Genomic DNA, 63034 nt, shown 5'->3' on the forward strand with positions numbered 1-63034 from the left:
CGAGCACGGGTATGGTGCTGACAAACCTAGAAACATAATCGGGGTGAACCAGGATACGAACCCACATCCGTTGGTTTCTGGCGTGCCAAAGGGACGCAACTCGGCACAGCGAATCGCGGCGCCTTAGACGACTGGGCCACCCGTGCCCCCTTATTTTTTTTATAAGCATACAAAATGTGTTACTTGATGGACAGGACGTATATTAAGATGGAATATAATGATTCAGTAGATCTCTGTAATCTGTACTGATGAAAAGGACATGATTTTCATCTTCAATAGTATTCCTGTCACACATTCTACAAATTTGGTTCCGAGTGGCTTGAAATAGATTTTTTTGTAAAACATTAAATCACAATAACCACATCGAAATTGCGACAATGATATTCTTAAGTTTCTTATATTTACAGAGGTCAAATACTTCTTTAAGTGGCATTTAGACGCCGGTATGATGAACAAGGGAGATAATTCTGTGGATATACAACTTCTTTATTACAATGATTGCGACGTTTCAGTGTAGATACTAACACCGATGTCAAGCATGTGGTGCACATGTTGCATACACTGTAATAAGGAAAGTGTGTATCCACAGAACTCTCTCACATAATTCTCACATATAAAATGTTGCTTCTACCGTGAATACGATGCGTACATTTTTCCATTTTGAATATTTCTAGTCCTTTCTTGTTAAAAACATCTTTACATCTTTGTTGCACAACTGTAACATTCCCAACTCCCTGTCGAATCCATGCATATCCAAGGCCCTATTGAAACAGTGTAATTTGAATTGATGTGGCCCAGTTATGTTTATTTTTAGAATCACTTGCATCTTCAACCAGATATGGTTAATGCTGGTACGCTAGGGACGCATGGAGTTATAACCACTATAAGTTACAACGTTTTAATGACAATATGTATATATTCCTCGTTCCCTAGTACAATATAGCTGGAATATTGCTGAGTGCGGCGTTAAACAAAAAACCACCAACAACAAATAGTACAATATAACAAGGTGTTGAATTTCGGATGCCTAGAAAACATTTACTTGCTTAAAACTGGATTTTCTCAATACATGTATACCTTTTGAATACCCCGAACCTCAGAGCCATACAACAGAATTGGCAAGATTTTAGAGTCAAAGATTACGAAATAAAGTAACTGCGCTGAACGGTTATGAGAACCTTCTTAGCTTTAAGAGGCAGATTGTTTCCTGATGCTTGCCAAGTGAAACTTTCAGAAAATAGCATAGTTACCAAGATAGTTCCACGACGATAAAGCAAGCTTGTAAATCCACTTTTCTGTTTGAGAAAGTTTGCCTTCATTTTTTTTTAAATACAGTATCCTTGTTTTGTCTAAATTCACTTGAAGAGGCCATGTTTCACAACAATTCTCTAAAATATCGATTATTTTGTTTTTGGAGTCCATTTACAGTATCCGAAAACAGAACAACATCATCAGCATAATATTATAAAGAAGGAACATTTTAATGAAAAATGAGAACGACACGGACTAAGAGCACAACCTTGTCGTACTCCTAAAGGTCATTAAAACTCTTCTGTATTTACAATTGTCGATGTCCGCACCCAGGCCTTCACATATTGGTACACTGATCTAACACTTTATCCATTTTGTAACAAACCATTCTTTTTCAATACATACCAAAGCTTTACTCTTATGACAGAATCGAAGGCTTTTGGAAAATCAATAAAACGGGAATTAAAAAGTGTTTCATGATCGCGTAGAATTAAAGATAAAATGCCTACGCAACTCGACGAATGAAATGACAAGAGTTTTAGCAATGAATAGCCATGTGTATGTCTGGAAAACAAACTGCATCACTGTATAAAACTGTATAAACACAATAAAATCAACAAGGGCAATATTTCGAGCAACGAAGCATGGATCGTGTTTTTGGTAAAAATACTACAACGATTCAAAACATGTTTGGATGCCAGTTTCTCGAATATAAGCTCTCAATGATTTCAAGGGCGGTGTGTTTTTGTTTACGGGATGTGTATATCGGGTAGGTGTGGGGTCACTTAAGGGTAGACAGGGGTAACGCCGGGGTCGTGAACCTGCCCCCGGGGGTGAACCGTGTGTCACTAGAACAGTATACAGTATTTTACAGATACAACAAACCTGTATATTCAACAAACCCATCCCATCATACGGGTATTAAAACCAACCCCACCATACGGGTATTTAAACCCGACAACAAACAACCGACTTCATAGCCGGTAAAAATATGCTTACCTGTTGAAAAATAACATTTAATGTTTAATTGACTAGATATATAAATATCAATCCAATTCTTTCTTCAGGTATTATGCACCCTCGACGAACAACCAACTTCATGAATACGTTTCAACGTGTTTATTTTTAGTAGATAATATTTAAGGTCTTTCGGAATAAATATAAATAACCCCTTTATTAAATTATTATGTCTATCCAAGCATTCAATGTGTCAACGATATAAACATCTTTTCAAAAATAGTTTTATAAAACCACTATTATCGCAATCTTTTAGGGTTAGGAAACAATCTTGGTCTGAATATGATATATGAATTGTAAAATGTCTTTGTTTAATGAATTGATTTATCATTTAATAAGGGAGGTTGTGTGTTCATCGCATGTTGAAATGTATTTGTTTAATGTCATGAAAATGGCCCCGGTGTTAATCGCACTATAAATATTGTATTTTGAGTCTCTCCCTTAACCCGATGACAAAATGCCACCATTTAATCGGTTTGGTGGTTTAGGTGGTAACTGCTAAACGGTAAACTGCCATTTAAGTTTCCCACTCATCGCTAAATGGTTTTGAAGAGACTCGATGCTCTGACAGTGGAACCCTTCACAAGGTGAAGAGACACACGCGCTTATAAACTTAATTGAGACTGCATTTTAAGACAGTTAGCGTCATCACTAGCATAATGCCCTAAAACATATTTATAGGTGATTCGTCTGCATTACAAACACTTCTTCATTAATAGGACTATAGACTTAATCAATCCATTATTATATGGCTTTAAAGGCCAACTTCTTTACTCGTTAAAATAATCACGGAAGAATGCACTGATTAAGAGTGGAGGCAACGTAAGAAGCGCACATAAAATGTCAAGTGTACGTCGAAATGAGCATCGTCACAAGTACATGTATTACCGTTGTGATATTGCTAGTCCTGCGCCATGACCGTGGAATATATTTATTTTATGAAAAAAAATAATAATCTAGAAATGCATACAAAAGCATGTCTAGCTAGCTCAAGCTAGCTCTATTCTGAAATCAGCATAGGGAATTTTTTTTATTTTTAGAGTCAAGAAGGATATTGTGTAATATAAGATTTAAGAGACTAAATGTTAGTCTATGATATTGCGTGATGTAAGGCAAATGAAGAACTTTGAAGAATTCTATTCCAGAACTATTTTGAGAGAAATGAAGAAGTCCTTTGATGATTTAATTGTCATTTGGCTTTCAAGTTTGAAATAGCAAAAGATGTTACAAATTATTGGTCATGGTTTATCCCCCCCCAAAAAAAACAACAACAAAAAAAACAACCAAAAGTAGTATAGTACACGAATAACTATCATACAGTGTGTTAAGCCGTGCTCAGCACCACCTATATGGCGTCAGTCTGTAAATAATCGAGTCTGGAACAGACAATCCAGTGATTGACATCAGTAGGTGGGATACGATAACATGCATCAACCAAGTCCGCGGGCCTGACCACCCGAAACACTCAGTCGCCTCTTACGATTAGCAAAGGTTGCTGGGAAAATATCGATATATCGTTTAAAATCCACGATGTATCTTTTAAGCTCAGGCTGATTCTTAGTCTACTGGTCTTAAACTGCAACCTAATTTTTTAAGATATCTAGTAAAATATATACATTAAAACACACGAAAATCAGCCTGGTCAATGCTCATGCAGCAATCTAAGAAAACGTTTTCTTAACATTCAAAATCGGCGGTTTCACAGATTTGAGCCGAAATCGATGTTCATATAATATACACTCACAATCAGTGCATACTTATGATAATTTTCATTATTTAATCCATTTTGCAAATTGTCAGTTTTATTAGATAAAACTGGCTCTTAACGTTTTGACCTTGTGTTAACGAAAGAAGAAAAATAAATGCTTTGTATGAGAAGGATGCATGACACTTTCTGAGGAAAACAACTTCTTTTCTTCTTTGTCACGACGTTTCAGAGCTACTTCTTGCCCCTTCATCAGGTAAATGCTGACTACGTACATGGAGTTTATAAATATATATACTTCTAAATGCCTATCAAAGACTTTATATGTGACAAATATTATTAACAACATAATACGCCCTACCTTTAGATGCTTTAGGTTTCGTGATTCGACCAAAAGTAGCAATAGGAAAATATTAAGTAAAAAGTTAAAACGAGTCTTTATTTGCCAGACCTTTCTATCTTTAATATCGTTTTTTAGAAAAATGAATTATGAAATAACTACAAAACTCTCAATAAAACGTGACTGTTAACTGTTTAAATAAATATATAATGTTTTGTAATGAATAAACTCTCCGGTCACTCTTAACCTATTCACAAAGGGGACAAACTTCCCTAACGTTAAACACATGTACTGAAACAAATATATCCAAAACACCCTATGCAAGTCTATAATAGTAGGCAAGTCTAGATTACTGCAGCTTCAGTTTATCCGAAAATGAAGAAAATCTCTTGACTCTTTATCTATTCTTTTTTATTAAAATAAATTAGCAACAGTTATTTTCTGTAAAATATTGTCATTTCGGAGACGAGTTGTTAGTCTGGTGTTACTGTAATAATATTATACATCCTGAACTTTCTATTCCGTTTATAGTATTCAAGGCCAAAGGCCCACACACATAATGGTTACATGATGTTAAGGTGAGTTACGGGTATACACGCACAGTAAGAATTGTTTTTCATGATCTTTTGCATTACTTTTACCATTAAAACGACATGGCAAAATGACTTTACGCCAAATAAGATTAAAACAAAGTTATTTTGACGTACCCAAGTTAAATGATCAGCAGAAAACCACTAAAGATGTGTAGCCCTTAAATCAACCATTAATCGAAATAGGTTCGAGATGACAATCCATCATTGTTCGCTTTAACGGTTTTCCTGCTTACAGATAAAAATATATTGTATATTTCCTGCTCACAGCTCACATAAAATTATATAGTATTTTGTTTTATTAAAATAGTTAACTATATTCAATTTCATCCACTGTTGATTAAAACCAGAAAGAGTTTAATCTGTCTCCGCAAGTAGTTTGCTTTCAAAATAAAACAAGCCGACCAGACTCTTGCCATGCAAAAACACCCCTTTGTAGTTGTAGAATTGCCGAGTTCAAGTGTGAGTGAAAGTTCAATTAACATAATGTTTAAAGGAATGTTTACGAAGTGGATAAAATGCATCAATGTCACTTGCCCACACCCCCTCCCACCAATTAAGCTCCTGCCCTGCCCGTATACCCTGCACCCATGGGATAACCTGTGACCCTTGACCTGGGTCAATTGCGTAAGGTTACAGTTCACCATTGTGGAAGGGTCGCGCCCCGAAAGAATGGCTTATGGTTTTATCCGCACTCGCTCAGTAAAGCGTTTCGCTGAGACTATTGTCGTGTATTATCAATGGTGGCCGTTTTACATCGATGATGGGCGTTAGAGCACGTGTCAATGTCGAAGGTGAACAGTAATTATATGTTAATACACAAATAGGAATAAACACACATATGTGAGATGTCACTTACACTCATTACACTCATTCTCTGTCAGTATTGTATATTAGTTCGGGTTTACACGCTTAAAAACAAGAGATTCAGTCGTCATATGAAGGGACAGTGTTGCATAAATACGACTATTTGGGAAGAATTATTTATCTTTTATTGTTTGTAAGCTGAAAAAAGTTGGATTGAAAACACAACTTTTCTTTTTAAATACACTCTCACTGACTCAAACTCTACCCAATGACAACCTTAGAAACAACATGCGTCTTTATTTCAAGAAGTATACTCGGGTGGTGTGATTGATGGATTAAGGTTTGTGATTCTGTTGTTTATCATTTTTACTGGTAACCAATCAAAGCATGGGTAAATGTGTAGATATACATGTATGGATGTAGTATGTCTGTCACAGTGGAATGTTTTTCTTTAGGGTGTGTACAATCATGTCAAAATGCTTAATTGCCAACGTATACCCACAGGAGTCCATGCATTAGTACACCACACAATTGAGTAGGTGTTGGGTAGGGGGAGTACTGGGGTTATTGCTAGAGACAGAATATGAATAGGTTTCGCTTCCTGCGTACAATTATTTCTCTCATAATTTTATTTTATTAACATTCCCAGCATGTCCAACGAACAATTAGTTTTGGTGTGTAAAATTATTTTTTCATATATTTACTAGAGCCAATTCTATTTTTCAGATGATCAAATGGCTGGCCCCTTACTTGTTAAATGACCCTATTCTAAGTTAGATCCTTATCAGTGTTTATCAATTTGATATTTGATATTATCCACGCACACTTTCAGAAGATATAACATATATCGGGATGAGTGTGGTGATCTTGGGGGTAGCGAGGTACACCGTGGCACTTTGGCAGAGGTAGAAGTGAAGATAGGATGATCAAGAAGGGAGAAAGTTCAAATACCGACCATGGTATAACAAATGTCAGCCGTCCCATCTGCCTCAAAGGGTTCTGTAAATTCGAGTGATAATTTTAATTAGCAGAACAAATTTAGCCGCTCAGATCAAACGAGGCCGAATAGACAATGGTAGTCTACACTGACGTCCGCGCGAAGAGGTTGCGACAAGTCTTGTCTTCAGTGAGGTCCGCGCGCAAGGTGGAAACGGGGATCTCTACAGGAAAGACCATGCGCCCAGGAAATGACCAGTGTCCAGATGAAGTATTGTCCACTGACCATCCCTTCTCCCCTGATGCGGCCTCTCTGGCCAGCCTCTGACCTTCATCAGGTCATTCTCAGGCCACGCGTGGAACACTGAACTGACCACTCGTGACCACCAGAACGTGGCCATTTTGGTCTCAAATGGAAAGTTCCTAACAATACAGAGAACTATAAATGGAATTTAATAGTTCAGACACAAAACTACTTGATACTTAAATGTTCATATAAATCCTTTTCATGTTTAGATATCGTAAATGCAAGTATAATGATTGTAAAAACGGCAAACATAGTAAAACAACGTACATATAGATGTCTAAACCCGAATAATTTGTAAATCGACGGGTCAAAATGAATGTGGTACATATATTTTATAAATATTACAACCACTAATATGTTTTTCCAGAAGATTAACAGATATATATGTTATCACTATCCCTCCTTTGTCAGTGTAAGATTCAGCAAGTGATGTAATCGACACTGTAAGTGTCGTCATGACTACTCATCCAGGATATCGACACTAACACTGCATACTTCGGCACGGTCAGCTGAACACACATCCCAAGTTAAGAACTAAACATGTACAAACCAAGAACGAATTCATTGTTCATATTTTGATGAATACATTATATCAGGACCAAAAATCATTGACAGATGTAAAAAACCCAAGGATCCAAACCCTCTGAAGATTTAAGGAATAGATGATTATGTGTAATCTAAGAGCTTAGCTATTCAATTACCGTGTCAGACAACTCACGTCGTAACGATTGCAGCATAGCCTCGGGCAAGCAAGAGGGCAAAAGGTCACCAGACAAAGGCCTGAATAACCAGAAACTTAATCAGACTCTCATTAACAAGGCAAAGAAGCCTCAAACACCGAGAAGGGCGGCCATTGCACATAAACATTTACGGCAAATAAGACTCAACTTTTCGTTAGGACATTTCTCTTATTTCTTGATTTACAGAAATGTCACTGTGAAAAGTTGAGTACTTAAACTATAGTTTGGCGTCCGTCAGCCGATACGGTTTTAAGTGTATCGTAAAGTATCCTTTAAATTAAGAAAACTAGATTGAAAAAATATCTATTTTTAACAAACCACACCTACCTTTAAAAGCTGCTTCGTTTCGACAGAAAATCAATTTCCACACAGAAACTAAATGACATTTTAAATAATGACGAAAATAAATGCGCAGATAAACATGTTTATTTGGTTTACTGATATGGCCATGGTCGTGTTCCCCTCAATTGAACAAAAATCAGGTAAATACATTCTGTTGACTGAAGTCAAACGATTGATTTTTTTATGTTTTTGTATTAACTTATCTAGGTGAAATATTTGCTCACATTTAGAGATTCTCTTGAAGATAAAAATAACAGGTTTTGAATAATTTTGTACAAACGTATGGGATTCATCATGTCAGAGGACCAAATTTTACAAGTGTAGGACAGAAAAAAGGTCTAGCTTTCCGCCATTGAACATGCCTGACTTTCCTACACAATGATACTTCGCAAATATCTGCACATTAACATTCCTCGTCAACTATGAAGTAAAATTGTATAAATGAAATTATTGACGTCAGCAACGAAGTCGGTAAAATCAGTGGTTGAGTAACACTTTACATAATTTGACGTCCCATTACAAGCATGACGATGGCAACTTATAAAATAAAACTATTCCCGGTTGTGCCCCTGAATGACATTACCTTTGACGAGCATCGCGTTTTCTTGACGTCATCACTTTCTGTGCACATCATGTTTAGCACACCGTGTGCAACATTATGTAAGTTGGGTAAGGATCAAACGTTGTGTATGTAATCAGTTGTATGACATACGTCACCTCTGATATCTGATTGACCACTGTGACGTTAGAGCCGTCCCCCAGGCGCTTTATAAGATAAGGCTAGGTAAGGCGAGATAAGTTACACCACCAGTAACACGTACAAACTTCGTCCCTTCACCTCGCGTGCACCACATACCATTGCTGATGAAGCTTACTCCAAATATGGTCATGTTCGACAGCACCTTTTCAATGCTGACCGCGTCTAACTATGAATAAGCCTTAGGAACTATATTGTATATACTTAACTTAAGTATTGGATCATAAATGGTTGTTGGATGTAATGAAATGTAACACATTTAAACGCCAATGGCAGATGCGGGACAGACACACGAACGCGCACATACGCACGCACACGCACACACAGGGCGAAAGAGTTAGCGTTCACATAAGGAAAGAATTGTTATCTTTTGTGTTTCAACTGGCGATATGATTTTCCTACTCCTGATCGAGTAATATCTATGCCAGTTTTTCCTTGCTAGATTGCGTTTTGAAAAAATCTATAATAGCACCCCTTCACCTTAAAATAGTACCTATTGTTTTTGCATACAAATATATAAATGACTGTAAAAGCAATGCGAAAGTAACATGCTCCAAGATACAGGTCTGTTCAAATTTCAGATGTGTTCGGGGCGATGAAAGGTAGTCCATGATTTGTGCGTTCACTCGACCAAAACAAAACCTTTACGATGTCTGCCTAACGACTCCTGTGCTTTGGAATGGCAATACATTTTTTCGTTTTCGTGTATAAAGTCAAGTCTTAAATTACTGGGAAACTTGGAAAGTTTAACTGCTGCAATATAAGGCGCAAGTACGTTCAATAAAGATATTTTGAACATGTGTGGAAGAGCAAATATTTACAATTGTGAAGATCGGAGATTTATGGCATCTTTAATGTATTCTGATAATTATTTCAGAACTGGGACATCAGAGGACGACAACAATGTTATCATACTAACCCTTTGAATAACATACGTATGGAGATTGAAAAATAGGAAATATTTTAAACGAATATTAACATGTTTATGTATTTTACATTTTCGTTTTGGTGGCCATTAAGCGGGATTTTTTTGTAGGCTGTGTTTAATGTTTAATTAAGTACTTGTTTGGTTTGGGGGATATGTTTAACTCTGACGTGTACAGAAAGGGAATTATATTCCATCCCACGTGATACGTTAGGTCTTCCAGTCTTTTAGATTGACTTGATGATTACCATTAACTATTTCTTGTGTCTATCCTTTTAAACAATGTTCAAAAGCGGAAACACCAACATGGAAATGATGAATATACTGATAGATGACTACTGATTGTTGAACTCTGTTAGGTCAAACGTCATTCCCTGTGTTGAGACTGAATGTGGATCTGTGCCCTCTCAGCGTTTCACTGTGGCCTCATGACGACGTCATCGCTGACCCTCACCACTCCAGTGACCCCCACGCCGACTCTATCGCCGACCCTGTCGTGTTCCGCCACAGATGGATCGGCTTAGGAATAGAGCTGCCGATCACTACGGTCATATCGATAAATATAACTCAATTATAATGATAGTAATGTAAACTTCAAACTTTAAAGTCCTCATTCTAATTAAAAACAAAAATTCTAATTTAAAATTTTAATAAAATGAATTTTTAACCTAAAATTTTAATACAAAATAAAATTCTAATTAAAAATTCAATGCATTAAAAATTAAATTAAACATGAACTGCCATGGCATTAACTTTGCCACTCAGAATGTTGAATTAAATGATTTGGATTTCGTACACTCCTCGAAATTCGAGAATCCTCATTTGATGGAAATGAAAGATGAAATTTGTCACCGTGGAATAGTTTCTCAGTGAGTGTGGTTTTATGCTATAGTCAGCAATACAGTATGTAACACGACGCCAGTAAGCTGACACGTGTTGGCCCACACAAACCGTTGTTACATACTCGGGGCATGGCGATGTAATAGGCCGTCATGTGAGATGTGAAAGGTAGGTTCAAGGCCGCTTTGATAAGTATATTTGTCATACCACTGTGTGTCAGTTCAATGTTGGAGGAAATCCTAAAGTGTGACAAGTCCTGGGGGTTTAAAATCGGGAACCATTTTAAAGCGAGTGTGGTGCTGACAAACCGAGGATCATAGTCGGTAACTACTTAATCGCCTTTCCCGACAAGGATTGGACCCTTGAAGATCCGGGGTAGAATAGGTCTTCAGCAACCCATGCTTGTCGTAAAAGGCGACTATGCTTGTCGTATGAGGCGACTAACGGGATCGGGTGGTCAGGCTCGCTGACTTGGTTGATGCATGTCATCGATCCCAATTCCGTGGATCGATGTTCATGATATTTATCACTGGATTGTCTGGTCCAGACTCGATTATTTACAGACCGCCGTCATATAGCTGGAATATTGCTGAGTGCGGCGTTAAACAACAAACCAACCAACCGACAAGGATTCTGCTGTGTTTAAGTACAAGATATGCATCAGACTATAGAGTGAGTGAGTGAGTATGGTTTTACGCCGCTTTTGGCAATATTCCAGCAATATCACACGGCGGGGGACACCGGAAATGGGCTTCACACATTGTACCCATGTCGGGAATCGAACCCGGGTCGTCGGCGTGACGAGCGAACGCTTTAACCATCAGGCTACCCGACCGCCCCTCAGACTATAGAACAACCAAAGATGCGTGGTGTATAAAGAAGTAACTTAACTGGATTAAAATGATTTTAAACAGGCACCGATCATGGTTAAACAGATGGAACATGTAGTGTGACCGCTTGTAGTTACCTGACTGTCGACCCTCACACGGATTGTAACCACATGATCCAAACACAGTGATGTTTATCGCTAGCGGCCTGGATATTTCCAGACAAGCGCACTTTACAATTTTTGTCATAACTAACTAACATTCCATATAGCCGCAATGGTTTGATTTCACATGCAACTATCTTCGTAAATTAATAATCGCGATATTTCGAGATTCTGTTTCAAATGGCGAGGACTATGTTGGTCTTCACCAAAGTGGTATAACGTCTCAGACCTGCATCACTCAAGGCTTTCCTCCCACATCAACCCGACACGGTTGAATAGAACTGAAACCCTGTTCAAAGCAGCGTTAACCTCACTCACTCACTTCATATTGAAAGGAAAGTACATGTATTAATATTATCATTTATAGTAATCTTCGATCATCTAATGTATCACAACTCCATTCTCTTATGATAGTGAGTGAGTGAGTGAGTATTGTGTTACGCCGCTTTTAGCAATATTCCAGCAATATCACGGCGGGGAACTCCAGAATCTCTTATGATCAATAGCAGACAAATGACGATGAGTTTTGCCCACCACCGAATAGAATTGAACTGAATCTCTACACTATCACGCCTTCACATTACAGATTGAAGTCATGGTATATCTGAGGGTAGAAGTTTGGTGTTTTCAACAAATACCGGTCTCGGTACAAGCTACGGCAATATGGCGACGAAACAAACGGTGTTCATCACATCTCCGTTTCTCTCAAAATGTGGTAACTGATAAATATGGTGAAATTAAAATGAATGTGTTGTAGTATTTATTCATGTCGGCTAGGGGCACCCGGCCACACAGGGGGTACATCAAACCGTATTTCCCTCGTGATAGGTCTACAGTGTATTATGGCATCTACATGGCGTGTCAGTGCGGTCTGACTCGCGCCCTTATTGGAACATGGCCCACTTGCACAAAACGATCTTAGCGTTAAGATGACCGTAACTCCCATACGTTAATATAGGCTTACGATAGTCTTAGCGCTAAGATCGCTTCGTGCAAGTGGGCCAGCTGGACCAGTGTGCCGTTGTACAAAGCGATCGTAGCGCTAAGGTGATCGTAACTCCCATAGCTTCACATAGGCTTACGACAGTCGTAGCGCTATGGTGATCGTAACTCCCATACCTTCACGTAGGCTTACGACAGTCGTAGCGCTATGGTGATCGTAACTCCCATACCTTCACATTGGCTTACGACAGTCGTAACGCTAAGGTTGTTTGGTACAACGGCACCCAGTGGAGGATAGTGTGAACACAGATATTCATCGTCGAGATACGCTGGCCATTGTGTCCACCCGATCAACTCAACAGGAGCTTCCTGCAAAAAACAATGAATGAGACACTTTCCAGATTGTCCTCTAGAACAGATACATGTGGTCATGAAGTCACACACAAGACTGAAACGGAGACTACTACACAATACACAACGATGAACTTGAAAAATGACCAATCTCGTGTTTCAGTGAAAATGATACTTTTTAAAATGATCCCCAGAAACATGTTTTCTGTTCAGACATACATGTTCAAAGTTTCACTTCTTACGCAAGGTTCGAAGTTCAGGTTACAAAGGAGCAATTGTATTCAATATTTCTACAATAATTAGTATTTTTGTCGTTGTACGGACACGTGTTGCGAGACGAGGTAGTTATTTACTATATCTAAAGACGAGCTGTCAATAGATTCACACCCAGCCCAAACTAATCCCATCAATACAAACTGAGGTTTTATCCCCCCGCGCCATTGTATCAGAAGGTGAAATACGGGTCATGGAAATGCAGGGAGTCTCGGACTGGGATCGGTACTCGGTGACGCGGAAAGTTCTTGCGCTGGTACTTCCGGGTCCGTGCGTTAAGCCTATATAGACATGGCGTCTGTCTTTAGTTTAACTATGTGAAAAAATGATAATGATATAATAATTCTGTGTGGACATTAATCAAATTGACTTAACCTTTCCTTCTTCTTTTTTTCGAAAGGCTCTTCTTTATGCATAGTTTTGGTAAAAACAAAGTTGAACTGTTAATGCAAAGAATGCAAAGCATTTGACATTTAGAATTTACGGAAAACACTATATGTGCTTAGTTTCATAATCAATATAATATTTTAAAACCGGATGTAGAATTGCGTCTGATGAATGGTTTGCCTGGGCACGCATTGTACCTCAAATCTCGTTTTGAGCGAAGTTTTTGGGCATCACCCTAAAAGTGAAAACCGTATAGAATCCTTCGATACTCTCTTTAGTCCATTTCCCTTCAAGTCAATACTCGAACACTGTGTCATAAAATTATTAACAGTGAATAAATTACCTATTACTGTATAGAAGTTTAATTTGGTATTTAAATTATAGTGATATTTGAACGATTATAAATATGATGGAAATGTGATGAACATTATGAAGATTTGGGACCCTCGAATCTTCTTCCATCGCTTCTCAATGCATAATTACTGTCGTTGTTTGTTGTTGCTGTTTTGTTGTTTGTTTGTTGTTTTTGTTTTTTGTTGTTGTTTTGTTTGTTGTTTTTGTGTTGTTTTTTTGTTTGTTTTTTTTTTGGGGGGGGGGGGTTAACACGCAATTGTTTAACTATAATGAAATCTCATTTGAATTAGCAAAGCTCACTCCAAGCCAAATGTCCCCATAAGGCCAAGCAAGTGCTGCTTTCGCTTGTCAAATTACCAACGCTGGTTAATCATGGAACCTCTCCACAAATTCAAATTAATTGCGTCAGATTTAAATTTGACCTAAGGCTTGCCCTGACCAGGGCATGGCAGACAGATGGGACCCCTCCCTCGTCAAACCACGTGACAGGGATGGGGGACCACGGGGGGTCGGGAACAACATGTTTAGGCTGAACCCACCTCCTCCAATGGAAAAGAACGATGTTTGGAGGTAAAGGTCAGGGGTCGTAGTCTAAGAACAAAAGGGCAGCGATGTTCACCGTTGCTTTCACCTGACCTTGGTGACCTCGGGGGCAGCGATTACGTCGATGCAAGGTCAGTAATTGGTTTACGTGAGACTCGCCGGGCGATATAAGACCGGCTGCTCCTGTTTCTTGCATTACTAGACACGAGCTTTTACAAGCAACAAGCATGGCTGTTTACGAGAGCAATGCGAGCTTCTCACAAGTTGCCTTTACCGTAGAGGAAATTAATTATGGAGAAATAAGGTAAGGGTTTAATTCGAATATTGTTGACAAACGTTTTAATTCATTTCTTTTAATAGATATAGTTGTTTGAGATTGTATTCAGTTTTATTTAATTAACTTACCGGCAACCGGCTTTAGAAAAACAGGTAAATGACAAAACATTTTTTTGAGTTTTTCATTTTTGTGCAAATGAATATTTTTGTAACTGTGTTTTAAAAAAAACCCTCAATAAATCATAACAATAGAGTGTCACATTTTTTCTTGAAATGTAACAAATATGTGTAAGTATATGTTCAATACTGATATGCAGCCATTCACAAAATGCTTCATGTCCTCTGTAAGTGTGCCCGGTGTGAATGTATAAGTGTGATCTCTACTAGGATACGTGTTGCAAAGTGAAATCGGTACTTCCTCAAAACCGATACTTCTTCAGTTGTCAAAAGAAAATGTTTGTCAAGTCCGTAAACATGTCAAATTTGACGAATGTAGGCTTGTTACCTTGAAGCCAAAACATACCCTTTTAAAGAAACAAGACCGCTTCAAATAATGGTTCTTTATTAAGAAATGTTAAAATTATTATTAATATTACTATAATTATTATTATTATTATTAATGTAAAACCATGAAATAGTTTCACACGTTAGTGCAGCAAGCAAATATCTTTAAAATGCTATACCTGATTTCTAAAGATACTTGCCTATCATGTAGTGTGGGAACTTCGTCAGCGATATACACATGATTACGACTGTGATTTTTTATTTCCTAGATCAATATGGGAAAAGGACTTAGATGAAGACATTGAGTTTAAGTAATAAGTTTGATATTTAGAATATTATAAAATTAAATTGTCACTTATTGTACCGACAAGGAGTGTCCAACCTGGTTTTAGCGCACACGCAAATGTACCACGTGACCGCGCTGCGCATGCGTGAACGAGGGAGAAGGTCATATGAGGTGAGGTCTGGGGTCACACCGGTTACACACAGAGGTCAAGTTGTCGCGTGCTGGGCGGAGCGTGGTCATTCAGACCGACCACTCCTACGCGTGGACGTGCGGTCCACCGGTCAAACATATGATACTGCCAATTAAACTGATATCTTGTTAGCTTTAAGGCTGGGTATGGGTTAATCATATCCCTAGAAACAAGACAACCGGCATACTTATAAGATGTTTTTGGTAATTGAAGGGGTTAAAAAATCCGATATTATTTGTTTATTATTTGTTGCATTGTCTGTAAAGTCACAGTTAATAATCAAGTACTTAATATGCCACAGATTAGTATAAACAGCGGCTACACATTGATAATGCCCATCATGGAATGGTGCGTCTCCGTGGGCCATGCGTGCGCATCACGCACATCTGAGCCAGATCTTTGCACTGGCCAAGCTGATGTTTCGTGGATAAGGATGGAAAGACAAATATACTGTTAGTTAAAACGCACATGTTGCCTTGTTTGTTTATAATAATTATAAATAGTTAATAATTATCGATACTAATTATTCTTTATTACAACTAATTATTTACTCGTGAAGATCCGGGTTTGAAAAGGTCTTCAGCAACTCATTCTTTCCGTTAAAGGTGACTATGCTTGTCGTAAGAGGCGACTAACGGGATCAGGTGGTCAGGCTCGCTGATTTTCTTGATGGTTGTCATAGTATCCCAATTGCGTAGAACGATGCTCACGATATCAATCACTGTATTGTCTGTTCCAGATTTGATAATTTACCGACCGCCGCCATATAGCTGGAATATTGCTGAATGCGGCGTTAAAATAAAACAAACAAACAATATCAATTATATTTCATTTATAACTGTTCGATGTTGCAGCTTGTTGGAACCGAGTGAGAGAAGTGTGCTTGCTATTATGTCTGTGCTGATGCCATCGATACTTCCCATGATCCTCCTGGTTACGTCCTGGCAATTATGGTACATCTACAACGTGAACTGCCGAGACCAGACCTGCAAACTTCCGCTTCCACCAGGCAGTATGGGACTTCCGGTCATTGGGGAAACCCTCAATCTTGTGTTAATGGTAGGCTTGTAATTCGATTTAATTTCTGTTAAAATAAATAGTAACTATGCTTTCTAAACGAAAACGCTTCGAATAATGCATTTAATGTGTATTTTCTCAATTTAAAAAACATATTGTTTTCCCTTGAGGTTTGTCGGAAATATATTTTGATACACTTTTACCTCATGGTCCCATGGGGATTCTGGGTGAGAACATAGGTCCCTAGCATCCTGTACTTGTCGTAAGAGGAGACTGAATGGATCGGGTTGACGGAGAAGGTCATTTGCGTGGATCGATGCTCATGATGTCAGTCACTGGTGTGTCTGATTCGATTATTTCCTGACCGCCGTCATATAGCTGGAATATTGCAGACTGCGGCGTTAAACAACAAATAAACAATCATAAACGCAATGTTCCTCTTTTTCAGGGCGCCAAGTTCTACAAACAGAGACTCAAGTCGTACGGGAACGTCTTCAAGACACACATCCTGGGAAACCCCACCATCCGGGTAGTCGGAGCCAAAAACATCCGGAAAATTCTACTAGGAGAGCACTCCCTGGTGACCGCCTACTGGCCCAAGAGCGTCCGCACTCTCATGGGGGAGGGGACAGTTACACACGCCATGGGTGACACCCACCGCCACCGTCGCAAGGTCATCCTAAAGGCCTTCAGTCACAAAGCGCTGTCGTCTTACGTCGGCGCCGTCCAAGACGTCACCCGTTCCTACATCCAGAGGTGGTGTCAGCAGGGATACGTCTTTGGGTACCCAGAATGCAAGAGTATGACATTCAAGACCGCGTGTCGCGTGCTGGTGGGGTTCAAGGTCAGCGAGAAGGAGCACCAGCAACTCTTGGGAACATTTGGGGAGTTCATGGACAGCCTCTTTTCCCTTCCCTTCAATGTTCCAGGATCTGGCTTTAATAAGGTACACAGTTCGTTTGTTTGTTTGTTGGTTCTTTAACGCCGCGCTGAGCAATATTACAGCTATATGACGCAGCCTGTACATAACTGAATCTGGACCAGATAATTCAGTGATTGACATCATGAACATCGATCCAGGCAATTGGGAAACGATGATATGCATCAACTAAGTCAGTGAGCCAGACAACCTGAACCCGTTAGTCGACTCTTACGACAAGCATAGTTGCCCTTTATGGCAAACATGGGTTGCTGAAGACCTATTCTAACCCAGATCCTCACGGGTTACAGCTATATGACGGCAATCGGTAAATAACTGAGTCTGAACCTGTCCGACATTTAAGTGATTGCCATCATGAACATCTATCCACGCAATTAGGAAGCAATGACATGCTTCAACCAAGACCACCCGATCCATTTAGCCGCATACATCAGGCATAGGCTGCTGGTTCTATATTCTTATGGATACCTCACGTGGCATCATTCAAGGTTCAGTCTATACAGGTGCAAATAATGGACCACAGAAGCTCTGTTTATTTTCTAATACCGACATTTCAAATAGTAACAAAACAATCAATCGGCCGATTTGACAGCAGCACTAATTTTGTAACAAACCACTCGTCAGATATGAGACAGTGACGCACCATAAACTTATACGTGAATATTGGTTTTCACCAAGATGTTTCTCTCCAGGGTCTGAACGCTCGTCACAAACTGTTGTCTAAGATTGAGGAGTGCCTTCAACAACGGAAGGAAGAGGGGAGCGGCTTCGACGCCCTGTCCCTCATGATGGGGATCGACGGGGAGGAAAAACTAACGCTGGAGGAGCTGAAAGACGTCGGCCTTGAACTTCTGTTTGCTGGCCATGCCACGTGCGCTAGTGCTGCGTCATCCCTTCTGCTCCATCTCGCCAAGAACAAACACGTGAGTGCAGCTACTACTACTGCTACTACTACTACTACTACTACTACTACTACCACTACCACTACTGCTTCTTTGCTGCTACTGCTACTTCTTCTACTACTGCCGTACCACTAGCATCTGGAGCCTGGATTGGGCTTTCCTTCCAATACTGAATAGTGTTTACTTATATCACTCTACTGCTATTACTGGTATCACTACAGCAGCAACTCTACTGGGTTTTTTCTCAACTACTACTACTACTACTACTACTACTACTACTACTACTACTACTACTACTACTACTACTACTAGACTCGATTATCTACAGACCGCCGTCATATAGCTGTAATATTGCTGAGTGCAGCGTTAAGCAACAAACAAACATACTACTACTGATAATGATGATTATGATGATGATGATGATGATGATGATGAAAGGATACAGCCTTTTGAACGGGGGGGGGGGGGGGGGGGGGTCATGCACATGCACAATTGGTTAGAAATAATTTGGAATACAATTTGATTTTGTTAGCCCAAACCTAGTTCACTAATCGTTACAATTGTCCTTGTACCTTTATGTAGTCCGTACGTCGCAACTGACAATACCTAGTCGCGCTACAGGCCCCAAATCTTCCCCAGGGAACTCTTGCTGTGACATTACACAACAGTGACCCAACACAAGCAAATGTTATGACAAGCGGCGAGCACAATGGTTCAATAACCTTGAGAACTAACAGAAGATATACTGAAAGCCCGACTGACTGGAATTCCAAACGTGCACTCTGTGACGTAACGATGTCGCCATCACCCCGGGTCATTCACCCCTTTGCCCGGGGGTCTTAACGAACGCCCGGAGCCTGGTTGAGTCAGTTGCCAAACTGGTCATCCTTGCACCCCACAACCACCATAGTCACGGCTTAGTGCCGTTATACATGATTAATACGTAATGCGTAATGTGTGGACGTAAAGACGTATATAGATATATACGTCTTTGGTGGACGTAACTGTACGCTGAAAATACGTAACAGAAAAATCTTTTGTTTCCGAGGTATTCATTCGCGTTACGTCAAAGAGAGAAGGGTCATTACCCCATGTTGAGGTTTTCATTAATTCAGAAAAGACAACAGACACTTGCAATAGAGAGGTAACCCGGGGACAGTGTTAGAAACCAGTTAATGCTTGCCCCGAGCTAGTAACATCGATCCCAATTTGTTTGTGGGCGATTATTTACAGACCGCCGTCTAAAAGCTGGACTATTTCCGAGTGCGGCAAAGTAACAAACAAACAAACAAACAAACAAACTTCGACGTTAAACTACCATGCCGTTTAATAACTGATATACTGTTTTGAACCAGTCGTTCATCATGTAATAATTCCTTATATTGATATATTATTGTCTTGATGACAGGTTGTTGACCGGATAACGGAGGAACTAAGAGATCACGGTCTGGATGAGGATGACACGGAGTTGTCGCTGGAGAAAATAGGTCAACTAAAATACGTGTCCAATGTGGTGAAAGAAGTTCTTCGACTAGCGCCACCTATCGGGGGAGGATTCAGAAAAGCACTCAAAACATTTGAAATTGATGTAAGTCATTTTGTTTGTTTGTCATTTAATGCCGGACTATATTCAGCTATATGGCGACGGCCTGTAAATATTCGAATCTGGGTCAGACAAACCAGTGACTGATTTTATGAGGAACGTTCCACGCACAGGGGTATGATCAACCATGTCACTGTCACAGAGCCTAACAAACCGATCCATTTGTTCCAAGCCCGACAAACATTATGCATAGGTCTCAAGCAACCTTATATGTTGTCAGATTTGACTAAATTGGATTTGAGTGTTCAGTATTTGTGATTTTGGTGATTGGCTGTCATCCCGATGGCGTTGATCTTTGTTCATGCTTTCAGTCACTGGTTTGGCTGGTCCAGACTCGATTATTTACAGGTCATCGTGATATATCAGGAATGTTACTGACTTGAGATATAACAACATTCACTTACTCATATAGCAATATTTTAGCGTATGTTACGACTTTCTGCAACGCTTGGTACTGAAATCCTGTTTCGCTTTAAAATCCCTCTTTTCAACGACGAGTAATGCCGAATGATCGAAACACTCGTGCTTCATCGTCGTATCTAGAATGTGATAACGCAGCACTGGCATAAGTGGCATTAATTGCTAATTCGTATACTAATTGCTGATCTTATTTTATTTCAGGGCTACCAAATACCTAAAGGATGGACGGTCGCCTTCAGCATCCGCGAAACACAGGAACTTACAGAAATATTCAGTGAAAGTGACAAATTTAACCCCGACAGATGGAATTCAGTTTCCGATGACCGCTTTCATTACATTCCTTTTGGGGGCGGAAGTCGAACATGCGCTGGAAAGGAACTTGCGAAACTCATGCTCAAAATATTTGCCATTGAACTGGCAAGAAACTGTACGTGGCGACTTTTGAACGAGTCATCAAAAATGAAATATATTCCTGTTCCGCATCCGGTTGATGGACTTCCTGTTCACTTTTCACAAATTTCCAAAAACAAACGACCGCGTGCTTTCACGTGGTAAGGTGCACGTGAACGAGACACTATTGAATTCCATTTTTGACTGGTTCTGTGATTGCGGTTCGTCATAGTGATAGTTTATGTCACAAACAGAAGGAACGGCAGCGGCAAACCTGTCTGGCTCAAATGACCAACTTGAAATTCCGTCCTTATTTGCCTCTGAACATCGGCTTCAAGGTTTAAGTGGCACAAGGAATCGTTACCTTTCTTGTGGGGCCAAAGACCCGGGCTCGATTCCCCACATGGGTACAATGTGTGAAGCCAATTTCTGGTGTCCCCCGATGTGATATTGCTGGTATAATGATAACAGCGGCGTAAAACCATATTTACTCACTCTCATTCACGCACTCTCCCTACCTGTCTTATGATATCGGTAGATTCGTTTGGTATTGTTTTGCTCGTCGCTACAAGTCGGGTACACTTGCCTCATTGCCATGTCTAACCGTTCACACAATATAAAATATAAAGAGTTGATTCGGATACTTAAAAAAGAAATCTCCAGACAACCAGTTCTATAATATCAGTTTGTAATTTTGTAAGTTCAAGACTTCTATTTATGCAAATGGTTCCATATCCTGTGGACAAACCGGCTGAAAGAACATCTTTGAACATGCTAATCCAATGGTAAATCTTTCAGCATGCAAATGATTCAAATCAAACATTAGCAACATGTTTTTGTTTCAGTTATTTGTTTACTTCATCGATCTGATATCTGAAAGGAACGCGTGTGACGTTTCAATCCCAAAATCATGTCGCTGATATTAATCAACCTTACTATGACATTCTAACTTCGCAGCAAACGTCGGGAGTGTGTGTCCCGAAATGAAATGTGTGTTCACGCATACGCTCTTCATCCTTTGAATCTTGATTATGTTTATTGAATTTTTCATCTCGAAATGGGTTCAATTTTTTAAATATATCATGTTTATTTATGTCATAAAATTATGACATCAATCATATCAAAATGTTTTTAGATTTGAAATAGATCATGTTTATTTATGTAATAAAATTATGAAATTACATTCTCTTTGGTTGTTATTTTGCGCGATACATTTATAGGTAAATACGGTTGACTTTGTTGCCGTAATTTGCTACGGGGAGCTGCATCCCTCAGGCCAATGATCGTGGGTTCGAATCCCGGTGCTTGTGGCTTTTGTTTTAGATGTGCAATCACTACAGAACAGAAACAAACTGACATGGAAAGTGGTGTGACATGGACTTTAACAGCGACTTATATAGCGACGTGCATGCAGTGTGTGCGTGCGTGCATGCATGCATGCGTGCGTGCGTGCGTGCGTGCGTGCGCGCCCCCCTTTTCAGACACCTTACATGTTAACTGCGGTCTCAGCTAAGTTCAGTAATGTCCCTTTTTCAAAATCCTCGACCCGCCTATGGTCTGTCTGCTTCTAACAGTCTGGACTAATGCAGGTTTTACAGTGCTAGCACCCTGAGGTACAATGCCGCAGTTTTAACATACCCTACTCAGACACATTATACTGACTCCGAGCCAACCACTCCTTGTTTTAGCCCCTCAATATTGCAGAGCGACAGGCAGGGTAACAACAAGTAACACCTTTTAACGTCTTTTTGGTATGACACCTTGGGATGGAACCCAAGACCACTATTAAAAGAGGAACGGGCAAAGGGATTAGTTAACCGCAGGTACCGGTGTCCCCACAACTATTTATATTAGATAATACAAAAAACTTAATAAATCATAATTATCTTTTTCCCCCTGTTCTTTGATATGCTGAGTCTATTACGCCGAAATTTCTACAATGAGAAATTTCTATCAGAATGAGAAATACTTCATTCAGGGGTATCAATTACATTCGGTACCTAGACGAACTTTCTCCACGTCTGTTGACATGACCCTACCCTGACACCAGTTGCATGCTTTGTCCGTCACCTGCAGCCGGTATTTATCTCAACATCCCCCTTGCATAACAGACGCACGCCCCCTCCCCTCCCTTCGAGGGGTAACTTTCCCAGTTGGGTGGACTGTTAACACACCACGCAATCACATCCGGTACGCCGGTTTCACCTAAAAGCATGACCGGGTCACAACAGCGGACGGCTTTGATGCAAGCAGGCGCACCTGTTTCGACCACCCGTCTGCCACCTCCTCCGCAGCTCGCGTGACCCGACGTTGCTCAAGAACGCCACGACGACCCCACGATGAACTAGGGAATTGACTAACGCTATTGTTTTGCTCAACATTGGCAGATGGCGCGTACCCATCCTCAAAGGAATTATAGGAAGCCCATTTGCTCTGTGCGAGCACTGACTTCTGGAATTTATTGAAGAGATAACATCAGCAGATTAACTGTCACCGTACACCCCTTCCCACTCAATTCACCTCCGGGCCCCTCTCCCACCCTCCCCCTACCTCTCTCCCGCTCCCTCCCCCACACACTCATTCATACTTCTGAAGTCGTTCATATTCGACCATCAATGAGATGCAATCATTAAGGTGGTGGGTTGATGAAGTGGGCAGAGATTGTCCCACATAAACGATGTTGCCTGTCCCACAGTCTCTGAACCACATTATTTTCTCTTAAGCCCAGCCCTTACTATTACTGTAACGCTGTTCTAAACGAAGCAAGTCTAGATTTTCCACACGTTCAAGTTCTGAATCACCCATCTGACTAGGGCCTCTTTTCCATTTAAATGTAGCTGCTTGTTTCAATCACTTTTGTCAGAGGACAAGCGTCAGTCTAATGTTTTACCGTCACGATCCTCCAGATGCATTATGGGGTTAATTAAAACTGGTTTCTCGTTGGAGTTTTAACACATTACTTAAACATATTAATCTTTCAAACGCACTGCAATATTATTTAAAAAAAGTCTTGAACGTTATATAACCTATAATAACAGATGGCGCCAGGAATCTGCAGTAATATCAATGTCAAAATAGACTCTCATATGTTAAATGTCCCTGTCTATTCCCATCCAACAACAAAATGACAAATCTCCAATATATTTTTTTCTTGATCTATGCCCAGACACTCTTCAGTAACGTGCCACACATCCATGTTGTCTCGGGCTTACTATTACTCGCATATAATAAATTTATATTCCGTATTTGACCACCTTCAACCAATGACATTCAAAGAACTATTTTTGGTTGCCAATGGAGGCGTTCAAACATCTATATATAATTTTCCTAAGAGAATGATCTCTCTGGAATAATAATTATCATATGTGCATTTATAGAGCGCAACAATTCACAAAATAACTATGCTCTGTGCGCTTTAGCAACTGTAAGACTGTTAAAACAGAAATGTCTTAAGCTGAGATTTGAAAGAGGATATAGTGGGATCAGATTTCAGATTTTCAAACAGCCGTCATGATCCTGCCCAAGCGGAAGAGTACAACTTCTGTCTGTACGCATATACTTGTACTTGCATGTATACAATCTCTGGAAACGTTACCATTCATCTCCATCAGTGGTTACGGCCATGGCGTCCAAGGCGCGGCAATACAGTGAGTGAGTGAGTGAGTGAGTGAGTATGGTTTTACGCCGCTTTTAGCACTATTCCAGCAATATCACGACGAGGGACACCAGATATTGGCTTCACACATTGTAGCCATGTCAGGAATCGAACCCGGCGTGACGAGCGAACGCTTAAACCACTAGGCTACCAGACCGCCCCCGCTGCAATTCACTGCAGAGTTGCGTGGGTTCCAGTACAAGGTTAGCCGTTACTATGATCATTGATTGGTTTGTTTGGCAGCACCATGGCCGCGCTCGTGGTTTTAAATTGTTCAAGTGATAGTGTATAGTAACCAGCTTTAAAACATACAAATTTACCACAAAATGTAAAAGATAGATCCAAACAATATATTTGCTTCGTCAAGTTTACAAAAAACATCCCAGCCCCTAGCTCTCACTATTCTGACCAATACAATAGAGAAAGATATTCCAATGGTTATCGTGACGCTTGTGTCATCTAAAAGTGTAATTCGCTGAAACCAACGCTCCTACTCCACAGACCTAACCAAACTCAAGTAAGAATTCAGATCTGACCTTAAAGTGTGTTCCATGAGACAGACATTTTAATTAACACTATCCGAAACTAGAATTAAGGATAATATCCCTTCTAAGTAGAAACAGTGAAATAAAACAAAAGGACAAAGTCATCGATACCCCCTGCAATGGTAAATAATTGTCGTGGATACGTGAACTAGTTATACTGATTAGTTACCATGGAAGTAATTTTTCACAAAATCCCGAACTATAGAAAGGCACCAGTTCACCACTAGACCTATCTATGTGCCAAGTTTTGCACGGACGGGCAGGGATAACAAAGCATTAACAAAACTTGTAGCAAGGAAATAGTGATGCAGAGCTTCAGACTTTTCATTTGGACTACACTGTTGTTCTCAGTTGGTTAACACAACTCGTCCTTATAAGAGGCCGTCTAAATCAGGAAAAAGTGGCAGTTGAATGAATTGGCTAAAATTTCCACAACAGTAAATTAGTCAGCTTACCAGTTTCATGTTGGATCAGGAAGTATGTGTAAAACCTGAAAATATTAGGCTCATCTATACTTCCCGGGTTAATCACACATTACATATATTCCTCGAACATTTCAGAGAATATACATATTTCCTGATCAGCCATATACACGCAAAATGCACTATAGCTTGATATTTGTGCAAATCCTCTTTAAGCAAAAAAGACAGATTCCAGAGCTATGCTCTTGAAACAAAACGAACTCACGTTTAACCTTGAGCTTTGTTCTCACAATGTGCAGGTATCGTAACTGATTATACATTACTCCATGAAATACTCAATTTGTACACAAACTTACAGGATCGGTTATTAGGAGGAAACCTATTTATCTGCTGTATTTCAATTACAAATATTAAACAGCTTGTGAGCTACGTTGGTAAACGCTAAACCTAAACACTTTAAACATTATGAATAGCAAAGTCACTTTCAACACTTTATTGGTGTGTAGACAAAGTTTCAGGTTAAGATCTCGAGCGGGCCCTGCAGCTTTTTATACAACCGTAAATCTTTGAATAAACGCCGGTTTAACCGACATAATATATTTACACTGTTCAAAGTGATGTCCAGCCGATAAGGAAACGGCCGTATACTTTTGTAAATCAACAATCAACGTCAACAATTAACAAATATTAGATCACATATGATACTGCAAAACATGTTTTGCTATATAGAGTCGGACCCCGTCATCTCGAGATCGGTTATCTCGAGTGTACCGATATCTCGAACCTAACGTAGAAAAAAATTAACGACCTATTTAGTCTTCAAAAGTCACTGAAGCGTACATACTTTTACTTGCAAGAATTGGTTTAAAAGAAACAAATGTTCCCCTCATATCACTTAAAGGCGTCTTTAAACATAAACTTGATATGTTTTTCCATAAATAGATTTTATATGTATATATTCAAAACACATTGAAAAATATCACGCGGTTTCAGGGGGTTAGAGAAAAAAATTCTGAAATTTTCACAGTAAAACAGTAAGTAAACATTTAGTATCATTACATTTGGCCATGCAGCTAGTACTTGTAGGAAAAATAAGTAATTCAACGTCAATAATCAAATTTGGTTTGTGTATATTTTGTTATTGCAGCAATGTGTTCCATAATCCCTACGTTATTATGTCGTTATTGCAGCCAAGTTCCATAATTCCTACGTGAATAGTTCCATATTGCAGCCATGTGTTCTATAATCCCTACGTGAATATTTTGTTATTGCAGTCATGTGTTCCATAAGTCCTACGCAAATACTTCCTTATTGCTGCCATGTGTTCCATAATCCCTACGTAGATATGTCGTTATTGCAGCCATGTTCCATAAGACCTGCATGAATATTTCCTTATTGCAGCCATGTGTTCTATAATCCCTACGTGAATATTTCGTTATTGCAGCCATGTTCCATAATTCCTTCGTGAATATTTCCTTATTGCAGCCATGTGTTATGCAATCCCAACGTGAATATTTCCTTATTGCCGCTATGTGTTCCATAAGCCATGTTATATAATCCGTACGTAAATATGTCTTTATTGCAGCCATGTGTTATATAATCCCTACGTAAATATGTCGTTTTTGCAGCCATGTGTTATATAGTCCCTACGTAAATATGTCGTTATTGCAGCCATGTTATATAATCCCTACGTAAATATGTCGTTTTTGCAGCCATGTTATATAATCCCTACGTGTACATTTAGTTATTGCAGCCATGTTATATAATCCCTACGTAAATATGTCGTTATTGCAGCCATGTTATATAATCGTTACGTAAATATGTCGTTTTTGCAGCCATGTGTAATATAATCCCAACGTGAATGTGTCGTTGTTGTAGTCATTATTATTTGGCATGTTATCCCAACTATTTGAAATTAAAGCCACCAGAAGTAAAACTTCATATGTATGAAACGATGCCAAAGATGAGCTTAACCCCAATAATAAAACTTGGTTCCTTAGAAAGGGTTGAGCAATGTTCCTGAGATATCCATTGAGATGCCTAGAAGTCGCAATCTCCTCGCCATTCACTTCGACTTGTGCAAGATTCAACATCTGGTGTGACAGTGGTAGTTTGTCGGAATCACGAATACATGTATATGAATGACATTTTAGAATATATTAGAATGAAAACACATTATTTCATTTCAAACAATAGGTTCCTCATTCATTGCAAATATCAAATGATACACAGAACATACTACAATACTACACTGTACCATGAAATAACCTACAGGAATGTAGGAGATATGTAGATTTTATGAACGCTTCACGGCGTTTTAGGAACTTGCTTCCGCATTTGAAATAAGCTTTGTCCTATGTCGGAGAATGTATCTGGACTGGCCCAGCAGAAACTGGGGGATGTTGGCTGTATTCTGTGTAACGCAGGTGGATAGATACATAAATAACGGTATTCCCCCAAAATGACAAGGCGTGGGGTTCGCTATCAAAAAAGTGTCGCAACATAGCAATCATCCCCGATTAACAAACTCGCGTTCATTTAGCTACGAGGGAGCGACTACATATTTCAATTCTCAATGTCCCTATGATATTTATAAAATATTAATCTTGTTGTATAACGTCTATTGTATAAAAAATGGGTGTATGGTTATGTATAATATATGATGGAAAGTAGACAGTATTTTATTCAATTCTGGAAATGATCTGAATAAATGTATGTGCCTATTATACAGAAGAAAAAGGGTTACTTTGATGATGATAAATAGTACACGATAGAAAATCGATATTGTTTAATTCAACTTATAATATCCCGTATAACATGATTAAAATAATCACTGTGTTAAAAAAACGTGCCTATAAGACAAAAATAAATGGGTTTATGTCAGCATGAAAAAAGATATTCTTTCTCGAGCACATTTTTTTCTCAAAAGTGCATGAGGTGGGCGGTAGGTCTTTTTGTTTTTTAAAATATTAAAACAAAAATTGTAAGGGAAGAAAGCTTTATTTTTTTCCACAAAGCATACCAACAAGCACAACTGGGCTTACCGGTAATATGATGCGGGGAATTGATTATTTTCAACTGGCAATACAAATGACAGACTCTCATGATTGAAGGTGACACATCGATATACCTGAGCGATATTTCTTCTTATATCTGATAATACGCTTCTATTTAGGATTTTGGGTAAAAGGTTTGCTTGCAAAGTATGACAGTATGCTAGGTGTTGATAACATGATACTGTAGTCCCACCCTGTCGGGGTACGATGGCACGCCAGGACAGCCGGGACCAGCATGTTATTCACTGCATATCTGGCTTCCCAAGTTGGGTTACCGACCTGTGTTAGTTATATCGACCTCTTGTGGCACATTTTCGTTCTTCAGTTCACATATCTTAGAATGTTCAAATATCGAAAGTCTACGAGTAAACTAATCTTAGAATGTTCGAACTTAAATCATACAAGAACATAATAACAAATCCACCGAATTCAATATTTCCTATTTTACAAAAACTATATCCAGATTCTTAAATAATTTGTCTAAACAGCTTCCTAATTTGGTAAGCATCAGTCCGTCAGATAGTATCTCCCCCCCCCCCCCCCCCCTCCCAATGCATGACTATTTCAGATACATCGTGCTGAATTTTGCTAGAATATTCTCATGACGTATAATGCTCACTTCTTCCGATCATGTTGGGAAAGAGTTATCGCCCTTTATTAACAGCTTCGGCATTGAACACCACTTAAATTGCGAGTAATTAAAGAACATGTTTCACCTGGATTTAATCTTTCATTTCGAAAAAAATGCTTACCGCCCAACAACTAAATCCGTGCAGTTGCTATGGAACTATTTATATTGTATCAGTGCGCAGTGTCCAACTCATTTGTCTGTGACGTCACGGGTCTGTTATCGCATTGCCTGAAGGCGATTAGAAGCGGGTGTCAGTACAACCTGTGTGCACACTTTACAAATGGAGTTCTACAATTTGCTACAGTTCACGGAATAATTAATCATTTGATTGGATAACGATGGCAAAAGGCAGGAAAAATGCAAGGTGTACAAAAGTAGACGGAATCTGGGTAAGTCAACCATTATTCATATTAACTTTAAAACCATTATTTGTGAAATTTGGTTTCGCAATTATTAGACGTTTTTTAAGTAATTGAATAACATTTAAACGGACATCTTATGATGATGCTCATATGTTCAGTATAAAGTACACGACTAAAAATCTCCGTGAAATCTATGGAACCCCAAATGAGTTTATATATTGAACATAACGATTGAAAACAAAATTTATTACAATGGTCTTTTATTCTTTTATTCCTTTACGTGTACACCCAGTCGCACCTAGATGTTACCTATAAAGCGATAAGTAATAATGGATATTGAAATTAGCTAATAATTCCTTTCGATGCAACCTAAATAAAGCCTTAAAATTGACATCAAGCAAAGTAACAGGCTAAACAAACATAATGAAACATGCTATAGGATCGCAATCACTGCTGTATTGCCAAGTTCGCTTGCAAATAACAGCTGTGTAATTAAGGTGTTATCGAACAACAGCGAAACTCAGTAGCGATCAGTTAGCTTCATTAGTGCTCACTTCAACGGGTTGCTATGATGGTCGCTTTCCGGTATTAGGGAAAAACCTGGAATTCATGCCAGATTAATGCATTTATTGTCGGACATCAAGGATCAATATGGTGGTAATATCATCTAATGCCGATTATTATCGACTAGAACGAAAGCCAAGATCATATCGGTGCGAGTCGTTTTCTGTAGCAAGTGCGAGTGTTTCAATTAAAATCAGTTAATTGTTATTGATTCTCGAAGCTATGTAGCTTGCGTGGATTTGAGGTTTTGAATACTTTGATCTTATTTGACGGCTTCTTAGAAACATTTTTGGGAAAGAGTAAATACGCGTTTTATATTGAATTGATCAGTGTTGATGCGGTTGTATATCCCGATCATAGGGTTGTTAATAAAGACGTGAGTGTTTGAGCCGCACACAACACTATCCAGACAAGAACACAGGGGTCTGTAAAGTGTCGAGTCTCGACCCGGCAAACCAAGGGCAATATTCCACGATATTGGGGCGCAGTCAATGTCATCAGCCCTGACAACGAGGCTGTCCAACCGATGCATTTCGACTGTTGCCACAAACTCTTAGGTTATTGTAGGTGTAGGTAGGTTTTTAATTATATGTTCACCATAACAAGCTGATAACTACTGCCTGTATGCAAAGAGTTTCCACCGGTTCGCCATTCTTCACTGTAACGTACGGAATGTTTTTTGCGAGTCACTTGTTTTTGCTCCCTACATCTCGTATGCAAATGTTCGTGTCAACTCTCACTTCAGGCAAAATGAAAGTCTATTGGTTCTAAGAGGCAGCTATTGATAAATAAATTATAAATAGTTAGTGGCAACAGTAATAAGATTTAGAACGAACATGGGCAAATAAACTACCTGTCTGCGTCCAAAATATGGTTCATGGGTCATAGAGTTATCTGCCCTTGTCGTGTAGTAAAATCCGGAAAGACGACCAGGCGCAAAAAACGACTCGGGTGGAATCGAGAAATAACATATTCTTCGACCTAGTCCAGCTGCATTACATTACCACGTGCGCATAGCTTTCTCGGTTATCATCTATGGCGTTTATAAGATTATCAACTGATTACCATTTCCTGCCTACTTAAAATACGCCAAAGCTTGAGATAAATGTTCATGTTTTGCCCAGCCTGTAGTGCCCTTCACCGGCCTATAGATATGCACACCGGATTAATATAACCGGATCTTATACAGCCTAAGTCGCTACATGACCGTTCCCTTCACTGTAAGCCCTTAAGTAACAGTCCCTTAACAATAACACAAAGAAAATTCGTGCGTAGTTTCATAGAGTATTTGTATATGAAACCGCAGATGCTTTTTAAGGGTGCACTGATTTCAAACAAAACACCTTAAATTGTTGTCAAGTTTCCAGAATAAATATAGAAATATATTTGATATTCAAACATCGAAAGTTATTTTTATTGTTTATATACTGTTTTGTAAGTGGCCAAAGTTGTATTTTCTGATTTAGCTTCATATTTTATCTTTTTAAATTCTTTTTGTATGTACAGTATCTTTCATGTGACCATACACACTTTGTGTTTTAGAACATGTTCCCGTTTTAAGCATTGCTGCAATAGTTTTGCAATGTTTTTGCGTTCTTTAATCAAGCATTAATCTATGTATGATTCCACGTACGTGGGCAGTGATTGTGGACAATTATTAGCTCCCCCTGCTATCAGATTTAAGATGCTTTAAGATGTCTAAGAGTAACATGCACTGAAAAGGTGTATATAGTAATCTGTCATCTCACTAGTTCCAAGCATTACCTTGAGTAGGTGGCCACAGTTTATGGGCATACCTTGCAATACATGTAACATTGTGTTTAGGAATGTTGTAGCTAGCGCAGGACGCCTTCTGTTAAATGTCTACCATTACACGTAATGATTAACCCAAACGTTTTCCTTGTAAGTAGCCAGGTGGCTAAAGCCTTCTCTTGTCACGGCGAATGTCCGGGTTCGATTCCCCACATGATGTGTGAAATCAGTGGTGTCCCCCGCCGTGATGTATTGCGGGAATATTGCTAAAAGCGGCGTAAACCCGAACTCACTCACTCATGTTAAGGACGAATACATGTACCATAGCATGGTTTCCGAATGATAGCTATCAAAGTTGAAATATATCTCAAAACGGGAAATTTTCTCTCAAGATGTAATAATTGAATGACGACTTTGTTTTCTGATGATGTTAACAAAAGAATGTTATAGTCTGTATTAAAACAAAACCACCATCCTATCACGTTAGTTTCAGTGATGACAAGAATCGCTTCGACAACCGTGTATTATAATATAAATAGAATCAGAGCACGGGCGACTACCTGTCCAAGTTGCGTGCCTTAGTCGTGCAATGATCCTATGATCGTGGGTGCGAATCGCATATTCGTCTTGACTATCTTGCCTGGTTTGACAGGACTATACCCGCAATCCTTGGTTTCACCAAAGTGGAAAACGTGCAAGACTTACATCACTTCGGGCTTTCCTCAAATCTATATAGCAGACAAACCGTGATATAACTTTAAAACTCTCAAAGTTACGATACACCCATCTCGGCCCCTCACCCGCATAGCCTATTGCAATCTGCTAGGCAATATTTGGAGAATTAACAGATTATATCGGAATGTATTTTACCGTGATACCACAAAACTCAAATTCAACGTTGTCAAAATAGTTTAAGAAGCGCTCGTATAATCTGAAGTATATATCAATCGGTTATCCAGATCGGCACTCGGTTGCCTTGCCATGATTCTGAGGTGAGGTGAAATGGGGTTTAACGTCGCGCGCGTGCGTGTGTCTGCTTGTACTAGTCCGTAATAATGCCGATTTTATGGCTCTAGCCCACTGACATAGTATACTCACTCCGAGCCGACCAGGCCTTGATTTAGACCGAGCGCCAGCCAGGGTAACAACATGTATCATCGAGATCGGGATCGAACACCTAACCTTCCGGTTTCCGGGCGGACGCTCTACCACTAGACCACGGAGGCGGTCTCGTGATTCTGAAGAGGTAGTAGTTGTGCTGTTTCAGGGTGGGTGGTTGTAGACAAAGGAGAAGTAGTTGCAGCAGTGGTGGTATAGTCGTGAAGCAGTTATAAACATGCATATCCACCATCACAAATAATACATTTAAGGACAACATATTTGTAAGGTAGTGTTTTCATGCAGAATTATTTAAACGAATCGATTTTCATCCTCCTTGCAGTATTAAATCAATATTTAACTCGGTGGGGATATTGATTCTGGAGCTAATAGCTGGAACTCCTTTATTATTTATTCCACTTTTTACAAGCATTGCATATGTTTTATACTTAATACAATATACGTGGAGAAATACAGCCAACGGTAACAGATCTACAAGATTACCTTCTCTCGTGTTCAATGTAAGTTAGATATATCTTATTCACAAATCAGCTATTGAAAAGCTTACGATCTAACACCCGTATTTTCAAAGACAGTACGTTTTATTCACCACGTTGTCACAAGTCCTATTCACGGGGACAAGAATGGGCTAGATATCAAAATACATATCTATCGCGTCCCCCAAAATCCCGCGAATCACGTGACTGCATCGATCTATTGATATCCACTGAGGCCTGACTTCCCATTGATTTTTATCAAAGGAAATACCGAGCACTGTGAAAGACTATTGACACTTTGTTGGCGGGTCTATCAGGTAATTCGCTATGGGCCTTCGTCATAAATGAAGTATTTAACTATCGCAATGCTAGTATTTACCTCGACACTGCGTTATACCAGTAATCAAACGAAACATCTATACCGGTGTTGTTTGCCTGGGAGACGGGCCACGGGTGCCTGCGCTACTGTTACTCGGTTCTCTGAAAGGCTACAAATGTCACCCAATTGAGCCCGGATTTCATAGATTTCGGAATACCAAAAATGGTGAGTGTTAGAACACATTTCTGCTGTTAAATATGTCGATATGTTGACACATATTTAATTGTGGGTAAAGCTTTCCTAATTTTACACAATGGCAACTGCTAACAAAAGTGTCAACGGATTATAGATATCAGAACCCAATAGTATTGGTGCATCAAAATGATCATTTTCTTTCAAACACATTTATTTTGAAAAATGTTTAGCTTATATATATTTATTTTAATAAATGACATATGTATATACACTTTAGTATAAGTTATCCAAATTGACAAATATTTATTACAATGAGTATTACAACGTGTGTATTTAAACCTCTTACTGTATTATTGAAGTCTATCTAAATATAACGAGTTCTTAATGTCAAGTTTGATATCATGTCTAACTTATCAATTTTGCACAAGCTGTTGCACGTGTTGATAAAGGAAACGTTTCCGGAAAGAAGCGTTAGGAAATGACAAAGATTAAATAAACCGATACTGAGGAAATATGTAATATATAGATATTTGAAATCTGAAATATAGACATGGCTCGCGTAATAATTTAAATTCCAACATTTATAAATATACTCTCGAAGATAATGTAAATTCAACTCTGGTTTCTGGTGTGTGTGTGTGTGTGTGTGTGTGTGTGTGTGTGTGTGTGTGTGTGTGTGTGTGTGTGTGTGTGTGTGTGTGTTTTTTTTTTTGGGGGGGGATGTAAAAATGACGTTTTCTTTCAACAGTCTGCACAACCGTTCATTGCGATGGATTGCTCAAAAGCATTATATGCTTGTCAACATCATGGTTGTTTGTAAATATCTATGTGTGTACATGTTTATATATCAATATACTCGTCATGAAATTTGTCCCTGCGGCCGAGAGGAAATCCTTTGTGCTGAGCTTGTTCGAGTCGCCTTCGCCTGCTGTTGTACCGTGAATCAACCAAAGGCCCCTGTGTCTTTGCTTAAAAATGTCTAGTAGATCAATTAATATCACGAGAGTCAGAAATGCACTATTCTATTTATTTTTAGGATAGTGCATTTCTGACACTCATGATTTTTTTTAATCTAGACATATTTAAGCAACGACACAAGGGTCTGTATGATCACCTGGGGGCTTTGCATTATGCAGAGTTGTTTCCATTACCTCCGCCAGGATCCGCTGGTTGTTCTGATAACGACACTAGACCGTCTACTCCTTCTCATTATGACACCTATATTCATATATTATTGACTGCTGTAGTGACACTGGTGATAGTCCACTAGGGCGCACAATTCACAGTGAAGAGTTGCGTCCCTTAGTCTTGCCAGAAACATGATCGTGGGTTCGAATACGAGATTCTCCCTGTTTATGTTTCTAGGTTTGTCAGCGCCATACCGAAGCTCCTATCTGCTGTGATAACAATAAATATTATAGCATACCGTCACTAAATTACCGCTTCCTCTGGCAATGTTCGCGTTCCCTCACTGAACCAATGCGTTGGCTGGCTGTTCCATAGTGTAAATGGCGTTCCCGCTGCAATTCGCTGTGAAGAGTTGCGTCCCTTCGTGTGCCAGAATCCGAAGATCGTTGGTTCAAATTCGCCATCTGAAATAAAGCGGCTGTAAACTCCTTTCACACTCTCACTGATTCATCTCAATGATTTACGGCATCTTGGGTCATAACTGTGTCAGTTGACACAAAGCCTCAAGTCCTTCGCTTGACCTACAGGTATAAACCTTTCAGTGCTGAGAACTAATAGTGCTGGCTGACAGTTTATGTGATGGTCACAATAAACACTACAACACATATATTTATAATGATCGACCCATGGCGGCGATCTCTACAGCAATGGCGATCCCAAAGGGGGATGTGCGTGAGTATGGGAAAAAACAACAACAATAAAATAACACATTGTACAATAAAGTTTCAATGGCGACCATGTATAGTTTGTGAGGACGTATCATGGCTACTTCTTGTCCCTTCATCGGTGGATTCACCCGTTGATCATCTGAAGCAGGGACAAGAAGCAGCCCTGAAATGTCAAAGTAAGGAAGGAACGACAGACGAACGGACGGATGTGGATGGATGGACGAATGGATGCGGCCGCGGTCAATCCACCCGAACCAACCCCAACCCCCTACCCCCCTTTTTCTAGACTATACATCAGATGTGAGAACCGGGGAATCGCACAGCCCCGCCCCCACCTCATCTACAATTACCCGTCTCGATTCCCGCATGCCAAAAGGGTCTCTATTGGATAGCTTATCGAGAAGGATAATCTAGATTAAAGTTATAGATGTGTGGCTATTTAATCAGTATGGCTCTTCGTGAGTATATCTGACACCTTTCTGTCAGCCTTTGTTTGATTTAGTACAAAATACACTGTTTGGCTACATATCATATTCTTCTGGATGTAGCAAATTGTTTTATCAATATTATCTAGAAGTGGAACATTAGCATTTCATGTTAAAATAACGAGAATTTATCTGATATGTTAAGAGTCTTTGCATATTAGTATATTCATTTGTCAGATCGATTTTTATGCAGGTCGAACACGATCTACTTTAAATGCGTTTTCGTTTGGGAGGAATATTTTACCTAAACAATTTATTGATATACTTTAAAGTGTATATTAACATATATTCACATTACATTTGTTTCAAATGTTTGGCTCAGAGTAACTGACAATTCAGCAAGATAATACATGACGCCAGTGTACAACTATTGACGTCGCCTCTAAGTACAATTAACAGCTCAGCGTGGCATCGCACTACTCAATACCAATCTTTATACGAAATCGGTTATATTCATTTAATACTGTGAATGTCAATCTTCGGCTCAATATTTATTGCAAATGCCCTTCTACATCGAGCACAAAATACTATCTTATCGTTACAGCTGTCTAAAGAGTGATTTACAACAACTTCTGATCCCAACAGACAAACTCTGATTTGAGGATCGTGTTCGTTGAAGAAGCACAAGTGTAATCCCTCAATCGATTCCATGCCGACTTGAATAACTCACATAACACATATCGATAAGCGCGATTTCACGACAACCAAAGGGGGGTAATTGCTTTGGATTGGGAATATATTTACAACATTGAAGTTTGAAGGACTCGCAGGTAAGTCTATCGCCGTCGTTTTAGTTCACGTCCAACTTTTGTTACAAATGGAGTTTTATATCAGGTTGCGTGTGAATAGTGTGGAAAGAGCATTTACAGTGATAACCTTTGTCAGCTTTGAACAGTTTCAGCAGAACGCGTGAAAGGCGGGTATATATGGTTCGGGAAATGAGTAACGCAAAACGTGCACAAATCTGTTTTGAGTAGTTGGACAAATAGGCATGGCAATTAACCAGGTTTTAAGACTGAGAAGTATTGTTAACACGTGGAAATGGTACCTGTCAGCTGTGACGGTGTATGGGTATGAACAAGCTGCTTCAGATTTTTTTAATGCAACACTTTGTCATGCGACGAAACATAGAAAGCCACGAACACAGCTCTGTCTGTTGAAGCATTCCGGCCCACCCGGATATTTCCTTGCTACATAATACCTCGCAGCTATGGAATTGCGGTGATGCATGATTTCACTTTAAACCGCATACCGATTGTTCGCATATATACCACTCTCTTATTTCATATTATTATCGTAATATGAAATGACTTGGTGGTCCGTAACTTCTTTTGACTTGTATATATTTCGTACACCACGACGGCCGATTTGAGAAAACCCTGTTTTCATGGCTAATAGAAATTAAGTATAGATACACTTATATAAATACATAACGGCAACGACTACTGGGGAATTATGTTGTGTTATGTAATAGGCACATGAACTAGTGAAACTAGTTTAGTCATTTCCAATATGGATGACCTGTGGGGTTGAGGAGAGGCGAGTGTCTATTGGGAGACGATCTCAAAAAGGAGGTCGGTAGGCGTAAAAACACACATTATACATTGATTAATACTGATCATAGAGCATAGGATCAATATTGTCAAGTTGAGTCTAATTTGATCTTGACATTTGTATTATGTTAAGGATTTGTGAATCACACGTGATGTAGTGTATGTATGTGTGGGTGATACGGCAACCATTAGACACGCTAAGAGGGGTCTCTGTTGTCTTAGGCGCCGCAGTTTTGTGTGCAGAGTTGCTTCCCTTAGACGTGCCAGAAACCAATTATCGCAGGTTCAAATCGTGGTTCGCCCTGATTATGTGTCTTGGTTTGTCAGCATCATACCAGTACGTGTGGATTTTACGTGGTAAACGTTTGATGTCTGCTTCTGGCTTATCTCACCCAACAATCCGTGATATAACTGAAGTAATGTAACAAGCAGCGTTAAACTAACTCACTCACTCACTCACTCATGACGAAAAGTGTATCTCACATTTGGGTTAATTCATTTGTGTCTTTACGCAGTTGTATACCTACAAATTATCTTTCTTGAGTATCCACAGAGTCCCTACGTTGGTCAGTTGGGTTTGTTGTTGTCTTGTACGTCATCCAAAGGCGTAAAGATATTCAGCTCTTGGCCCTTAACAACTTTGGAATCACACGAGCACGTGTATGGTACAGAGACGCCACGAGTCTGGAATTCTAACCCACGAATAAAAGAACCGTGCCCCGATAGGACAAAACTATCGCCGGTACAGTGCCGGTAAAGATGGGTTTTTTTTATAATTTAGTATGTAGGACTTCTTTTTGTTCTAAAGACCATATTTTAGAGTTTGTTATATCGAGGTACATGTTCTCTATCCATAAAAGTCGATTCCCCACATGTTTACAATGTTTGAAGCCCATTTCTGGTGTCCCCCGCTGTGATATTGCTGGAATATTGCTAAAAGCGGCGTAAAAGCATACTCACTCACTCACTCACTCACTCACTCACTCACTATCCCTTAAAGCCTGGTTGGGATTCACTGGTGGAATAGATCCCAGGTCAAGTACGTGTCATCGTGTCCTGGTGACATGGGTGTAACTGATGCCTTCAATCACTGGATTGTCTGGCCCAGACTCGATTACTTACAGGCTGCTGTGATACAGCTAGGGTGTTTGAGCGGCGTTAAACAACATTCACTCATTCGATCTACACCGTGCCTTCTATGGAACCTATCATGGTATCTGTAATCATAACGACCAGACATGCGCAGCTGTTTATTGATTAAATATCGAACTACACAGCATGGAGTTAAGTGATCTGACACGAATATGATCTTAATAAAACGGTGTATTTATCGAACTATGTCGACGCATGAGATACGTGGATTACCGTACCATGAGCTCAAGTAACAGCTGAAATATTTATCGACCTACAAAAAAGGTGTAACCTTTCCGTGCCTAGTTACAGGGAGCGCAGTTGTTGTGAGGATATTGATTAAAACAATTTGAGTCTGACTGCTGAGAAGGGAGTTGACGTTTGACGTTGGGTATGTATATATTTTCGTTGTAAACGTTCATTAAATAATATGCTTTTTTTACGTCTTGATAATGAAGGTACCGTTAGGTTTGATACGTCACGCACCTGTGTAATCGATGCCGCGCGTGAGTCGATGTTTTGTGTGTAGGTACACATGTAAATTAAACAAATCGAAATCCATGCTAGTTTACACCATATCAAACTGTCATCGGATATTTACTTTTAGAATAGTTTTATTTGTGAACTAGATTCCTCTACAAACATCCTTTTACATCATAAATTATATTGAATATCACTACATATAGAAAAGTACCTTCGGCAAAGCAGATCCGATGTATTGACAAATGAATTACAATCTTAAAAAACGTGTTCCTCTGTATGCACGGTGAAAAAGACCAGGGCCCTATTACCGGACCATAAACTAAATATATTTTGTTACATCTGCTCTCATTTCACGGGACCCCTGAAGATTCCAGGGTAGAATAGGTCTTCAACAACCCATGCTTGCCGTAAAAGGTGACTATGCTTGTCGTAAAAGGCGACTAACGGGATCGGGTGGTCAGGCTCGCTGACTTGGTTGATGCATGTCATTGATCCCAATTGCGTGGATCGATGCTCATGATATTAATCACTGGATTGTCTGGTCCAGACTCGATTATTTACAGACCGCTGTATATTGCTGAGTGCGGCGTTAAACAATAAACCAACCAACCAAATCATTTCACGGAAACGTGATCGCTATTGTTCAATAATGTTCGAAATTTTGCAAGCCACGACAGCGTTAGAAATTGGCACACTGGATGCCACCGAATAGGCGAATATGACAACATAATTACAGCTTATTCCGGTCAGTCTGTGAGTATACAAGTATAAGATCCGGGTAGAGAATATGTCTTCAGCAACCAATGCTTGCCGTAAAAGCATTCGTGACCAACTCGTGTTATTCCGGAACAAGCCGAATAGCGACTCGTGCCCCTCTCGTGGCCATTTTTGCGACCGGGTTCCGTCTTAGCGCAAACGGGCATACCTAAAACTAACTCGTTGCTTAATGGTTCACATATATTTCTGCAATTCTCCCATATAATATATATATTTCAGATGCACTTTAAAGCACATCGGGACATGCGGAAATCATAGAGTATGATTGAACATATTTAACTGTGTCTTGGGTATATGTTTAGATGCAAGACATATGTAAAATAAAAATATATTTCTGACGGATTCTTTGACGAAAAACTTGAAATCTTACACGCATTCTGATTGGTTTGTCGTATTTTCGCACTTGACATTCATCTGTAGGGGGACGAGTCTTCTTGCAGCTTACGTTGGCCGTAAAAGGCGATTCCATTTGTCGTAAGAGGCGACTAACGGGATCGGGTGCATGTCATCGTATCCCAATTAAGTAGATCGATTCTCATGATGTCAATCTTTGGACAACCCATACGTGCCGTAAAAGGCGACTATGCTTGTCGTAAAAAGCGACTAACGGGATCGGGTGGTCAGGCTCTCTGACTTGGTTGATGCATATCATCGATCCCAATTGCGTGGATCGATGCTCATTAGGTCAATCACTGGATTGTCTGGTCCAGACTCGATTATTTTACAGACCGCCGTCATATAGCTGGAATATTGCTGAGTGCGGCGTTAAACAACAAACAAACAAACAAATCAAACAATCAATGGATTATATGACAATTATTTACAGACCGCCGTCATATAGATCGTATATTGTTGAGTACGGCGTTAAACAACAACTAAATAAGTATACCAGTCCGACTTTGACAATCCAGTGATCGACAGTATGAGTATGGATTACAATGACACAATCTGCGGGTCATATCAGATTCATTCGGCTCACCTCTGCCCTCTAGGTCACCTCGTACAGCATAGGAGATCTCCATATTGGAACTCTGTTCACTTATTCACGTGACTTTCTTTACACAGCATCAGCTGGCGGCAGATACTGGTGTATATATGGTGCTCAAATATCAGATGTATCATCATTTCAGTGCCTGTTAAGTTAAAAAAAGCTTCTCTGAAAATCAGCTATATGCGGAGAAATCGATTGATATATGGTTTACAGTGTAATCGTGCAATGTCTCTACAGTACTCCTTTGCTGCCCGAAATATCACGAAAGTTGCGGAATAGGCCGAGTTGACCCGAATGCATTTGATTCTCAAACTTTGCAACCCTCACGGGTTGGGATACCTGATACCTTCTTGCCCAGAACACTGAGGGCCAAGTATCAAACTACATAAACATGTTGACCAACTACCAACAGACAGACAGTCAGACAGACATACAATTCATTTATCAATGTCTTATCTCATATAAAAAATACATGTGATTCAGATACACTTGGAGATGACAGTTTCATGCGCCACCTGATGAGGGTCACGAGACACGATAATATCTGACATTAAAAAGGCAAAATCGTAAATATTTACAAATAACTATCTACTTATCTTACACTTTTTAAAACGTAATATCATGTTAAACAAGACTACATCAATATCCATTGAACATGTTGAAACATGACACCAAATATTCAGTAATAAGTAATAGCTGGAAGCGCTCTTAAAATCTTCACAGAATACGTATTCAAGAACGAAAAACTTAAATCAGACACAGCTGGAAGCCTGATACGCTGGGACACTTTCAAATATGCATACAAATATAGAAATGATATGATTTTATATACGGCTGTAGAAACAAAATAACAATGAAACTCTGTTAATCAGGAAAACTCCGCATTTCGGACGAATGTTGCGTGGATCCTCTGTATATTCTAAACAGAACATTGCACTCAGTATACCACTGATTGCTTTATACGGAAAATTGTAAATCCTGACGATTTCACGTGCGGATTAAGAGTTAAGATTGATAGTCACATCGGCAGCTATATGGCCGTCCGTATTTACGGGGTTTAACGGTGTATCTTAATCTTCACCTTTGTAAAAAAAATTATACCAATCCCCGAGATTTATATGTAAACAGAGAAGCCATGTTTTCCTGAGGTTGGTAGACTATCGCGGCGATCACCGTTACAGAACTGCTAATGTGACGTAAACCAAAGTGATCTCTCTTTATTTCCCCTTATTGCACGGAACCATACTACGTGAAAATGGAAAATACACCTATTGTATGGGAAAATGCGAAAAACATGTATTGTGGGGGTAAATGGGAAATTGATGTATTGAGTGGAAATGGGAAATACATGTTTGTTAGGAAATGCGAAATACATGTATTGCGTGGGAAAATACATGCATGGCAATTTATTCAAGGTGTGTTTTGGGTTTACGGTGAAATGGGTATTTTTTGTATACGCCTTAAATTACTAGGGTTTATATTATGCATTTCGCTACAATAATGAGAGAGACATTCTTTATATGGCTGCACTTGATTCGTAACCCGGCAGTAGGACCGGCGTGTGCAGCAGGGTCCGACAATACTACACTTTGCCCGGATTTCGTGCACGTGACACACAATTAGATCATCTCAAAATGCGTCTCGCATGCAACATACGGATGCACTTGGTGAAGAGTTTCTTGTCTGTTGCAGTATCGTCATCGAGGCCTGGAGCCTGGTGTGGTAGACATGCAGAGGGCGGCGGCAACGAGTACAGGGTCCATGCTTGTTGCACCGTTCATGGACGACAACGAATACGTGCCACAACCCCCGCCTCCTCCATTCAACGTGAAGAAAGATGTGAGTTTTATTTTGTCTATGTGCTCTGCTGAACGAATTATTAGACTTAAACCAAATATTTAAGTAAGCATCGGTGGTACAATACGACTTCCGGTTATCCGGGGCGAATATTATTCATTCAGCCCGGGATAGAAAGAAAAGAAGTAAAACAAAAGTCCGGCGCAGTGGTGACTTAGCATAACTCTGGGTCGGAGAGTGAAGAAAAACATGAAACAATCATGACTTCCGCTTAACCGAGAACGGCTGCTCCGCAGCAATCAATCCCGGTCTAGCCGGAAGTCATGTTTGAATTGATATTACAAAGCTGAAAAACAGTGAAATGTAACTATGTCAATATAGAGTGAGTGCCAGGGAAATGGATGAAATAATCAATATTTTATTGACCAGAGGCCTTGGTATTCTGTCGCCTGTCTGAGTGTCATACACGGAGATAGTGAGATTACACTAAGAGAAAATCTGGAGACTGGAACAAAGCATTTAATGGAGTATTCAGAAGTGAACATTCAGCTGGGGACACCGGAAGAGAAATATCAATAAAACTGACATTGAGTTGGATGTTCTTTATATCAAGTCTTTGTTTGTCAATCCACTTGGACACAAGTTGAGCGTGGTTTTATACATTGAAGTTAGTGAGTGAATTGTGTTTGCCGCAACATTCACAACATTCCACCTACATCATGACGGCCCTTCAGTCACCGTCTGGACCAGAAAACATATACCGCTATCGGAGTTAATGGGGGGGGGGGGTAGTTTAGACTTGCTCCAGTTGAGAGGATGTGAGAAAAAGAATTACAGTTATGAAAACGTAACTTGGCTGAAGACAGTCGCCGAAACACTACGAACTTACGGTGGTGACACCCGTATCAAATACATCACCATCGAGTAACCATTTCTTGTCAGTTTTATTTTTAGCCGCCATCAAACGTGAGTGTAAACGTACTTTTTGCCCAAAGGTTTAGTAGCTGTTGCAGTTTATGAAACGTAAGTCCATCTTTTGCCCAGAGGTTTAGTAGCCGGTGTAGATAATGAAACGTAAGTCCATCTTTTGCCCAGAGGTTTAGTAGCTGTTGTAGTTTATGAAACGTAAGTCCTTCTTTTGCCCAGAGGTTTAATATCTTGTGTAGGTAATGAAATGTAAGTCCTTCTTTTGCCCAGCAGTTTTGACTGGTGATTGATACCACTGGATAATGGAAGGTGCCCTTTATGTAAAACATCTGGACAAAGAAAGAAAACGCCTCGTTGATATAGGGCACGCATTACGGTATCTAGACCGTGCAGGAGACCGTAGAACACAATACTCCTTTAAGAAAGTTACTTCACCAGAACGCGTCTGCTGGGCGGAATTCTCTCACCTTCCGTACGATAACAATGATGCATCATGCACCACGAGTTTTACTGTTGTTACACAAGTCGAAGAAAGAGCTGGCGAACCCTGCGTCTGTCTCGCCTAATCCCCCTACAACAGGACGGATTACGCGGAACCTGGTCTATCTCATCCATGTCGTTTATACATGTCATCTCAAACACGCTCATATAACTGTTCAGGGTAGAGAATCGCGGCGCTGTGATCCAGCAACAATCCAGCTTAAGCCTCAGTTGTTATACTGGGAGCCTCACTTGTGTTGCAATGTCACGGCCAAGCTTTATACACGTATTTTCAAGTTATGGGGATCCAAAATAGCCTTGCGTACGTAAGAACTTAAATAATCCATTAGTACACAGTATACTGTGGATAATACTGACACATTAGTACCCAGTATACTGCGGATAATACTGACACATTAGTTCACAGTATACAGTGGATAATACTGACACATTAGTTCACAGTATACTGTGGATAATACTGACACATTAGTACACAGTATACTGTGGATAATACTGACACATTAGTTCACAGTATACTGTGGATAATACTGACACATTAGTTCACAGTAAACTGTGGATAATACTGACACATTAGTACACAGTATACTGTGGATAATACTGACACATTAGTTCACAGTATACTGTGGATAATACTGACACATTAGTTCACAGTATACTGTGGATAATACTGACACATTAGTTCACAGTATACTGTGGATAATACTGACACATTAGTACACAGTAAACTGTGGATAATACTGACACATTAGTTCACAGTATACTGTGGATAATACTGACACATTAAGTACACAGTATACTGTGGATAATACTGACACATTAGTACACAGTATACTGTGGATAATACTGACACATTTGTACACAGTATACTGTGGATAATACTGACACATTTAGTTCAGAGTATACTGTGGATAATACTGACACATTAGTACACAGTAAACTGTGGATAATACTGACACATTAGTTCACAGTATACTGTGGATAATACTGACACATTAAGTACACAGTATACTGTGGATAATACTGACACATTAGTACACAGTATACTGTGGATAATACTGACACATTTGTACACAGTATACTGTGGATAATACTGACACATTTAGTTCACAGTATACTGTGGATAATACTGACACATTAAGTACACAGTATACTGTGGATAATACTGAAACATTAAGTACACAGTATAAGGTTGCTTTTGCGTGATTACATTGCTTGAATATATGCCAGTACCACGTACTTTGTTTCGGCATACAGCATTTTCCGGCTATTGTATATATACATGTATTGTCTACTTTTAGACTTGAAAAATATATGTGTGCTGTTATTACATGTATTTAGTGTCTGACGTGATCCGAAACAATCAACGAATCACAATACAAGAAAAATAATTTGAAACCTTGTTTTGAAAAAGTATGAACATAGAGTAACTGTTTCATGATATTTTTTTAATGATTTCGAAACACAAGTGAGGAAGACAAAACATACATCGGATTCTGTATGTTTTCGAAAATTGGGATAGGGACTCACTCCAGTCTAGAATACGAACTAGTTTCGTGAGACTTTTAATCTGTCATACAGACCTTAAAACAAATATATCCAATACAGCCCATGCAAGTCTATAATATTTGGCAAGTCTAGATTAAAGTCTCTGGGCTCCTTTTTGTTAGCTTTTATGACTATAATTGAACAACTGTTAGTTGTTGTTTTTTAAAAAAATAGCTCATTTCAGAGAATAGATGTAAATCTATCAGATTTGATACCTTTATTTATTTATATATTTTCATAAAACATTCCACACTTTTTTAATGCTTCTATTGGAAGTATAATACACTAATCCCTATTGTTTTCATCATTTTACATTTTTCACTGACAGGCCATTTATACTACACTAATCCTTTGTTAGTGGCTCGTTGTAAACTGAAACCCTTTGTTAGTTCGATTTTTTTGTTAGTTTGAGATATGAAAACCACTATGAAAAAAATCCTTTACCACGACAATTTCATAATATTTAAGATTAACATTTCCATTGCCATTTAACCTAACCCCGTACTGAAAACCAACATTAACATGAGTTTCACTCTGTCGCTTTAATGGGGTTTTTTAATATAAAAATATTCATAGCGAATGGAAATTTTCTCAAAAAGGAATACCATATAAAAATGCCTAGATTAACATTTTTGCTTCCAGATTATAGTTAGAAACACGAAAATAGAGTCCGTTTCCATGGATACCATTTTACGTGAGAAACACGCATTATTTGAAATACAACAGCCAACTTCGATTCGAATTCCCTGTAAACATGTTGATTGGCTTAAGCTATAGGAATAAAGGTCTTACAGCAAGGTATCGGTTTTGAGGAAGTTGTCAGGGCAAGTGTCCTGTAATGTCTTCAACTGAAACCTATTGTTATTTAGAAAGTTATGTTAAGTAACAATGGGTTTCCGGAAGCAGCAATTTAGGGAGAGTCCTGTAGTTCAAAGCCATTAGTATTATTAGGTTGAATGAGCAGCAAGGGTGAATGGCCTTAAATCATGATCTTGACGTTGTAAAGACATGTTAAGTACCCGAAGCTAAGCCCAGCTATGAGAGTTAGGGGGGCAGTGTAGTAACGTGACAATAGGCAGTGATGTCACGAGTTCAATTGATCTGTTTGCTCGGTGAAAAAATAAAAATACGCATATGTTCATCTGTTTTCGTGCAATTGTGGAAACTAAACAATGAAAAATTGTGGCTTGTTTAACGTGATGGCGTGTAATGCATGGATAAATATACAATCTGTGATATGTTTCATGTCATCTATGTATTTCAACATGTATTTTAAAATCGAGGACAACATAATTTATAACTGGTTGTTTTCTTTACGTTTAACTTTGAAAAACAGATTCGTATTAGTCAGTTTAACGTAGAATTTCAACAACAATTCAACTTCATTGCAACTTTCAGCATACAATGACACCCCGATAATTCTAGACAATAACGAAAACCCCGTTTTACTGGCAAAATGTTTCAGATGCCTCGCATATGGAAAAAATAGGAACAAAATAATGTGCCACTCTTCTGCCAAACAATACAGTTCGTTGATATATTTAGTTAAAAAATATAATTGAGCGCCTGTTTATGTTGGAACAAATGATAGAGTTCCTGAACGTTAAAAATTATAATGCTGATCTGCCAACCAAATAACAGCACCCAAAGTGTCTGGAAAACGGGGTTCAGTATTAACGGGGTCCAGACTAACCAGGTGTCGCTATGGAGGGCGTCTCACGCTACCCCGACCCTCTTTGTACCGCACGCGCGCGTCACTCTTAAATCATCCAGCACACAGCTTGGGCATTCGAGGTTGAATTGTCGATTGCTAATCGCTTCTGAGATGGTTCGTTTGTTAAACTGATTCCATTGTGTTTTGTGTTTTGGCAGGTGAATTACAAGAAGTCCAACCGGTTCAGTAACCACGACAACAGGAACGCCTTTCAGGACCACGGCGTGTACCTCGGAAATGTAAGTTCGAGTTTGTTCTCGTAATAGTTCATTGTTCATACGATGGAGAGACGATGGTTACAACGACAAATTCACATTAGTAGTCAGACGGCAGATAATTATATTAAATGTTAAGAAATTCAGTTTTAAATACAAGTTGTGTTGAATTTTGAAACGTATTTCATGACATCCTAATTTTTTTAAGCTATATTTTTTTAAGTCGGCACTGAAACAAAACAAAACAAAAGTGAAGTGCCTAAAGCTTAGATTTGCCTGGGCTAGGATATTTTCACTGTTGAAATGTTAACTTTAATTCTGTCTAATCGTAGGGAGCAGGACAGGTTACCGATTCTAGGTCTCATTTCCAAGCTTGCTCTTCACTTTCAACTGGTCGTACCTCATTAGCATACCACCGTTTATCACGTGACCACGAACGGGCAATGGCATTAGCTGGTTAGAAAGCAGCGTAAGGCACTGAAATGGCGCCAAAGGGGTAGCTCATGGTTCACAAGCCTGTTGTTTTTTTTAGATTAATTCCATTTTAATTGTGTGTTAAACGTGATCTAGTGAAGAGACACCATTAAGTTGTTTAATTAATCTGGTGGTTATTTTAAAGATACCCATGTGACATAAAACAAAAAGGAAAGTAAGTAAAACCACGGACCTATATAACAAGTTATACAAGTCCGTAGTGAAACAGCATGCAAATGTTTGTTTTTAGTTAAATATCAAAGGTTACTACTAGGCGGTCATTTGGAATAGTTCTCCGATGGGAATATATTGAAGGTATGTTGCACATTTAGCGTAGTCTGTCTACAAGATTCCAGAGGATGAATTGAAAAAGGAATCCAACACAGTTTCTAGGACGATTCGGCAAGGCTAGATCCCTCAGCGTCTGAAATTATACTTTGTTCTGGGCTCCATTTGGATTTTATTTTAGTTTGTAGATATATATTTTAAAATAACTTAATTGTATTTCTGGGACTTAATGTTGGTATAATTAAGCCACTATTGTTCAGACAGTTATGAAAGTATTGGTATGTAAGCTAACTATACCATGCCATACCATACCATACCATACCATACTAGACACAAAGGAAAACGAAACTACAAGATTTCGTCACAATCACCATTTCTTGGATTAATTAAGCTATAATTTTTTAACCAGAAACCATTTACAATTACTATATGTTGTCTCTGGTTAACACGCTAAATCCCCCTCATTCATTGACGCGCGCCACTATTCCTGACATCACGCGTTCACATCAACGTTCCAACGCTGAAATTAGAAGCGCTGAAAAGGTGTTGTTTTTCTTTTTCACTATAAGCAATGCGTCAGATTTGCGTCTAAATTCAGAGTGAGTGATTTGGGTTAAACGGCGCTTTTAATAGTATTCCAGTTATATTGTGGCGTGTCAGCTTAATCAGGGAGGAAAGCCCAAAGTGATGCAGGTCTCAGACGTTTACCACTTCGGTGAAACGCACGAGGACGGGTATGGTGCTGACAAACCTAGAAACATAATCGGGTCGAACCGGGATTCGAACCACAATCATAGGTTTCTGGCGTGTCGAAGGCACGCAACTCCGCACAGCGAATTGTGGCGCCTTAGACGACTGGGCCACCCGTGCCCCCAGGTCACGTAGGTCACGAAGGCACGCAACTCCGCACAGCGAATTGTGGCGCCTTAGACGACTGGGCCACCCGTGCCCCCAGGTCACGTCAGAACGACCTGTCGCAAACAATGACAGACCACTGAAATGATTAACAAGAGTCGACAACAGAAAACAGCTTTCTCAAGCATTACCGCACTAGTTTCTAACTAGCGACTTCGATTCCAGATCATCAGATCTTTGTTTGGCAGCGAGAGCTTAGACCTGATTTTAATGAGACTACGTTTAAATCGGACGATGTACCTTTAATTCTTCCATCAAACACGAACATCCCCAAGAGCAACGCCATTGCACAGCTTTCCCGCTCAATCGATTGGGCTGTGTAACAGTGTGAGATAACTTAATACTGGAGATGTATTAATTTACTATTAAATGTCACTTTATAGGGAACGCCTCGGTGTGGTTGCATCTTTAGTGTGATCTCTATAAATATAAATCAGTGTGGGTTGTGCTCTAAATTATGTTTTTGTTTTTAAAGGGTCGCGAAACACGGCTTCTTGGTCGACGTCTTCTCAGCAGAGACCAACCCCTCCACCAAACCACCAGTGACTTCCTCTCCCACCAAACGATGCTGCCGATACAGGTCGATCAGAACAGCTTATACACAGCTTCGTTTCTCGGCCATCCAACAAGAGAGCCCCCAGTTCACCGGAGATTCCCGAAGGCTTACAAAGAGCCCCGGGAAGGAACGATTACACTCGACACATCCACACCAAGCTGGTTCAAGACTCCAGAAGTTCCCTATAGAACACCTCTTCATGTTCTAGCTGTGACACAGGAACCCTTCGTAGAACATAATCCGTGGAAGTATTCAAATAATGCTCTCAAGCGAGTTTACCCACCGTATGACAGAAAAAGCGAACCTATTGTGAACAATACGTTTAATCGGTATGGAGCTGCTTTCGCCGACAAATGCTCCAGTGGCCACAGGCGGTCTCAGATATAGTCATTGTTTCTTTGAGCTTGTTATCTTACTGTATTTGTAAAATTATAAAGTCAGTGGTTTTAAAATGGGTTTCGATATGATTATTTAAAGTAGGCTTTCGTAATGCGACTATAAAGCCACCCTTAGTTGTCAGAGAATCACGTCATATGTTTGTTTCCTGTTTCGGTTATATTATTGAGATGCGCTTGCGCAGAGTTTTTAAAGAAAACTAGTATGTGTGCAAAATAAGACATGGATTTCTGTTAATATCCGGTTAATGTGACCTGACCACATGTTTGAGAATCGCGTATTGATATATTGTGAATGAAGGAAACACAGTCTGAGTACAGTTTCGAATTTCGTTGTACAAACAGGAAATGATCTTGACCTTTTCCTTGAAAGCGGACTTTGGTTATGATATAATATAATTTAATATATAATGTTTTCGGTTTCTTTCGATTGTAGTTTTATTAAGATCAGATTTCGAAATATTTCGTTCAGATTATTGTGTTATACACATTGACATGTCTATCAATGTTGGACACTGGTGGTATTTCATGCTGATCTGTTTTCGACATAGAACAGTTCTTGGAACAAACTAGTTTTCATCCTCTTTGGTATATTTTCTATCCACCCAAAGAGCTGACACTTTCGAAACTTATAAATTGCGTTTTCTGGAAAGATATTGTGAAGTAATTCATTTCAAATAATTTCAATTTAGTATATTTTTCTTGTCAATGACGTATTTTTGATCACACGAATTGAATATGAACAGATTAAAGTTTGCCTGCCGATAACATTGGGTGCCCCTCCTTAAAACTGGGTTAAAACAACACTCGAACATCATATAACATTGCTTGATCCAGATCGGTTTCTTTTCGAGACAGGAGTTTTGGGGGCACTAATTGCCTGTGATGGTTCAGACAATGTGTATTGTTTCGCTTTACGGTATACACGTTCTAAAGACACATGGAGAAGGTCATTCACTGTTTTAACCGCCAGTATTACACTGTATGTATTATTCTTTTTTTCTGTGATATATTGAAAAGCACACGCCTACGTCGGCATAAGACGTTGTTAATTTAATTAAACAATTTTTCACTATTATTATTGTGTTATCTTTTAATACGTTTTAAATGTAGCATCTTAAATATACCCTATTACCTACTCAAGACAAGCAACGTCAATTTACAAAGGGTGGAAGGGTGGACATTACACTGCGGTGGTATTTGACACGATATTGATATGACAAGTTTCAGACTGTCGTTGTTTGTTTGTATGTTTGTTTGTTGATAAGTCGCAATCAGCAATATCCCTGCTATGTTTTGTAGCGACCCGTAAATATTATGAGCAACGACCTTTATGAAATGCATTCAACCCAGTCACCAAGCCTGACAGTCCGATCCATTAAGTCGTCTCTTACGACCAGCCTAGGTTGTCTCATCTTCCCGAGACAAGGGAGTTAACTGACTATAAAAGTCCAGTTTCCACCCTTGCCGAACTAGGCTGGTATTATGGAGTTACAGTTTGGCTGTACTAACGAGTCTATGCATAGTCCAATCAAAATCGCGCAACGAAATCGAAACTCGGTTCGTGAACAATATCGGTCGATTGCAGGATTAGGTAAACATGTGCACCGCCAACTTGTTGTCAACAGATATTTTCCCAATCTTCTCTTGTTTTTAATAAAGATGCTCACGTGATTTGATTCATGTAAGACCCGTTTTATCACAATATAGATCTTGATTGGGCGCCGCCATTTTGTTTGAAGCAAAGGCAAGTGATGCAAGAGGTGGAATCTGATTGGTCTATAGGAGAGACATTGAAGGGACATAACTAGTAATATCCACTAGAGGCGCTACGATCGAGCCGAGGAATTCCAGCCTAGTTCGGCAAGGGTGGAAACTGGACTTTTAAAGTCAGTTAACGCCCTTGCTTCGGGAAGATGAGATAACATGTACGGAACGAAAATAAAGGTTGAGAATTATTTCGAGGCAATAGTAAGTATTTTCAAATGAATGGTAGTCTTTTAAAATACTCATAGTAATTCCCTTTAGAAGAGTTGACGACACCACTTCTCCATGACTAGATAAACTGAAGGCGGATAGTATTCTCAAGTTGAAATATAATGTACACTTTGTTATAATCACCAGGGTAACCAAACATATACGTCAGACAACAATTATCAAATACACGTCTGATTTGATAAAGCCGTAGAAAGAGGGTATCCTTTATTTGATTGTGATTTATCAAAAAGATTAACATAAAAGTCTCGATGTTATTTTCATGATGTGAAGGCTGACGTTTTGTTGTTGTTTGTAAGGAATACATTCAATACAACAACCTATATTCCCTGTACAAAACTGTGTCAACGGCAAAAGTTAAACGTTAACGTCTTCGTATGTTTTGCTATATTGTTTAACGCCCTACTCAGTAATATACCAGCAAAATGGCACGTCTGGCTGTACATTATCGAGTCTGGACCAGACAATCGATCCAAGATCCACACTGACACACAATCAAAAGTCACCAAGTCTGACCACCCGATCCATTAAGTCGCCACTTGCGACCAGCATAGGAGGTCTTGGTATGAATAGGTGAGGTGAAATGGGGTTCAACGTCGCGTCCACGGTTATTGCACTTTCATTGTGACTTGCATGTGTGCGTGGCTGTTTGTACTAGTCCAAACTAATGCCGATTTTATAGTGCATGTTTAACATGAATACCCCACTCCGACACAGTATACTGACGACGGGCGACCAGTCCTTGCTTCAGCCCCTTAATGCCGAGAGCCATTGGGTATGACGCGGCCGGGGATCAATATATATATCTATATATATTATTTGTGTAAATATATACTGAGAGGGCTGAAAAGAGGATAGGGATAGTTGTTTATGCGTACAGATAATGGAGATCATATTACTAATTATATAAGCAAAGCCATTGCATGTGTATAACAGAGAACTTAGGCCTAGAAAAAAATTGGATGAGTTTCTTCTATAAATCATCGTAACGACCAGTAGCCGTAATAGTTCCACAACAATGTAAATCAACTGGATATGTAACAGTAAATAAAAAAAGACAATCACTGAACAAAAGTTACTTTCAGCACTGATATTCAGATATTGTCTGCATAAATACTAAGGACTATCTCCAATATTACATTAATTGAATAGAATACCATATCATCATAAGTAGAAACATATATGCCAAAGTTAGTAAACACATACCATACAAAGTTTCATTACATTCTGTCCCCGAATGGCTGAATAATTGACATAAAGAGCTTTTTTCAATTATGTCTGCCATTTCAGCTGCATTGGTCGAATGGCCTCGGTGTCTTCCCTTTTGACGACTGTGTCAATGCACATCCTGCCTCTCTTGTTTCTAGGTGAAGCTTCTTCATTTAATTATACTATTCATTTATTCATGAATTCATCCGTTTCAAGTTACCAGTGGATTCAAAATTAAATATATTACTCGAAAACCCACCAAGGGTGGTACATTAGGATACTTATATACATTCAGTATATAATACAATCCTGATGCCAAGACTGGACTTTATATGTTTCCATGGAAACATGTTTAAACAGTACGTTAATGCTTTTAGAAGGATTCTTTAAGTTTACTGCTTTCTGGAATGAGAACTTATTTTTTGAATTGTACATGTTTGCCCATTCATAGATTGCTTTGGGAGTTTTTCTTGAAAGTCTTTGTATTGGTCCAGTTCACAAATCCATGGGAGTTTATAAGCAAGATGGGATCCATCAAGAGTGATAAACTGGTATAAAATATTTATTAATTTCTCGATTTCCTTATTTGCTGTAATTGTATGCCAAATTATGTTACTGCGTGTTTACAGTTTACCAGTCAGTGGTTCTTTTCTCAAATTCACCATAAACCATACAATTGGTGTTCAGTAAAGAAGACAAGCTGCAATTTTCATAAATTCTCAAATCCCCAACGATACTTTACAACCGGGGCAAAATGATGATACCATACAATCAATTTTAATATTTCGTGCTTTTTTTTCATAAAATATATCATATAAGAACAAATACAACATCTTTGGGTTGAGTATAGATGAAGACCGGCGTGGTCCATTATTCTATAGGTAGGCTTATTTTACCCATTTCCTTTTTTAGAAGTCAAAATAGGAACAGTTATAATGACAGTGGACCATTGTCTCTGGGGAGATGTGTTACGATGTGAAGAAATGCATTATGAGAGAATTTTTGGGCATGGTTTAGTGCAAATGTCAAATAAAGTTGGAAATTTAAAATCTCAACAAAACAGAACATATGTGTTGATCGCCAATACGAACTTCACAAGTACCAAATTGTGAAAGAAAATCGCTGAGAAATGGTCATATGAAATTTCAGCTTTTCAGTATGGTTAAAGAGAAAAGGTCAAATCAAGGTCGAAATTTAAAATATCGCAACAACAACAAAAACAACGACCCCGGAACATACATGTTGAATGATATTGGAAACTACACATGTTCCAAACTTTCGTGACATTTTGAACATTAAATTGCATTTTCATTTTTGGCAGTCATATCAGGGAGGCCGTATAGACCAGCAGCCCAGAGCACTTTGGTCAAACGAACAAGGTACCAATATCCGAACACAGGAACATTTACTGTGTAACCCAACATATTCATATATGGATGTCTGCCGGGGAGCCCCTGCTGCGTCTGGCCCCTGGCCCCCCAAAAGAAGGGGCCATTTAAGGGCTGGATCAAACATTGGAGGTACCACATGAAAGTAAGTGTAAATAAACTGGTACATCTCACAGAGTACATAATGGGCCACGCCAGACAAATCTTCCTCTGCAAAAGCCCTGCCAGACACCTCCAAAGAGGGTCCCCAAATTTGGGCTGGGTTAAACATTGGAGGTACCACATGAAATCAACATAAAATGAACTATTTCACTCTACTAAGAATAAAAAACCCATTGCCAGACAAATCGTCTGCTGCAAAAGGCCCGCCAGACACCCCCAAATGTTGACCCTTAATGGACTCAGTGAACACTCTGGTAAAATTTGACTAGAGTATACATTCAAAGTACCAGATGGAAGTAAGCTTAGATGAACAGGTACATGTTACTGAGTACAACACGGCCCATACCTGACAAATTTTCCTCTGCATAAGGTCCGCCAGACCCCCCAGAGAGGGTCCCAAAATTTGGGCTGGGTTAAACATTGGAGGTACCACATGAAACCAACATAAAATGAACAATTGCACTCTACTTATTGCACAATACCCATTGCCAGACAAATCATCTTCTGCATAAGGCCCGCCAGACACCCACAAAAAGTTAACCCTTCAGGTATACACGGGTAAAATTGGTGTGGAATATATATCGATTGTACCACATTAAGGTACGTTTGAATGAACAGGTTCATATCACAGAGTACAGAATGGGCCACACCAGACAAATTTTCCTCTGTATAAGGCTTAAACATTGGAGGTATCACATGGAACCAACATAAAATGAACTATTACACTCTACTTATTACAAAATACCCATTGCCAGACAAATCCTCTTCTGCATAAAGACCGCTAGACACACCCTCACCCCACCCCACACAGTTGACCCTCTGTAATCCCAGTGTGCATAATGAAACATTGGACATCAGCTCTGAGAGTCAACAGATGGTCAAATTTATGTTTTGTTCTTAAAGATGGAAGGATTTTATTGAGATTAAAATCACGTATTTATAATATCAGGTCTTTGAATACTAGTATTGATATCATAGATTTGGCCTATCGTTGAAATGTAATGAAAATGGCATGAATCTGAATCTTGTGAATATATATCTGATCAGCTATGAAGTCCTCAAAGCCTGCTACAGCCTGATAGGTTGGCTATGGATTCCTACAAGCCAGATAGGCATATGATGCTATGTGCCATGATTTTTATATACTGAACAACAAAAGTTCCTGTGACATTGAATAAGATTTAATGCAAAGTTATGTTTTTACCAAATCTGAAACAATTTCGGCTTGCAACAGATAAAAGACTCCTGTAAGTGTTCAAATGGTTTTAATTTGTCATACTGACTTCGGAAAATGCGTGATTTCATTAAAAAAACCATGAACATGCCAAAATGTCAATTTACAAATCAATAGCGAGTGTGTCCGCCTCTGGCTGCGATGCAAGCAACACATCTTCGTCTCATGGAATGTACCAGGCGTCGCACAAAGTTCTGTGGGATATCTGTCCATATCTGCTGGAGCATGTTTCGAAGTTCCAGGAGTGTCTGTGGAACACGTGGTTGACGTCGAAGGCCCCGATCCATCTCATCCCACATGTGCTTGATTGCTGGTAGATCAGGGGAGCGAGCCGGCCAGGGGATGACATTCACGTTGTTTTTGTTGAAGAGATCCTGAACAAGTCGAGCAATATGATGCCGGGCGTTGTCATGTTGAAAGGTAATACCTGGGCCATGACGACTCCAAAACGGTAGAACAACAGGGCCGATGATCTCGTCGCGGTAGCGCTGTCCATTGAGATTTACCTCTACCACTATCAAACGGGTCCTCTGTCTTGCTGTAATCTGACCCGATACCAAAACGCTGCCGCCCCAGAACCGATCTTCTTCCATGACACAATGAAGACAATCCCTGCACATCTGAGGCGGAGACGTACGGTTTGTGAAGATAATCGTCGAAGGCCAGGGATGCTTCTTGCAGTAACTGTTGCTGGATAGAATCGATTTTGTAGGTGTGCTCTTCGAATCCAGTTGTCTTGTCGATTATTGGTTACGCGTGGCCTGCCACTCCGAGGATGGTCTCTGACTGCATTCGTCTGTTGCCAACGTTGCCATAAACACCAAATGGTGTTTCTGTGGACGTTAAATTGTCTTGCAACATCACGTTGACTCAATCCTTCTTCAAGCACACCAATGGCTCGCAGACGCTCGTTTTCGGACAAGCGTGGCATTTCATAATGTTGAATAATTGCATAATTTTATTGTTTTTCTGAATGGTTGTTGTCAGCATGATGCTAAACAATGCATATGGAATCCCGTTAACGCACACGAAATGCATGGGGCTTGCATAAAAGTCAACATTTGGATGGAATGCATGCTTTTCTGTAGCATTTGCGTTTTTGTGACTTGATTCCATACATGTACTACAATAATGAAAACCAAACTTTACTTGTTTGAAAAATACACTATACACTTTTGTTGTTGAGTGTTGCTGAATGGATAATGATAGCCCCTAATGCCACTTGGAAATGTTTTTATCAGGCTATAGCAGGCTTTGAGGACTTCATAGCTGATCAGATATATATTCACAAGATTCAGATTCATGCCTTTTTTTATTACATTTCAACGATAGGCCAAATCTATGATATCAATACTAGTATTCAAAGACCTGATTTTATAAATACGTGATTTTAATCTCAATAAAAACCTTCCATCTTTAAGAACAAAACATAAATTTGACCATCTGTTGACTCTCAGAGCTGATGTCCAATGTTTCATTATGCACACTGGGATTACAGAGGGTCAACTGTGTGGGGTGGGGTGAGGGTGTGTCTAGCGGTCTTTATGCAGAAGAGGATTTGTCTGGCAATGGGTATTTTGTAATAAGTAGAGTGTAATAGTTCATTTTATGTTGGTTCCATGTGATACCTCCAATGTTTAAGCCTTATACAGAGGAAGATTTGTCTGGTGTGGCCCATTCTGTACTCTGTGATATGAACCTGTTCATTCAAACGTACCTTAATGTGGTACAATCGATATATATTCCACACCAATTTTACCCGTGTATACCTGAAGGGTTAACTTTTTGTGGGTGTCTGGCGGGCCTTATGCAGAAGATGATTTGTCTGGCAATGGGTATTGTGCAATAAGTAGAGTGCAATTGTTCGTTTTATATTGGTTTCATGTGGTACCTCCAATGTTTAACCCAGCCCAAATTTTGGGACCCTCTCTGGGGGGGTCTGGCGGACCTTATGCAGAGGAAAATATGTCAGGTATGGGCCGTGTTGTACTCAGTAACATGTACCTGTTCATCTAAACTTACTTTCATCTGGTACTTTGAATGTATACTCTAGTCAAATTTTACCAGAGTGTTCACTGAGTCCATTAAGGGTCAACATTTGGGGGTGTCTGGCGGGCCTTTTGCAGCAGACGATTTGTCTGGCAATGGGTTTTTTATTCTTAGTAGAGTGAAATAGTTCATTTTATGTTGATTTCATGTGGTACCTCCAATGTTTAACCCAGCCCAAATTTGAGGACCCTCTTTGGAGGTGTCTGGCAGGGCTTTTGCAGAGGAAGATTTGTCTGGCGTGGCCCATTATGTACTCTGTGAGATGTACCAGTTCATTTACACTTACTTTCATGTGGTACCTCCAATGTTTGATCCAGCCCTTGAATGGCCCCTTCTTTTGGGGGGCCAGGGGCCAGACGCAGCAGGGGCTCCCCGGCAGACATCCATATATGAATATGTTGGGTTACACAGTAAATGTTCCTGTGTTCGGATATTGGTACCTTGTTCGTTTGACCAAAGTGCTCTGGGCTGCCGGTCTAAGTAGTGAAACAGACAATCGAACATCTTGAACAAATTAGTGTGTCGTCATTGGTGGGAAGCAGTATGTTCCGCGCCATTGCTCCAGTGGGTTTCTGAGAAGAAGATCACAGACTTAGGGAAAGGGACAGTATTATTGGAGCTAGCAGAAATAACTGAATCTTGGACGGTGTTCCTAATTATCTCATCAGAACAAGTGACTTAAACGGGTCTGTTTCTTAAAGTTCAAGGGTGTTTTTATTTACTAGACCCATGCAGCACTCGACTAAATGCCTTCCCACACTGAACAAGTGCGTTGGCGGCGCAGTGCTGCGCGTCCGCAGTACAAAAATCGCTCGTTGTTGATATTCAACCTCAATTAACGCACTGCAGCGACAGCTCGACGACAGAAGATTGTTTAATCCCCCATAAAGCGTTTTTTTACAGCTTGCAGCCCCGACGGTTCGGGAAATCCCCATTTTATAATGTCATTTCATGTTGAAAAGAAATGTATTGACCCGATGCCAAAATCACAAATATATGAACCATTATTGATTCTGGAAGAACAGAAACATCCGTGTTTGTAGGTCATTGAATCAAAGCATTACAAAGACTCCGATATGGCAATTATTTCATGGATAGGTACCGACAGCTTTGTCAATTTAATTAATTGAAATCAAATTCCTTTGCATATTTAAAATCTGAAGGAGTACGTCCATTCAAGTGATATCTTATTTTTATATATTACTTTAACAAAAATAATAATGATAATCGACACGTTTACTGCATTGAATGGCTGCCTAAATGTTAAAACAAAACGCTCCGACGCACAGCACAGCACTGGTTTACTTTGAGAAATTGGACAGGAAGATAAACTAGCATGGGTCTCTTGATTCGATAGGACACGTTACCTTCATGTTGCGTGCAAATGAATATTTTTTAAAGCGGATTTAACATTATCATTCCGAGCTGGCCACGCCTGAAGCTCGAAGTTCACTGAATAATAGATCCAAGATGGCCTTTCCACTGCGGATGTTGAGAGTCAGAGCGATCGATCGATCGACAGTGTGACACCCTGGCGTGGAAGGAGATCCACGGACAATTTCAAGGCTGACCACGATAGGAAGCACCTACATGGTTGTGTTTGTCTGTTCAATTACAGTCCAGCTGTGAAGGTTTTAGTGTGAAAGGCAGATATATTTTACGGTCCGTTTTATTGATATGTTCGGAGTACAGTGGGTAGATGTATGTTAAAGTCGTCGTCATGCGATGCTTGTCACCTTTATATTAATGTATGAACGATGAAAAATTGATTTTTGTTCACATCCTTAAATATATGTAAAATGTTTAGCACAGGTGGCCCAGTCGTCAAAGACGCCACACTTCGTGTAGGGTAGCGTCCCTTATCTTGTGCTCATGGATTTGTGGCGCTGATTAATTTCTTGGCAACACACCCTTTTTGGTGTTTCTCTCAAAAGTGTAGGACGTCAATGACCTGTTCTGCTTTTGGGGCCCGTTTCACAAAGCGATCGTAGCGCTACGACTATCGTATTGTCTATACATTAACATATACTTACGACAGTCGTAGCGTTACGGTCGCTTTGTGAAACGGGCCCTGGCTTTTCTGATGCTACATTAGGCTGACACACCGTTATATTACTAGAAAACCGTTCAAAGCAGCGTTAAAACCGACTCCCTCACTCATTATCACCCAAAGACTCATGTTAGTCATATTGCCATGACAACCGAGTTCTGACGTAATTGATTGTATCTAGTCGTGTCAGCTTAAACTGCAAGGAAGTCCACAGTGATGAAGATGGTAGACGAAAATGAACTCCGCAAAACTAATTGCGATGCTGAAGACCATAGGGTTATAGTCAAAATTGTGCACTTTGGGTTAAAAGCACCAAACTTGGCACACTTATACATTGAACCATTCTAAACATTTCTGGATAAGGATCTACATCAGCAGCGCCACCTGGTGGTCGAAAATCCAAGATGGCCGCCAAAATGGTTAAAATCTCTTTTGATGTCCATTTATATTCAATATATCATGATAATTTTGTCAATATTGGTCATTTAAGTAAAATGTATTGCAACATTGTTGTATATAATTCAAATCTAGTATGCAGCGCCCACTGGTGGCGAAGAAAATCCAAGATGGACGCCAAAATGACTTAATCTTCAAAAAATGTCAAATGTTTGTCCACAATATCAGTATCATTTGTTCATTGCAATCATTTCAATCAAATCTGGCTTTAAATCAATTCCAAGTAATGCTTTACTGAATGTATAAGCTTTTGGTACTAAAATTCATTCATTTGAAACAAAATCTGTATTCCGTAAGGCAGATCTGGGGAATATATTAGACTGCATGAACATGGTTTAAATTCAGTAACTGAACTTGGAATTTGATTTAAAAAATTGGACCAGCAGTAAAACAGTGCCCCTTCTCGTGGGTTTCATCGAAGTGGTAAACGTCTAAGACTTTCAGCACTTCGGGCTTTCCTCCCACATTAAGCTGACACACTGTGATATAACTGGAATACTGTTAAAAGCGGCGTTAATCCCAACTCACTCACTGACTCATTCTAGAGGTCCACGGAATTCAAAGACATTGTCACTGTTTCATGCCTTCATCGGTTCATATGCTTGGGATACGTGTCAGGTATTTCATGAAGACACCACTGCTTTCCCATCATCAGCAGATATCTCTGACAAGGCAATGCGGATTCTTGAGATCAGGGGTTGGGAGAGGACATGCAGTAATATAGATACCCAAATGGACAACACTTGGTCAAGCACAAAGAAGTGTTATAAACTAACACTACACCTGTAAGAAGTCTTGCAAACCTTTGTAAACTTTACACTGCCGGTCTTTAGTACAGTGCTATGTGATACTTTGAAGAAAGTGTTCACTGTAACTGAATTATAGAACCGTAAACACATACATTGAACTGATATTCCTGGTCCTACTTGAGTAGTAAGTAAGTTGATGTAAAAGGTTCATGGCAATAATATCAATAATACTAATACATACATTCCTGTTTTTAAGATATGAATCCATTCCCAGATGAGTGGTTTTGGGGTGATCTAATATAAACTGGGTAGAATATTTCTCAGTAGATCATTTGCAAAATAATATGCCGAGAATAGATCATACACAATACATATTGATTGATACAATGTCCTTTAAAAATGTTACATCATATCAAAACTTATCAACTTGTCCTAAGTCCAAAGATATCAAATGATATCTATATCTGCTGTAGAAATAGACAATTTCTGAAAACTAAAACATTTGAGGCCATCATGGATTTTCATCATCATAAAGCATTGATGCAATTGATCCTGGAAAAAACACTGTGATAAATTGTATGAATTGACCAGATATAATGAGTATAGATTAAAGTCATTAGAGATTTCAACTATGTCGGCGGCCATCTTGGACTTGCATCACTACCAGGGGGTGCTGCATACCAGGTTGGAATTATATACAGGGTTGTTGTGATTACTCCTATATAGATTACAATGATAATTTGTATAAATTGGCCAGATAACTATGATATATTGAGCATAGATTGATATCATTAGAGATTTCAGCCATGCTGGCGGCCATCTTGGATTTTCTAAAAACCAGGGGACGCTGCAAACTATTTTTGAATTATATACAGCTCTGCTGCAATTCATTCCGCATGCATTACTATGGATATGTGTATAAATGGATCAGATAAGTATGATATATTGAGTATATATTGATATCATTAGAGAGTTCAACTATGTTGGCGGCCATCTTGGATTTTCAATCACCAGGGTGCTCTGCTGAGTTGGATCCATATCCAAACATGTTCGGAATGGTTCAATGTATAAGTGTGCCAAGTTTGGTGCTTTTAACCCAAAGTACACCATTTTAGCC

The 63034-nt window shown here is 39.4% G+C and overlaps 2 protein-coding genes across 4 annotated transcripts; both read left to right on the top strand.

Moving 5' to 3' along the window:
- The first annotated feature begins 14625 nt into the window (after positions 1-14625).
- LOC139453215 (cytochrome P450 26A1-like) lies at positions 14626-21091 on the top strand. Its single transcript, XM_071234844.1, has 6 exons — positions 14626-14702; positions 16509-16713; positions 17120-17617; positions 18304-18534; positions 19922-20101; positions 20738-21091. The coding sequence occupies exons 1-6, from the start codon at positions 14626-14628 to the stop codon at positions 21089-21091; spliced, it is 1545 nt and encodes a 514-aa protein (XP_071090945.1).
- An 8413-nt stretch (positions 21092-29504) lies between these two features.
- On the top strand, positions 29505-50756 carry LOC139452584 (uncharacterized). 3 transcript variants are annotated; one of them, XM_071234107.1, is made up of 4 exons: positions 29505-29624; positions 42991-43137; positions 47941-48021; positions 50150-50756. In XM_071234107.1, the coding sequence occupies exons 1-4, from the start codon at positions 29574-29576 to the stop codon at positions 50615-50617; spliced, it is 747 nt and encodes a 248-aa protein (XP_071090208.1). In that variant the 5' UTR covers positions 29505-29573; the 3' UTR covers positions 50618-50756. The 3 variants fall into 3 exon arrangements, with proteins under 3 accessions (XP_071090208.1, XP_071090209.1, XP_071090210.1); XM_071234108.1 differs by lacking the exon at positions 29505-29624 and adding an exon at positions 33911-34052; XM_071234109.1 differs by lacking the exon at positions 29505-29624 and adding an exon at positions 39368-39438.
- Positions 50757-63034: the final 12278 nt, after the last annotated feature.

Source organism: Haliotis cracherodii, unplaced genomic scaffold (assembly GCF_022045235.1).
Source record: "Haliotis cracherodii isolate W230 unplaced genomic scaffold, xgHalCrac1.p SCAF_9, whole genome shotgun sequence".
In the NCBI taxonomy this organism is placed as follows: Eukaryota; Metazoa; Mollusca; class Gastropoda; order Lepetellida; family Haliotidae; genus Haliotis; species Haliotis cracherodii.

Bases quoted from the DNA above. Each gene is read 5' to 3' on its own strand.
- LOC139452584 (XM_071234107.1), top strand. From the start codon at position 29,574: ATGGCAAAAGGCAGGAAAAATGCAAGGTGTACAAAAGTAGACGGAATC. The intron at 43,138-47,940 runs GTGAGTTTTATT...GTGTTTTGGCAG, and splicing joins CATTCAACGTGAAGAAAGAT to GTGAATTACAAGAAGTCCAA. The intron at 48,022-50,149 runs GTAAGTTCGAGT...TTGTTTTTAAAG, and splicing joins ACGGCGTGTACCTCGGAAAT to GGTCGCGAAACACGGCTTCT.
- LOC139453215 (XM_071234844.1), top strand. From the start codon at position 14,626: ATGGCTGTTTACGAGAGCAATGCGAGCTTCTCACAAGTTGCCTTTACC. The intron at 16,714-17,119 runs GTAGGCTTGTAA...CCTCTTTTTCAG, and splicing joins CCCTCAATCTTGTGTTAATG to GGCGCCAAGTTCTACAAACA. The intron at 17,618-18,303 runs GTACACAGTTCG...GTTTCTCTCCAG, and splicing joins CAGGATCTGGCTTTAATAAG to GGTCTGAACGCTCGTCACAA.